The sequence below is a fragment of the Vidua macroura genome, chromosome 4, assembly GCF_024509145.1.
Source record: "Vidua macroura isolate BioBank_ID:100142 chromosome 4, ASM2450914v1, whole genome shotgun sequence".
Lineage (NCBI taxonomy): Eukaryota > Metazoa > Chordata > Aves > Passeriformes > Viduidae > Vidua > Vidua macroura.
The window spans coordinates 73,261,470-73,322,417 of NC_071574.1; the positions used below are offsets into that span (position 1 = coordinate 73,261,470).

Below are 60,948 nucleotides of genomic sequence, written 5' to 3' on the forward strand. Positions count from 1 at the left end.
CAGCTGGAATTGCTGACAACCAGCTGGAATTGCTGCCTCCATCAACAGCAGGATGGGGGGATTCTAAACCTGAGTGGCCTTGGCTTCCCCACTGCCTTTATCTCTGTGCCACACTGAGAAAAGCAACCCCAAGTGGAATTCAATGGAATTCAGTGGAATAAAATGGAATAAAATGGAATTCAATGGAACATCAGTGTTTTACACCCACTGGACCAAGCAGTGAATGACAAGGGCGGGGGAAGGAGACCTCAGGTTCCAAGGGGCAGCACAGAAATGTCATTTGGAATTACCAATTCCCTTTCCCCAGCTGCCCAGGCTCTCGGGAGGCTGGTCCCACACCCCAGCTTAGGCTTTGGCTGGCGCTGAGCTCAGCAAGGCCCAGCTCAAGGACAGGTTTGAGCAGCTCAGCCCCTCCCTGTGCTATCCCAGTCTCTCCTTCCCTGCTCCTCTCCTGCCCATTGCTGACTCACACCTGGGGAGCTGAGAGCGCCCAAATCCCGAAATCAGGGGATGGTTGGGATGGAGGGACCTCAAATCCCCCCCCAGTGCCACCCTGCCATGGCAGGGACACCTCCCACTGCCCCAGGGGGCTCCAAGCTCAGTGTCCAGCCTGGCCTGGGGCATCCCAGGGATCCAGGGCAGCCCCAGCTGCTCTGGGAATTCCTGTGCCAGGGCAGGCAGCAGTGAGGGATTTGTTTGGAGCTGCTGCTGCCTGAACTTGTCCATCCCGTGGTCAGAGAACCCCAAAACCACCAGGGAATCTGAGCAGGTTTTGTGGAACTCTGATGAGTCAGGGCCTCATTTCCCCACAGCAAGAGTCCTCTGAGAGCCAGGCTCAAACCAGGGCCAGGCTCAAACCAGAGCCAGGATCAAACCCAGGGCCAGGCTCAAACCCAGAGCCACCAGGGCTCCTTGGGCCCCACCTCACCCAGAGCTAGGCTCAGGCACAGGGCCAGGCTCAAACCAGAGCCAGGCTCAAACGCAGACCATGAGGGCTCCTCAGGCCCCACCTCACTCAAAGCCAGGCTCAACCCCAAGCCAGGCTCAACCCAGAACCACCAAGGCTCCTTGGGCCCCAGCTCACCCAGGGCCAGGCTCAAACCAGAGCCACGCTCAACCAGAACCAGGCTCAAACCAGGGCCAGGCTCAAACCAGGGCCAGGCTCAAACCCAGGGCCAGGCTCAAACCAGGGCCAGGCTCAAACCCAGGGCCAGGCTCAAACCCAGAGCCAGGCTCAAACCCAGGGCCAGGCTCAAACCCAGAGCCAGGCTCAACCAGAGCCAGGCTCAAACCAGGGCCAGGCTCAAACCAGAGCCAGGCTCAAACCCAGGGCCAGGCTCAAACCCAGGGCCAGGCTCAACCAGAGCCAGGCTCAAACCAGGGCCAGGCTCAAACCAGAGCCAGGCTCAAACCAGGGCCAGGCTCAACCCAGGGCCAGGCTCAACCCAGGGCCAGGCTCAACCCAGAGCCAGGCTCAACCCAGGGCCAGGCTCAAACCAGAGCCAGGCTCAAACCAGAGCCAGGCTCAAACCAGAGCAGCAGGGCTCCTCGGGCCCCACCTCACTCAAAGCCAGGCTCAACCCCAAGCCAGGCTCAACCCAGAACCACCAAGGCTCCTTGGGCCCCACCTCACCCAGAGCCAGGCTCAAACCCAGGGCCAGGCTCAAACCCAGGGCCAGGCTCAAACCAGAGCCAGGCTCAAACCCAGGGCCAGGTTCAAACCCAGGGCCAGGCTCAAACCAGGGCCAGGCTCAAACCCAGGGCCAGGCTCAAACCAGGGCCAGGCTCAAACCAGGGCCAGGCTCAAACCCAGGGCCAGGCTCAAACCCAGGGCCAGGCTCAAACCCAGGGCCAGGCTCAAACCCAGAGCCAGGCTCAAACCCAGAGCCAGGCTCAAACCCAGGGCCAGGCTCAAACCCAGAGCCAGGCTCAAACCCAAAGCCAGGCTCAACCCAGGGCCAGGCTCAAACCAGAGCCAGGCTCAAACCAGAGCCAGGATCAAACCAGAGCCAGGATCAAACCAGAGCCAGGATCAAACCAGAGCCAGGCTCAAACCCAAAGCCAGGCTCAAACCAGGACCAGGCTCAAACCAGGACCAGGCTCAAACCCCAAGCCAGGCTCAAACCCAGGGCCAGGCTCAAACCCAGGGCCAGGCTCAAACCCAGGGCCAGGCTCAAACCCAGGGCCAGGCTCAAACCAGGGCCAGGCTCAAACCAGGGCCAGGCTCAAACCCAGGGCCAGGCTCAAACCAGGGCCAGGCTCAAACCCAGGGCCAGGCTCAAACCAGGGCCAGGCTCAAACCAGGGCCAGGCTCAAACCCAGGGCCAGGCTCAAACCCAGGGCCAGGCTCAAACCCAGGGCCAGGCTCAACCAGAGCAGCCCCAGCTCTCCAGGCTGGTGCTGGCCCTGCCCTGCAGCGCCCTGGCCTCGGCTGCATTCCTGCACTAGAAGCATCCTTTGTGCTGCTGGCCAGCCCTGGCACTCCGTGCTGCCCTTTCAGATGATGTGGAGAGCTGCCTCAGTGCCTGGCATCCCATCATCCAGGTCATTCCCTGCTTCCCAGCTTATTCTCCTCACTGGAAGCCAAATGAAGGCTTTTCAATTCAAGGTTGGTTTTCACGGAGCTGCATATAAAACAGAAGGAAAAAAAAAAAAAAGAAAAAAAAAAGAACAAACAAAAAAACCCAATTAAAAAAAAAAAGAAAGAAAAAAAAAAAAACAACCCAGCAATTCCAATCCCCAGCCCCAGCAATTCCCCCCAAATTCAGAAATTTTGGGGAAATTCTTCCCTGGGAGGGTGGAGAGGGGCTGGGCTGGAATTCCCAGAGCAGCTGTGGCTGCCCCTGGATCCCTGGCAGTGCCCAAGGCCAGGTTGGACACTGGGGCTGGAGCAGCCTGGGACAGTGGGAGGTGTCCCCATGGCAGGGGTGGCACTGGGTGGGATTTAGGAGCCCTCCCAACCCCGGCCAGGCTGGGATTCCGTGATCCAGCAAACCAGAAGCCATCAGGAGGTGGGAATGGGATGAGAGGCCACAGTCCCCAGACACAGAATAGCTCTGTGCCCTCACTGCCAGCCCAGCCCAAACCTCCCTGAGAACTGGAGGTGGGTCCATGCCCAGGCTCCTTTCCCTGCTCTCACCCTCGTGCACAGAGCCCTGACCTCCCTCTCCCAAATATCCACCCCTGGGCTCCTGCCCCCTTTGATTCCTGGAGCAGCTGCTGGAGCAAAGCGAATATCTCCAATTTCCTGTGATTTATCGGGGCTATTTTGGGACCTCTTCTCGGCAGCCTGCGAGCTCCAGGAGGTGGTTGGGAATATTAATTCCCTTCCAGGGCACGGCAGCCCGGGAGCAGCCTGGATCCGGGCCCTGATCCCAAAAACCACAAGGAAACGGCTGCAGGGATCTGGGAGAGGCGAGGGGCCATTAGTGAGCTGTTCATCACCTCCAGGAGGAGAAGAATTCCAAGGAGCCCGTGCTGGGCAGCCCTGGGAAGAGCAGAGGCACAGGCAACTTCATCACTTTAAAGTACAGCTCGATTTTAACCAGGATCTCATTAAGCCAGAGCAAAAAGCATGCAGGCCTCGGGTGGGGTTGAGCTCAAAACCAGGCTCTTGTCAGCTGTGCATTAATTAGGAGAGATTTAAGCTAAAGAAAGCAAAATGAAGACAACTGAAGGCACTGAACAACGGGGCTGTGACAAGGCACGGCCAGGCTGGTGTCACTCGTGGGCTTGTCCAGCCCACTGCACGTTTGGGCTAAAACTGTGGAATCCCTTTGATGGCTTTAATTTGGTTTTCCTGCGTTAAGGAGCCAAGATTCCAGTGGGAGAAGCTCCTGCACCACAGGCAGGGCCAGGACAGGGCACAGGAACCTCTCAGGAGCAGGAGCTGGGGGTTAAAACCCTTAACACGGGACACAAAGCAACAAAGTCCCCTTTAAATCCAGTCCTGGGTGATGGAGATGGAAAACAGCAACAGCAGGAGGATGTGGAGCTGCTGGAATAAATCCAGAGGAGACCCCAGGGCTGGAACCAGAGCTGGGAATGCTCCTCTGGAGAAGGGAAAAATCCAGGGAATCCTCAGAGTCCCTGGAGGGACTGGGGACAAGGGACAGAGGGACAGGAGCCAGGGAATGGCTCCCAGTGGGAAAGGGGAGATTGGGCTGGGATCTTGGCAAGGAATTCCTGTCTGGGAGGGTGGGGAGGGGCTGGGCTGGAATTCCCAGAGCAGCTGGGGCTGCCCCTGGATCCCTGGCAGTGCCCAAGGCCAGGTTGGACACTGGGAATTGGATCCACCTGGGACAGGGGAAGGTGTTCCCATGGCAGGGGTGGCTCTGGGTGGGATTTAGGGTCCCTCCCAACCCCAGCCAGGCTGGGGTTGGGTGGGAAGGGACCCTAAAGCTCCTCCAGTGCCACCCCTGCCGTGGGCAGGGACAACTCCCAGTGGATTTTGCCCAGGATCAATGTCTGGGCTCCAGGCTCGGACCCGGAGCAGCCTTTGGGAGAGGGAGCGCCCAGCAAGGGCTCCTCACAGGAGAAGGAATGAAATAAGGAAATAAAGAAGAGGGGGGAAAAAAGGGAGCATTTCCAACAAATTAGCCCCACTTGTCAGAAAATGAAGTCTTTATCACACATTCTGCAGCCCAATGTCCTCATTTCTTCTTTCACCTAAAAATAGCCGCGTTCCCGGCGGGAGCCAGAGCCTTTCCGGCAGGGAGCTGGGAAAGGTGACTCGGCAGAACCGTGCTGGAGAGGAGGAGAGCAGGGAGCAGGGATTCCAGAGCTGCTCCGGCCCGGAGCTGTCCCTCCTGCTGCCCCAGATTCTGCCCGGAGCTGGGGCACAGGCCGGGAAGGGAATTCCCCAGGGAATGCTCTGCTCTGGGGCTTTTGTTCCAGCCCAGCACTGGGAATTTGTTCTCCTCGTTCCCCTGCAGGGATGGGGGTGCCCTCTGTCTGTCCCAGCCCCAGAGCTGCCATCCCACCGGGGTACGGCTGCAATTTGGGATTCCAGCTCCCTGATCCTGCCCGGAACAGCGAGGAGGCTCAGCTAAAGCTGAGATCAGCTAAAGCCGAGATCAGCTAAAGCCGAGCTCTCCGAAGCTGAACCAAACCTGGGGAGGGCAGGCAGAGGCAGGGAGGGGTGGGGAAAGCACAGAACAGCCGGCAGGGAAGGCTTGGGAATGCCCTGGGGCTCCTCCAGCACAGAGTCTGGAAGGAAACACCGAGGTCAGGATGGGGGAAATAAAGAACTGGGAGAGTTTGGGGCAGGGATGGAGGGGCTGGGCTCTCCATGGATGGTTCTGGAACAGGGATGGAGGGGCTGGGCTCTCCATGGAACACTCTGGAACAGGGATGGAGGGGCTGGGTTGTCCATGGAACACTCTGGAACAGGGATGGAGGGGCTGGGCTGTCCATGGATGGTTCTGGAACAGGGATGGAGGGGCTGGGCTCTCCATGGAACACTCTGGAACAGGGATGGAGGGGCTGGGCTCTCCATGGAACACTCTGGAACAGGGATGGAGGGGCTGGGCTCTCCATGGAACACTCTGGAACAGGGATGGAGGGGCTGGGCTCTCCCTGGCCGTGCTGGGAGCAGGAATGTGAGTGGTGCTGCATCCCAAAGAGAGCAGAGCCAAGGCAGGATCCATCGGCCCTGGAAACATTCCCAGCCCTCCTCTGTGCCCCCACAGTGCTGTTGGCTTCCAGCCTGGGCTGGAAGGGAGCAGCAGAGAGCAGGGAATGTGGGATGGAGCCCACGGGACAGCAGCACAAGCCCTCCCAGAGCTCCCTGAGCCGCACAGGACAGGGACAAAGCCCGGAGCGGCCCCTGGCACAGCATTCCCAAAGAATCCCTTCCCGAGGGCCCCCCCAGCACAGGGTGACCCCCGCTCCGGGCCCAGCAGCCAGGAGCAGCCTGCCACAGCCCCTGGAATGCTTCCTCAGGGCTGCCACGGCGCCAGCCGCTCCTTAGGGAGCAGAACACACGGGCTCCGTGCTGAGCCAAGCCTGCCTGCCGCCCTCTGTGGTGTCTGGAAGGGAGGAGGAAGCGTCTCCTCCTCCTCCTCCTCACTGAAAAGCTGCCCGGCTGGAGCGTCCCCCCCTCCCCGTGGCTCTGAGGATGTGCCCCGTGGCTTGTGGGACCCCGAAGCCCTTCCCATTCCCAAGGGCAGGGATGGCTGCGCTGTCCCAGGGCGCTCCCAGCCCCGCAGGGGGATGGGCTCCGTGGAATGGCTCCCTGGGAAAGCCACAGCCCGGCCCAAAGGGTGGCTGGGGCAAGCCAAGCACAGGTGTCGAGAGAGACTGGGGTTAAACAGGGGCTCTGGATTGCTGTGGAGAGTGGGAATGGTCCCCTCATGGGGATTGTCCCACTGGTGGGACACACTCCCACGCCCAAGGTAAGGAGCAGCTTCTCCAGGGAGTCCTGCCCAGCTCAGGAGCGACTGACGGAGGTTTTTTGGGCCTTTTTACCAGCCTAAATGGTTCCACAAGCACAAGAAGTCCTCTCTGGTCAGCCACACTGGGTGGTGTCAACAAGGAGCACCTGCCCTGCTCACCTGGGGACAGGTGTGTGACTGAGCAAGGGCTGCTCTCCCCATCCCCGGATGTCAGGCGTGGAGGACAGTCACAACCTGTTGTAGTATTCATCATCCTGGGTGGGCACAACCACCCCTGCACCCCTTGGCACCACAGCCGGGCATCGCCTGGTGGGGCTGGCAAAGCGCCCCCCTGAGCACGCCTGGCTGCTGGGAGCCGCGCTCCGTGCCAGGGCTGCTCTGGCCCTCCCAAGCACCTCGGCCAGAGCCCATTCGCTCGCAGCAGCCCCTCGGGGGGAAGGAACCGCCCGCGCCGTGCGACCCCGCGACCCTGCCCGTCCCCGCCGCGCCCGCGGGGCTCGAACCCGCGACCCTCGGGCCCCGCGCCCGCCGCGCTGCGCGCCGCGCCACAGGGGCGCGCGGGGCCGCGCCAGCGCCCGCCGCCGCGGGACCCGCCGCGGGCAGGGGGCGGCGGCTCTGACTGACAGCTCGGCCGGCCAATGGCGCGGGGGCTGCGGGCCAATCAGCGCGCGGCGCCGCGGGAGGGGCGGGGCGGAGCGGCGAGCGGGGGGCTCCGCTGGCGGGGTGGGGGGGGCGATGCCGCGCGCGGGGCGGGGGCGGCTCCCGCCGCCGCTCCCGGTGTCCCCCCCGCCGCCTCCCGCCGCCGGCCGTACCTGCTCGAAGCGGGGCTTCCCCAGCTGGAACGGGGGATAGTCCGCCGGCTCCGCCATCCCGCAAGCGCCACTTTAAACAGCCTCCCCCGCCGCCGGGCCCCGCCCCCCGGCCGGCCCCGCGCTGATTGGCTGCGCCCAACCGCAGCTGCCGCGGGGCACGCCGGGACATGCAGTCCGCCGGCCGCTGCCGGGGGCGGGGCCGCGCCGGCTCCGCCGGCCAATGGGGAGCGCGCCGGCCGCGGGGCACCATGGGAAATGTAGTCCCGGCGGGGGCGTGGGGAGCCGCGGGAGCGAGCGGGGAAAGCGGGGATCCGGAGAGGGGGGGCGGGGAGCGGGACACGGAGAGGAGAGTTTCACCTTAACTGTGCAATGGTGAAAGCCAAAAAACGTCCGCAAAACCACCCCCAGAGCTACTGAATGGCATCCACGGCAAAACGGACACGAAAGGGCTGGAGCGCGGCCAGGGCTGGGAACGGAGCTGGGAAGGGGCTGGAGAGCTCCTGAGGGAGCTGGGAAGGGGCTGGGGAGTTCCTGAGGGAGCTGGGAAGGGGCTCAGCCTGGAGCAAAGGAGGCTCAGGGGGGACCTTGTGGCTCTGCACAGCTCCTGCCAGGAGGGGACAGCCGGGGGGTCGGGCTGGGAACAGGGAACAGGGACAGGAGGAGAGGGAACGGCCTCAGGGGAGCCTCGGGGTGGGCACCAGCAGGAATTTCCTCATGGGAAGGGTGGTCTGGCCTTGGCAGTGCCCAGGGAGGGTTGGGGTGCCCATCCCTGGGGGGATTTCACACCCTGTGGCTGTGGGGACACGGTCAGTGTCCCCCGGCAGTGCTGCCGGTGGCCGGACCGGAGGCTTTTCCCATCCCCAGCAATTCCCTGAGTCTGTTTCTCGGTGGAAGTGCAGACCCTGCCCCGGTGGCGGTGACCCTTGCGGAGCCGGTGCGGAATGCGGGACGGGAGCCGCGCTATCGATCCGGGCCGATAACGCCGAGGTCGCCGTGGCCGGGGCACCGCGGGCGCACCGAGCCCTGCGCCGCATCCCCTCGCCCAGATTAGCGCCGGAGGAAGCGTGCGGACCTTCGAATGCCGGCGAAATCGTTTGGAGGATTAGGATCGATTCCGCAGGAAGAGCACGGCGACAGCAAACAGAGGGAATGTGGCTGGAGCAGGGAGGGAGGCAGGGCAGGGTTGGAATGGAAAGGCAGCGGGGGAAATCCAGGAGCAGGGTTAAAAAAATACACCTGAAACAAAAGAATCCCGTGTTTTTGCCGCCCAGGGAAAAGTGTGAATGTTCCATGCTGCTGTGCCTCGTGGCTGCAGAGCCCATCATCTCCTGCTTTCCTCTTTTCTTCCCTCCTGCAAAAGCAGTTTCTGATTTTGGGCTAGCTCAGCACTGATCCCGTTCAGCGAACCCCAAATCTGCAGCTCCGCGGGGGGGGAGGGATGGAAAAGGGGCTCTGAGGGGTGAGAAGTGGAATAGGAGAGAGCAGGGAAATGGCGTTTTATCATTTCTGTTCGCTTTCCCTTGCAGCCGTCGCTGCCGCCTCGGGGTGACAGCTCCGTGTCCCTGCCGGGCTGGGGGACAGGGACAGGGCATGAGGAGCAGGACCCTGCTCCCACCCCAGCAGGGTTTGGGGTTTGCTGCTGGAGGCTCCGAGCTGCCCCCAGGGCTCTGCAGGGACAGCCCTGGGGCTGCGGGGTCAGCCCTGACCCCAAACTCAGCCCTGACCCCAAACTCAGCCCTGGCCCCAAACTCAGCCCTGACCCCAAACTCAGTCCTCATCCCAAACTCAGCCCCCCTCAGGATCCTTCTCTTCCCCCAGCTCTGTCTCCACAGGGAAAACAAAGCCATAAACACAACCCCAGCCCTGCCAAAGGCTCGGGGGCCGCTCCGCGCTCCCCAGAGGTTCCGTGCCAGCATCTGTGCGAGGATGGAAGCTGCCCCTGACCCCGGGGGTGAGGATGGAAGCTGCCCCAGAGCCCGGGGGTGATTTTGGAAGCTGCCCCAGAGCCCGGGGGTGATTTTGGAAGCTGCCCCAGAGCCCGGGGGTGATTTTGGAAGCTGCCCCAGAGCCTGGGGGTGATTTTGGAAGCTGCCCCGGAGCCCGGGGGTGAGGATGGAAACTGCCCCGGAGCCCGAGGGTGATTTTGGAAGCTGCCCCTGACCCCGGGGGTGATTTTGGAAGCTGCCCTGGAGCCCGGGGGTGAGGATGGAAACTGCCCCAGAGCCCGGGGATGATTTTGGAAGCTGCCCCGGAGCCCGAGGGTGATTTTGGAAGCTGCCCCGGAGCCTGGGGGTGATTTTGGACGCTGCCCCAGAGCCCGGGGGTGATTTTGGAAGCTGCCCCGGAGCCCGGGGGTGAGGATGGAAACTGCCCCAGAGCCCGGGGGTGATTTTGGAAGCTGCCCCAGAGCCCGGGGGTGAGGATGGAAGCTGCCCCTGACCCCGGGGGTGATTTTGGAAGCTGCCCCGGAGCCCGGGGGTGATTTTGGAATCTGCCCCGGAGCCCGGGAACCCCTCCCTCCCTCCCTCCCTCCCTCCTGCAGCCGAGCCAGGCGCTGCTGCAGTCCCGGTGCTGACACACGAAATGTTTGGTAACAACAGAGGGGAGAGAATCTGTTTATCTCCGAGCCCATTTGGAGTGACATAAGACTATCACTTTTTTGGTGAAATACCAGAAAGAATATCAATTCTTTGGCTGATATCAGCCCCAGCAGATCCCTCCCGGCTGACAACTTGTGTTTCCCTGCTCTGGGGGAGGAGGGGGGTGCTTCCCCAGCCTAAAATCATGGCTTGTTCCAATTTTTGGTTTGGGGGGGGGGAAATAACCCCCCAGCCATGGCGTGAGCTCATCCAGAAATGGGGTTTGGGGGGGCTCCAAGGGGGGCTTCTGTGAGGAGATCCTGGAGGCTGAATCCCATGGGAAGCCCCAGAAGGAGCTGTGACCCCATAAGAAGCCCCGGAAGGAGATGTGATACCAAAGGAAGCCCCTGAAGGAGGTCTGACCCCATAAGGAGCCCCTGAAGGAGATTGAACCCCATGAGAAGCCCCTGAAGGAGCTGTGACCCCATAAGGACCCCCTGGAGGAGGTTGAACCCCATGAGAACCCCTGAGGGAACTGTGATACCAAGGGAAGCCCCTAAAGTGGGTGTGACCCCAAAAGGAGCCCCTGAAGGAGGCTGTGCCCCCGTGGGAAGCCCCTGAAGGAGCTGTGACCCCATAAAAGCCCTTGAAGGGACTGAACCTCATGAGAAGCCCTGAAGGAACTGTGATACCAAGGGAAGCCCCTGTGGGGCTGTGACCCCATGGGAAGTCTGTGAAGGAGATTGAACCCCAAGGGAAGCTCCTGAAGGAGCTGTGACCCCAAAAGGAGACCCTGAAGGAGACTGAACCCCATGAGAAGCTCCTGAAGGAGACTGACCCCATGGGAAGCCCATGCTGGAGCAGGGGCAGAGTGTGAGAAGGAGGAAGAAGAAGGAGGAGGAAGGAGGAGGAGGAGGAGGAGGAGGAGGAGGAGGAGGAGGAAGGAGGAGGAGGAAGGAGCGCAGTGACAATGTCTGAGGGACTGAGCACAGCCCCATTCCCTGTCCCCCTGCACCACTTGGAAGGAGGAGGGAGAGAAGCATGAGGGAAATTGAGCCTGGGAAGGAAGGAGGGGTGGGAGGAAAAGTGATTTAAGATTGGAGCTTATTTCTCATTGTCCTGCTCTGGTTTGATTTGCAATAAATTAAATTAATAAATTAAACTGATTTATTTCTCGTTGCCCTGCTCTGGTTAGATGTTCAATAAATTAAATTAATAAATTAAACGGATTTCCTCCATCCCCTGTGCCTGTTCCAGTCCCTGGTGGGTTCTGAGGGATCTCTCCCTGCCCTCATCCCCAGATGGGATTTTTGTTGTGTTTTCTCTCCCTGCCCAGCTGAGGAGGGGAGTGAGAGCAGCTTTAGGGGGCACCTGGTGCCCACCCAGCGTCCCCCCACCCCACGAGGGAGTTTTGGGGTCCCAGGCTCCCCCAGAGGGGACAGCTGGGTGTGGGGCCATGTAGGGATGTGCCCCCTGTTGATGGAGTAAACCAGTTACCCTTTGTCTCCTTAAAAAGGACAAAAGCCCAGAAGTTTCTCTCCTCAATTTGGTTAAAAGAGACCTCGCAGGACCTTGGGGACTTCACCCCAAACTTAAGGATCCAAACAGGATCCAAAACAGGATCCAAAAAATCCTCCATTTGGTTAAAAGACACCTCACAGGACCTTGGGGACTTTACCTCAAACTTAACGATACCTAATTAGACAGGACCCAAAAAATCCTGCCTAAGCATTCCCTAGAAAAAGAAAACAAAAAAAGTTGATTGCTTTTGTGAAGTGTTCTAGCAGGAGCAAGAACCCCTTGCCCTGGCTCGGTTTTTCTCTGTAAAGAGCTTTGTTATTTTGCCTTTTATTAAAACCTTTTTGTTTCCAACACTGTCACAGGAGCCATCCTGGTTCTTTATGCCACCTGAGGTAGCTGAGCTCTCCAGGGTGTGATGTTTGTGAGAGCCTGTAAGCCCAGGCTCGAAGAGATAAAACATTGGCGCCCGAACAGGGACAGGGCCGGGCTGGCTGCGGGACCAAGCCACAGAGCATTCCTTGTCAGCCTCCATCTCTAAAGGCAGATTTGGGGCAGACTCACTTTGGGCAGTGAACTCCAGCTTGGAACAGCAACCCAGGCACTGCTGCAGGGCTGGGAATTGTTCTGTGCTCCAGGCAGGCCATGGAGCCAAGGCTTCAGCAGGAATCAGGGCTTGAAATGCTCTGTTTGCCCCAGTTCAGAGCCCAGCTCTCCCAGGGACTGCCCCAGCTGCCTGTCCCGGGATGGATCTCCTTTCACAGGGTCCCAGCTCAGCCCACAGCCCAAACATTTCCCTGCTGAGCCCTCCAGGGTTCGTGGGATCCCCCAGACACAGCCCAGCTCCACAGGGCATCTGTCCACCCAGCTGCAGGGAAAATAAACTGGGATTAGAGCTGACACCGATGGGAATGAATCCTTCCTCTTTTCCTTTTCCTTTTCCTTTTCCTTTCCTTTCCTTTCCTCTCCTTTCCTCTCCTTCCCTCTCCTTTCCTTCCCTCTCCTTTCCTTCCCTCTCCTTTCCTTTCCTTCCCTCTCCTTCCCTCTCTTCCCTTCCTTTGCCTCCCTCCCCGCTGCCCTGGGCTCTCTGCCCTGCTCAGCTGCTGATTTTCCCCAAATCCTCAGGAATGCAGCCCCAGCTCTGACCCTCCTGCTGTGCAGGGGGAATCACGGAATTGTTCAGGTTGGAAAATCCCTCTGAGATCACAGAGTCCAACCATCTCCAGCACTGCCACCACTGCCCCTTGTCCCCAAGTGCCACATCCACAGGGCTCTGAAATCCCCCAGGGATGGGCACTCCAGCCCTGCCCTTCCCAGGAAGGAATTCCCCAATCCCACCCCGACCCCCAGCCCAGCTCCAATCCCAGCCACGCTCCGTGGCTGCTCAGGGCACGACACGAGAAACCCGAAAGAATCCCAAACCCTCACAAGCCCCACCTGAGCCAGGAGCAGGATTTGGGGTGGAACTCGAGGTTCCTGCAGCATTCCCACTGCACAGCACCCAGGGACTGGCAGGGCAGGTGGAAAAGCTGCTGGAGGAGTTGGACACCCTCCTCCTCCTCCTCCTCCTCCTCCTCCTCCTCCTCCTCCTCCTCCTGCAGCAGATAAACAGAAATGTCACTCAGTGTCCAGGCGCCGTCAGCACAGACGCTGTTGTCAATGAATCAGAAGTGTCTAGGAACAGCTTGAACAACTTTTATTTTTTTTTTAAAGTGCTTAAAACGTAAATAACAAGCTCTTTATAAACATTAGTTGCAGCTCTTAAAACATGAGACACACAGAACCCACTTCCTGCGGACGTGAAGAACAGGGAAACCAACAACTCCAAAAACCCCAACACTTCTCCCACCTGGGGACGTTTTTCCAGGTTTTTAACCCCAAACATGGCGGTTCCCTCCCAGACAAGGCTGAGTCTACGTCACACTGGAGAATCCACATCCCTCAGGTTTGTTCCAGTTTGAGGATAAACCTTGGTGGTTCTCCTGGCCCACACGTGGCCAGGAGGACCAGGCAAGGGGAAAAGAAATTAGCCGAAGTTCTTGCGAAGCAAAAAACCCAGCTGTGGGCTGGCAGCAAAGGCAGAGCACAGCACCCTGCTGCAGCCTCGTGGAAAAACAAACTCCAGGAGAAAGGCAAAAGCACAGGGATGGTTATGGCTGTTTAAAACAGAACAGGGAGAAGCTGCTGCTGGCCCAGAAAACCCTGGGGGTGTGCTGGGCTCAGCAGAGAGGGACAGAGCTCAGGGCACAGCCAGGACACGGAGCAGGAACACTGCTCCTGCCCCTGGGATCCCAAATAAATCACTTAATAGAGATTCAGTCACTGAACATGGAGATAAATCCCAGATGGGCAACTTGAGAACATTTCCCCAATTCTCTTCCTCACCCCCTCCCTCTCTGAGGAAGCATTTAGGTCCTCAGAACCATTCCCTTGGGAAGGTGGAGGTTTAACACCAACACTACAGACTCCACTCCAGTGCTGCTGTGCTGCTCTTAGGCACAGAACAAAATCTGTGTGGTGAAACCCCAAATCTTCAGCCCAGCAGGGTGGGGAAACAGAGAACAGAGACAGGAGCAACTGTCAGACGCCTTTCCCAAGCACAGGGAGGCACCTGCTGAACGCTGCAGGACAGACACGGAGCCTCCATCACTGCTCCACGCTCCTGCAGCCCCACTCGGCTCCAGCAGCAGCAAGGGACCCCTGCACACCTTGGCTCCTGGGGCTGGGAGGGACAGGGATGGCTGCAAATGGGAGATGAGGGAGCAGGCTCTGCTGGAGAGGCAGGAGAGATGGAAACACCACTGCTGCAAGGGCAGGAGAGATGGAAACACCACTGCTGCAAGGGGAGGAGATGAGGGAACAGAACAGGTATTGCTAGAAAGGCAAGAGGTGTGGAAGCACTTATTGCTGGAAAGGCAGGAGATGAGGGAACAGGAATTCCTGAAAAGGCAAGCGATGAGGGAACAGGTATGCCTGGAAAGGCTGGAGATGAGGGAACAGAACAGGTATTGCTAGAAAGGCAAGAAGTGTGGATGCACCTATTGCTGGAAAGGCAGGAGATGGGGGAACAGGCATTCCTGGAAAAGCAGGAGATGAGGGAACAGGTATGCCTGGAAAGGCTGGAGATGAGGGAACAAGCATTCCTGGAAAGGCGGGCAATGAGGGAACAGGTACTGCTGGAAAGGCAGGAGATGAGGGAACAGATATTCCTGAGAAGGCAGGATATGAGGGAACACGTATTGCTGGAAACAGGAGATGAGGGAACAGGTATTGCTGGAAAGGCAGGAGATGAGGGAACAGGTATTGCTGGAAAGGCTGGAGATGGAAAGAGCAGATATTGCTGGAAATGGGAGCTATGGAAGCACCTATTGCTGGAAAGGCAGGAGATGAAGGAATAGAACAGGAATTGCTGGAAAGGCTGGAGGTGAGGGAACACGTATTCTTGGAAAGGCAGGAGATGGGCGGAGCAAGTATTGCTGGAAAGGCAGGAGATGAGGGAACAGAACAGGTATTGCTAGAAAGGCAAGAAATGTGGAAGCACCTATTGCTGGAAAGGCAGGAAAGAAGGGAGCAGGTATTGCTGGGAACAGGAGATGTGGGAACAGAACAGGGATTGCTGGGAACAGGAGATGTGGGAACAGAACAGGGATTGCTGGGAACAGGAGATGTGGAAGCACCTATTGCTGGCAGGGCTGCACACCTGGTACAACCTGCTGAGCTCTGAGAGTAACGTTTTATATTCAAGTGCAAATCATTCAGGCTTTTGGAGCAAAACAAGGCAGAGCTGACTAAGGCAGAGGGGGCTGAGGGAGGCGGTGAGACACGACGGGAGAGGAGGGAGAGGTGGGAAGGAGGGTCCATGGGATCCATATAAACATTGGCACTTGTGTGGGGAGCACCAACAGCCGTCCCTGCAGGGGCACAGGGCCAAGAACGGGATGTTTGTGTGGGTGGGAGCCAGAGAGGGGCCCTGGCTCCCGTGGGAGATGTTGGCTCTGCACCTCCCCCGTTAATGCCCGCCTGAGGAATTCCTCTCCCTTTTCCCAGCACTCATTCCCGTGCCCCGCTGCATTCCCAGTGCCCACAGCTCCTCCCTGACTGCCTGCAGCTCACAGGGACACAGGTGGGCACCCAGGGAGGGACTCGGGCTGCCAGGCCACGGGGTCGGACCCTACAGGCACAGAGGTTCCTGGCACTTTCCGAAATGGGAGAAACACCTTCCCTTGGACACCCCCGTCCCACCCCAGAAACACAGAGGGAGGAGGAGCAGAAACACAGGAGGAGCAGCTGGAGCAGTGCAAAGCCTCGGGTATTTCCCACGAGGGGAGAGGCAGGAAGGAGTTCGAGGTTCATGGTGGCTCCTCTCCCAGGGAACAAATCCTCCTCCTCCTCGTGCAGTGGTCCAAGAGTTGGACAGGACCAGACCCAGTTCTGTCTGTCTCCAGCTGCATTTTAGCTTGGAATACTCAGCCTGCCCTCCCCTGTTGTGTCAGCTCCTGATCTCTGCCCCCACTTCTCCTGAGCTGCTGTGCAGAGCTCCTGGAAGGAGACAGAGCACCTGCAGAGGTGGTGGGGAGGCTCTGCTGTCTGTGGGTGACAATTGACTCCCTTTTCTTGGATGAGAAGGAAAAGAGAGGAGGGACCTGCCCCAGGCAGGTTGTGTGGGACTGAGAATTGGGCTGCAGAACCTTTTTGGGGCAGGAAACTGCTACTGGCCTATGGCAAAAGGCACCATTCTTCAAAGTCATGGTCTGCACTGAAGCAAGTAAAGAGAAGAGCAGGGAGGTTTTAAAAGAACCCAGGGACTTTGGGAGGTAGAGAAGAGGGAGAAGATGCCTTTCATGTTGAAATCCCACTCCAACTGCCCCTCTGCCTGCATGAGCACCTTCTCCAGCCAAAATCCTGGCAGGATGAGGGAGGGAACAACATCCTTCCTATCCCCTTCCACAGTACCTCCAGTTCAGCCAGGTAAATCAGAGCCCTTTGTGTGGAATCCTTTGAAACCTCCAGGCTTCACCCTGGAAAGACCTACCACAGTTTTCCCCCCCTAGCCTGAAAGAGAGGAATTCCTCATGGAGCCTCACAACACTGATCCTCCCAGCTTGCCTTCCCCAAATATCCCAAATTCTAGGGATTTCTGCTTTCCCTGTTTCCTCACTGGTTGTGGCACCCCTGGTGCCTGCCTCGCCTGCCCTTTGTGCTGCCCCCGAGCTCTCAGGTCAGTGCCTGCTGACCCCATATTTCGGATTATGCACACCACACGGTGTCGTCTTTTGTCCCTGGTTGTCCCTCGGCGTGCTGGAATAAACCTCACTGGAATATATCATACAAAAGGCGCTCGTTGCCTCTCTTGGCTGAGCTAACCATGGTGAGTGTGGTGTGTGGACTTGACTGCTTTGCCTGAATTTGCCCAAGCAGCTTTACACAGGACATGTGTCTTGGATTGAAAGATTTAGTTGTGTATTCTGTTTCCATCTGTCGGGGTGGAGCAGTTATCTTCTGTTAATTGGCCAGTTTTCTTTATCTCTCCCACAATCAATCCTCCCTCCAGGAGATCTCTTCTGTTAACGGGCCATTAATTATTAATTATCTTCTGTTCATGGGCCACTGAGTCACACTGATAAAACTCCACCATCCCATGGGGAGATGCTCCGCCCAGGGAAGGAGCCAAGCATTCCTACCTGGATATAATCTGGAGCCAAGCATTCCTACTTGGATACAATCCGGAGCCAAGCATTCCTAATTGGATACAATCTGACACCTGGAGCACCACAGCAGCCTTTGCCCTCTGCATTCCCAGAGGAGCAGCTTTCTGCCCCACTGCGTTCCCAGAGGAGCAGCTTTCTGCCCCACTGCATTCCCAGAGGAGCAGCTTTCTTCCCCACTGCATTCCCAGAGGTAGCCCAGGCCCATCCACACCAGCCCTGGAGCTTCAGAGGGAAACTCCAGCCTTGTCCAGGATCCCTGCTCCAGCAGAACTACAGCTGTTTACATTTTCCATTTCAGGTGAGGCTCCTGCCTTCCTTATCAGACTTTCCAAACCAAGACAAGGTGCTTCTTGGGAATTGGGTACCAGCTTCCACCTTCTAAACCCCACACTGCTACAAATTGGTGCCCAACGTGGGGTGAGCGGCGCGGGGGCAGCACCAGGGATCAGGAGAAGCCGCAGCGATGGCGGAACGGAAAGTGCTGAACAAATATTACCCCCCGGGCTTTGATCCGGCCAAGATCCCGAAGCTGAGGCTCCCGAAGGACTGGCAGTACGTGGTGAGGCTCATGGCACCCTTCAACGTGAGGTGCACGACGTGTGGGGAGTACATCTACAAGGGCAAGAAGTTCAACGCCCGCAAGGAGACGGTGCAGAGCGAGGCCTACCTGGGGCTGCCCATCTTCCGCTTCCACATCAAGTGCACGTGCTGCCTGGCTGAGATCACCTTCCAGACAGACCCCGAGAACATGGATTACGCCATGGAGCATGGCGCCACGAGGAACTTCCAGGCAGAGAAGCTCCTGGAGGAGGAGGAGAAGAGGATGCAGAAGGAGAGGGAAGAGGAGGAGCTCAACAATCCCATCAAGGTGCTGGAGAACCGAACCACGGACTCCAAGCTGGAGATGGAGGTCCTGGAGAACCTGCAGGAGCTGAAGGAGCTCAACCAGCACCAGGCCAACGTGGACTTTGAGGCCATGCTGAAGCAGTTCAAGGAGCTGGAGGAGGAGCAGAGGCGCAAGGAGCAGGCGGAGGATGAGGAGGAGATGAAGGCTATGCTGGAACAGGCCCAGAACCGCCGGCTCCTGGTGGATTCCGACTCTGACAAGGAACTAGCAAAACGCCACCTGAATCCCACAGCCCAAAGAAAACCCACGGACATCCTGCAGGAGCAGCCCCAGAGCAAGAGGCCGAGGACGGCGAGCTGGGAGCGTGGGCAAGCTCAGCACCAAGGCCCAGCTGGCCAGGCTGGTGGCCTGCAGGAAGCAGAAGCGAGATCCTGCCCTGGGTAACAGGATGGAATCCTGAGGCACCACGGCCACCACCAGCTCGTTTCCAGCAGCAGCAGCAGCCACGTCCTCACTGGGGTTGTTGGGAGCCTACTCGGACAGCGAGGACAGCGCCAGTGACTGAGGGGCCAGTAAGGCGGGGACGGAGCAGGGACGGAGCAGGGATGGGGCTGTCCCCGCTCCCTGCTGCTCCTGCAGCCCCACAGCGAGCTGGAAGCACAGCCAGGGGCCCGGGGGATCCCGGCCACCGCTGTTGTCACATCCTGCTGTGCAGCAGCAGCACGGGGAAGGTGTTTTCCCTGCAGCAGGGACCCTGGGGAAAGCCCCGGCAGTGCCTGGTGTGTCCCAGCCCTGCTTCCAGGATGTGCTGCCAAGGGCTGGACACGACTCTGGTGTGTCCATTCTGGGGGTGCCACTGCCCTCACCCCCACAGTGATCGTGCCCAGGTCGGGTTTGGGGTGCCCTGACACCCCCTCCAGCAGGAAGGGGACCTTGGAGCTGTCCTTCCCACTGGGGTGTAGGGGAGGGTGGGCGCTCAGGCCCCCTCCTTCACTTCCCCACCAGCTGGTTCTGTCCTGGGGTGTCTCAGATCCCACCTTTGCACAGACTGGGGGGGCTCCTCCAGCCCCTCACTGCAGTGACAGGGTTGTCCTGCCACCACCAGCCCCCCCAGATGTCCCCAGGAGCTCGGAGACAAACCTCTCCCTGCTGTTCTGAGCCTGCTGGGCTCCAGCAGCCACAACTCTAGAATAAATGGGATCTGGCAGAAAAAAAAAAAAAAAAAAAAACCAAACAAAAAACCCAAACAAACAAACAAACAAAAAAAACCAAACCAAAACAAAAAAAAAACCCCAATAAAAAAAACACACAAAAAAAAATTACTTGACTGCTTTGCCCGAGTTCCTACCCAAGGAGCTTTTCCACAGGAGATGCTTCTTGGGAATTAGGTAGCAGCTTCCTCCCCCTAAACCCCATGCTGCTACAAATTGGTACCCTGACCACGGGGCTTCTCATTAGCCCTTTGAAAGCGTCTCCACTGGCCAGCCACTGGACTTTAAGTCACAGTCAAGTGCTCCAGTTCCCATTGGGAAAAGACCCCAGTGTTCTGGGGAATTTCTCAGGGGCCAAGATCAAGATCTTGAGGGCTGGTCAACTCAGCGAAACTCCTGTGAGACCTTTCTTTTGAGCTGTTTTGTCCCTCTTTTCCCACAATCTCAGAGCATCGAGGCATTGAGAAATCATCTGTGGCAACGCTGACTGTGAGGAAGGGCACCGACTCTCCGAGGCTTCCAACGCCTTCAGGCAGGGACACAGAACGCTGGTGAGTGCTCTTTCTGCTGAATCTGAGAATGAAGTGATTGCCAAATTCCAGCTGGTAAACCTGGACCTCCCGATGGGCCAAGAGATGATTTAATCACAGGAGACACTGTTAATGAGTTATACGTACTTACAGAAGTCCAGACTGTGGGGCCAATGGATGAGATCACTGTGACTGGAATATGTACAGACCCACCCTGGTGTCTGACTAAGGGCACACTCATTGCCCAAGCTTTTCCTGTACCCACCCGGGCTGAAGTTTTGCCAGAAAATCCTCTGGCTTTTTGGGCAGAGATGCTAGGCCAAGACAGACCTCTTATAGAGTGTGGCTTGTCTAACAAGGGTATCAAAGTTTCTCTTCCAGGTTGTGGCTGACACCGGGTCAGATGTCACCATCATTGCTCACTCCAAGTGGCCACAAGGCTGGGAACTGGTGCCAGCCAATGGAGTCATCTCTGGGATTGGAGGAGGTGTAAAAGGTCAATCCTTATTAAAGGTCCCGAGGGTCAAATTGCCACAGCAAGACCTTTTGTGGTAAAGGCACCTGTAATTTTTTGGGGCACAGACCTATTGTCACAGTGGGGAGCCAGACTAAAAATCCCTTCACACCACTGTAGAGCCCCCCACCTCACCACTCACATGGAAATTGGATGATCCCATTTGGGTGAAACAGTGGCCCCAGGCAGAACTCAGAATGAAGGCGCTTGAATCCCTAGTGCAGGAGCAGCTGTCTAAGGGCCACACGGTACCATCCACTAGCCCTTGGAACGCCCCTGTCTTTGTCATTTGCAAACTGGGCGAAGACAAGTGGAGGCTCCTACAAGACATCAGAAAGGTCAACGAGGTCATTGAGGACATGGGCTCTTTACAGCCTGGCCTGCCCTCACCTTCAGTGCTCCTGAGAGATTGGAAATTGGCAGTCATTGATATCAGAGATTGCTTTTTTAACATCCCGCTCCATCCCAGAGATGCCCCAAGATTTGCATTTTCTGTGCCATCAATTAATAGAGAAGCCCCTTTAAGAAGGTATCAATGGCAAGTTCTTCCTCAGGGGATGAAAGACTCATGAGCCACCTGCCAAGTGTTCGTTGCCCGCGTTCTCTCACCCATTCGGGAAAAATTGCCTGATAATTTTTCAGTACGAGGACGATATTCTAATTTGCACTGAGACTGACTATTATTTGGAGACTGCCCTCAAAAAGACTGTTCAGGCCATCGAAGGAGCAGGATTTGAAATTGCTGCAGAGGAGATTCAGCACACCTGCCTGTGGGCCTACCTTGGGCTCCGAATCGGTGAGCAGACCCTCGTACCCCAGCAGCTCTCCATCAAGGACAACCCGAGGACCCTGAGACACATCCACCAGCTCTGTGCGAGCATCAGCAAGGTTCATAAATCGCTAGGGATCAGGACCGAGGACCTGTCACCGCTTTTCAACCTTCTGAGAGGCCCTGATGACCTCGACTCCCCACGAACCATCACAGCAGAAGCCCAGGTCGTGATCCAGAAGGTATCAGAAGCATTCTCCACGAGAAAAGCCCACTACATCCTACCCTGCCCTTCCAGTTTGTCATCCTGGGTAAGTCACCCAAGTTCCATGGGCTCATTTTCCAGTGGGACCCACTCTGGGAGATCAGTTCCTAATCACAGAGTGGGTGTTTCAACCACACAAACCAGATAAGACCAGCACAACACCCCAGGAGCTTATGGCCCAGCTTATCACAAAGGCCAGAGCTCGCCTCAGGACCCTAGCGGGGTGTGAATTCACATGAATGTCTTCCAGTCACATCAAACAGTCTAGAGCCTTTGCTCCAAACCAATGAACACCTCCAGTTTGCTCTTGACAGCCAGCCAGGCCAGATCTCCATCCACCTACCAAAACATAAGCTATTTAATGCTTGCTTTAATTTGGTCCCAAATTCATTAAAAAGTAAAACTCGTCTAAAGGCACTGACTGCATTTACTCATGGTTCAGGGGGATCCCACAAGTCAGTTATGACGTGGAAGAATCCTGACACTCAGGAGTGGGAGTCTGATGTTCAAATTGTTCGAGGATCCCCACAAATTGCAGAATTAGCAGCTGTTGTCAGAGCTTTTGAGAAGTTCAAACAACTCTTAAATTTAGTTACTGATTCAGCCTATGTTGCTGGGATAGCTGAAAGAGCAGAACATTCTTTGTTAAAGGAAGTGCCAAATCCAGATTTGTACAGCTTGCTTTTGAAGTTAACACACCTCCTCTCCCTCCGAGAGCAACCATGTCACATCATGCACGTGAGGTCACACACTGACCTCCCAGGACCAGTCACTGAGGGCAACCAGAGAGCAGATCTCCTAGCCATGGCAGTGCAGACCACCCTATCAGACATTTTCAATCAGGCCAAACTGAGCCATCAGTTTTTCCACCAAAATGTGCCAGCCCTTGTCCGGATGTTTAAAATCACAAGGGAACAGGCAAGAGCAATCGTGGGCTCCTGCCCCAATTGCCAGGAGTTTGCTTTGCCCTCCATGGGGGCCGGGGTTAACCCCCGAGGCCTCAAAAGTTTGCAGCTGTGGCAAACAGATGTCACACACTGTGCACCTTTTGGGAGACAAAAACACATTCATGTGTCCATAGATACGTTCTCTGGGGCTGTATTTGCGTCAGCCCACGCAGCAGAAAAGACAAAAGATGCCATCCAACATTTTCTCCTAGCGTTTTCTACCCTGGGCATTCCCCAGGGCATCAAAACAGATAATGGTCCAGCTTACACCTCCACAAATTTCAAACAGTTCCTAGATAGATCAATGGGAGGTGATATTACCACACTGGCATACCCCACTCACCAGTGGGGCAATCCATTGTAGAGAGAGCTCACTGTACACTCAAGAGAGTCTTTGACCAGCAGCGTGGGGGAGTTGAAACACTACCAAATGTAGAAAGATTATGTAAGGCTCTTTATGTCATCAACTTTCTCAATAATTCATTCACAGAGCCAAACCCTCCCATTGTCAGGCACTTCTCCAACACCAGCAGAGCTCTGCTCACTGAGAAACCCCCTGTGCTGATCAAAGACCCTGAATCCAAACAAATAATGAGCCCATTTCAGTTAGTTCCTTGGGGGAGAGGTCATGCCTGCATATCTACAGGATCTGGCCCAAGGTGGGTTCCAGGCAGGAATGTCAAGCTGTACATCGAACAGCCAAATGCAGCATCCAGAGACACTCCTCCTGGACCTCAGGGACAGCAAAGAGACCAAGCTCGGGTGGCGTGGAGGAGAAGGAAAAGGAGTGTAAACGCAGATGTTCATCACAGAAGATGATTCTGCACTGCTCCAGAAGATGATAAGACTCTCTGTTGAGTTTCATTCACTCATTGTTTCGCACTGTTACCCCTCTTTAGTTTGTTTTACTGCTGCCTCTCTTTAGTTTGTTGCACTGTTATCCCCTCTTGTTTTCCCACACCTTTTCTACTCAGTAAAAACTGAGGGCATAAGATGGGAAGATATGAGGGGCTATTAAAGTCATAGAAGTCTAAAAATCCATTTTTTCAAACTCACAGATCAACTCAACCCCAAGTATCCTGCCGTGTCTCCGGCGGCAGGGAATCCCCAACTATTGCAGATAGGATTTTGGATGCTCCTCACCTTTCCATCAGCCGGTGCACGGATTGTCCCTCAGCCCAGACAGAACATCTGGGTCACACTGGCCAAGACTTTGCAGCAAGACCATCTATGCCTGTCCATGGGCAGCATAGACAACCCTTTCCCTATGTGCCTGGTAGGGGCTCCTTTAGCAGCAAATGAATACCCATGTACAGATAAGAAACCAATCTGCCAGATGCTTGGGATGGGTGGACCAAGTCCCTGCCTCGAGCACCAGAGGAACCCCAGGAATTAGAGCTGTTGGGATCCTCCAAAGCTCATTACTGTGTCCAACTTCAATATCAACCTCCCAACCAATGCTTGACCCACCTTGAACTTGTTAGGTCTACCCATAGGGAAGATGTAACTGCATTTAACAAAAATTACACCCCTCCAAATTGGTGCAATTACACCAGTCCTACACTTTCTCCACCCTCACTCCATCCCAAAGTGCTGCCCCGGGGAGTGTTCCTTATCTGTGGAGACCCAGTATGGGCTGGGATCCCTCACACCTTCAAGGGGGTCCCTGTAGCCTTGGCCAGCTTACCACCCTCACCCCAAACATGACTCCAAAATTGGAAACAAAAAGGGAAATTGGCACGCCAAAAGAGATCATATACTGAATTTGATGAAAATTGCAATAGACAAGTTTACAACTGGAACAAAGGGAAGAGTCGCGGTCTCACGCTGCTACACTTTGGGTGGTCACTCAGGGGTCAGCAGTGGACAGAGCTGCCCCTGAGGCTGGGCACTGCCCTGGAGAGCTGATCCCAGCACATGGATGTGATCAGGGGAGCAGGCTGGGCACTGCCCTGCCGGGGAGGGTCCTGCCAGGATTCGGGAATTCTGGGCTGTGCCAGGAATGTTTTGGTGCCTGACCCCACAGGGGCCCTGCAGAGGGGTCAGACCCCCCCAGGCCTCGCTCTGGGGGCATTTTCTGGCTGTGCTGGACAGATGAGGCAGAGGCAGTGCGGGGCAGCCCGTGAGCAGGCATTCCTTGGAATACTGAGTGGAAATTCAGTGCAGATTCTGCACTCGGTCCCTCCAGGCCACAGCAGCCGCTGCTGGGTGGGGCCCGCAGAGGATCTCCTGCAGCACTCCTGGGGCACCATCCCATGTTCCCTTTGCCGTATTCCCAGTCCAGCCATGAGGGACACAGGCAGTGTCACCCTGGCACTGGTGCTGTGGCAGAGCCAGCGTGGCCCAGCCAGGCTGTGACACCAGCCCAGGCCCGGCGCTGTCCCTCTGTGGAGCATCTCCCACAGGTGTGGTGAGGGAGTGGCACTAACTGGAGTTGGCTCTTCACCCTTCACTGGGGGTAACTGAGGCACGGGGGGAAGGGGCGTCCCACAGGCTCTGGTCAGGAACGTGCTGGGGGAGCCCCACTGGGTCTCAGTGTCCCCAGTGTCACCCACCAGCCCAACACCATCCAGCAGCCAAGGGACACCACCCTCGGGGGAGAGAGGAGGAGGAGTGTGGGCAGAGGAGCAGCAGCAGGATGAAGTCAGAGGAGATGGTTTCCAGCTCTCACATGTCCAGGGGTCACTTAAAGCTCTGGCAGCAGGAGTGCCTGGGAGGTGGCACTTGGTCACAGCACGGGAACCTACGGAGGCGCCTGCCTCGTGGGGAGGGCTCTGCTCCTCCCCATAGGGTGCTGGCAGCCCACCACCCTACAGCTCCCTGGAGCCGAGCTGGGGTAAGCTTGGGCCAGGAAGGAGCAGAAAACCCTTCCTGCTAACTCTGGGAACAGAAGCCACTGGAGCCCTCTGGTGAGAGGAGGGGGTGCGGGGGTATTGGCAGCGTGGTTACTGGGGCACAGCTCTGCTGGGTGCTGCTGCCCTGGGCAGGCTCAGGGGGCCTGGCCCCCTCCCAGTGGGATCTGCAGCAGGGTGGGGGACTGCTCCATGATGCGCACCAGCAGCTGGTCAATGTAGTTCTCCAGCTCGTGGATGTGCTCCTCCTTCTTGCTCAGCTCGCCCTCCTTCTGCAGCAGCAGCTGGATCAGCTCGTCGTGGGTCAGGTGGTAATACTTGGCTGACTGGTCCGGCTGGGCAGGGTCCTGGTGGGAAGCAAGAGGGACATTCAGGGACTGGAATTAAAACCTCTGCTCCTGGTAATGCTTGCAGGATGCAGGCAGAGCACTCCTATTTCCGTGTCTGTCTTTCTAAACTGGAGAGGCAGGAGCAGCACAGGGACTCACAGAGACCCTCGTGTGCCCATAAAGGACCAGCAGAACTCCCTGCAGCACCCACAGGGCTTCTGAGACCGCAGGGTTGTGCTTGTCCTTCAATCGGGTGAACCCCAGCAGCATTTTCCATGTGACACTGGGGAGGCAAAGGGAGTGGGAGTGGACAAAGGGATGGAGGGGACACCCTCAGAACACCCTCTGTGTTCTCAAAGGTGCCACAGGTGCTTTGCTGGCCCCAACACAGCAGTGTTTGGAGTGTATCCAGGTCAGCAAAGCTCCAGGAAGCACCTTCCCCTGCCAGGATTAGGAACCCTTCAGAGCAGCTACTACACCTTCCACCTTCCATACCTTGTGGAGACCAGGTTGGAAGGGGCTGGGAGCAGCCTGGGACAGTGGGAGGTGTCCCTGCCATGGCAGGGGTGGAGCTGGATGGGATTTAAGGTCCCTTCCAACCCAAACTACTGCAGGATTCTATAAGCAGTGATTCACCCACACACTGCACAACACCACCCCCAAACCAAAGCAGGTGATGGGAGAACGACGGGGTGAGGAGGTGCAGAGCCCATGGGAGAAGGGAGGCAGAGCAGCCCAAGGCCTGGACCCTCACCCACCTGCTCTGCCTCCCCCCAGGGCAGCTCCCTGCCAGCAGCACACCTGGAGCAGGTCTGGCACAGCCTCCTACCTTTAACTTGGGCTCGGTTTTGTCCGGGTGGTTTTGCCCAGCCGGGGCCACGGGCTGGACGCTGCTCGTGGTCACTGTCTTCAGCCTCTCCAGGCCATTGCTCAGCGCCGAGCTCAGGCTGGCCCTGTTCTGCTGCTTCCTCTCGCTGGAGCCCTCCTGCACAGCACTCAGGGGCTTCACGGGGTGAGGGCTGCGGGCAACAAGGGTGGGACAATCAGCACCCCCAGCTGCTCCCTCTCCCCAGTGTTCTACAGGGATGGCACCGCCCAGGAGACTGAGGAACAGCTGAACCCCGGTGTCTGTGCCACCCAAAGCTCTGCTGCTCCAAGGAGAGCCAGCAGGGCAGGGCAGAGCCCACGGAGCTGCTCCCGCCCAGACAGGAGAAGGAGCCCCAGCAGACGTGTTTGGCTGAGATCCTGGTGCCCACACCTGCACTGCCCACCCTCACTGGGAACGCCGTGGGTCACAACTCCCAGCTGCCAGGGGTTCAAAAGCAGCTCCAGTGTGATCAGAGCCTGCTGCACCCACTGCCCAGAGCAGCTCTTTGCTGCCCAGGGACCCCCAGGTTAGTCTGGGGTCACCACTGATGCTCCAGCCCAAGAGCTGAATGTCACCTGCCTGGAAGCCACCACAGAATTTGTCCCCCTCCATGAGGCCAAAAGGAGGGTGAGGAGCCAGTTAAGGGGAAATTAGATTTTCATTTATTTTTGCCTTGCTTTTCACCCAAAAAAAGGTTCTTTCTGGGCTTGAAGAAAATCCAGTTCCTTCTCAGAGTGATGGAAAGAGAAGTGACCTGATGGTCCCTCCCTGCAAGGAGCAGGCACAGCTGTGCACCATCCTTGGGATGGAAACATCCAGATATCTGTCCACTGGGATGGAAGCATCCAAACATCCATCCATTGGGATGGAAACATCCAAACATCCATCCATTGGGATGGAAACCTCCAAATATCCATCCTTAGGATGGAAACATCCAAATATCTGTCCATTGGGATGGAAACATCCAAATTTCAATCCACTGGGATGGAAACCTCCAAATATCCATCCTTGGGATGGAAACCTCCAAATATCCATCCATTGGGATGGAAACATCCAAATAGCTGTCCATTGGGATGGAAACATCCAAACATCCATCCATTGGGATGGAAACATCCAAATATCTGTCCATTGGGATGGAAACCTCCAAACATTCATCCATTGGGATGGAAACCTCCAAACATTCATCCTTGGGATGGAAACATTCAAACCTCCATCCATTGAGATGGAAACATTCAAATATCTCTCCATTGGGATGGAAACATCCAAAGCTCCATCCATTGGGATGGAAACATCCAAAGCTCCACCTGGCAGCTTTGCAAAGCCTCTCACGGGTGACAGCCCCACCAGCTGTGTGTCCCAGCGGTGCCGTGTCCTCGTGCCTCGGCCATGGTGGTGGCATTGGGATATACGAAGGAAGTGGAAATCCTCTTCAACCACAACGATGTCTCCTGCTGTCCATGTGCTGGCAGGGGACAGCACTGGCAGCCACCAACCTGCTCCAACAAGCCAAAGGATCGGCTCCTCCCAAGGGACAGCACAGGGGCAGCTCTGATCCCTTCCCTCTGGTGACCAGGGACAGGACCAGGGAATGCTGGAGCTGTGTCAGGAGAGGTTTAGGTGGAGATCAGGAAAGGCGCTTCCCCAGAGGGTGCTGGCACTGTCCAGGCTCCCCAGGGAATGGGCACAGCCCCAAGGCTGCCAGAGCTCCAGGAGCCTTTGGACAGCGCTGCCAGGGATGGCCAGGGTGGGATTTTGGGGTGTCTGGGCAGGGCCTGGGGTTGGATGCATGACTCTGGTGGGTCTCTCCCAGCTCAGCACACTCTGTGACTCTCTGATCCCTTGGCAGAGCTGTCCAAGCACAAAGACAGAGCCCAGGATTCCTGGGCAGCTGGAAAGGATGGAGAGGGATCCCACAGCCCTAAGGGGGAGTCACGGACAGTGCCAGGGGCTGGAGGAGTTGCTGTTCTGCACATGAGGCTCCAGCACTGGGACTAAACCCTGACCAGGAGCTACAACCACTAGGACACCGCAGGACAGGGGTGAGGAGGGGCTGGGGGAGTCACCAGGGCCACTCATCACAGCCAGGCCTGAGCCCCAAATGTCACTGTCACCTTGTGCATCCCTCAGCCAGCACTGAGGCTACAACCAGAGCGTGGCTGGGAACCCCCCTGGGACCAAGCTGCCCTGGGAAGCCAGTGGGAATGCTTGGACATGTTTGGACGTGTGACCACCCAGGGGTGGTCACAGGCAGCTGCCAGCCCCATGGCAGTGAGAACAGTCCCTGCTGCAGGGCTGGAAAAGGTACTTTTGAAAAGAAATCAATATCCTACTGCTTCCCACTGAGGGTGGTGCAGGCAGGGCTCGGCTGAGCAGAGCAGGGCTCTGCCTCTTCCACTCATCTCTGGGAGGATCCAAGGGCTGGAGATGTTCCTCGAGCTGTGTTTGTCCTGGGATGGTCCTTCCAGAGGAGCAGGGGAGCTTCACACCTCACAGCCAGGTCTGAAGGTCTGGTGGACCTGCCAAGAAGCTGGACCAGTTTCCTCTCCTGGTCCATTAACATCAACTCGAGCGTGGAATCAGCTGCTCACTGGCTCCTAATCCAGAACTGCATCCCAAGTGGACCTGAGTTATGATGGAGCTTAAAGCCAAGGTGGAACATCTCAGGGTGACACTGGCCCAGCCCTGTCCCTCTCTCTGAGCCAGCCTTGCCCTGTCCCAGCTTTCACTGGTGCTCCCAAGGTCACTGCAGGGCACAGTGAAAAACCGGGAGCATTTCCCTCAGCAGCTCCCAAAGGGAGCCTTTCAATGCTCATCAAAATGCTCCTCACAGAGAAGAAATCCAAGGGAATCCCTCTCCCGTGGCCCAGCTCCTGTGCCTGGAGCACCACACAGCACCCAAGGGCCAGCTCTCCATGGAGCAAGGGTCTAGAGGAGGAAGGGGAATTGCTGGGCTCGGGATCAGATCTCCAGGTCTGGCCCTGAGTTTGGCCCTGGGCCAAGCAACGCTCCCAGTTCCAGGGGCTCCACGAGGATCACCAAGATGAGGTGACTTAACCTGACACCTCATTTTCAGAGTACAGTGATCCTCTGCACTCCTGACACGAGGGAGGCACAGCCTGTGCCACCACCTCGGTACCTGTGACATCCCCAGTCCTGTCACCTGCAAGTGCCACAAGATGCTGGGCCAGCCCCACATCTAAGGGAAGAGGAGCTGCACAGCTGCTGGCTTCAATGGAGCAGGAGCTGCACAGCTGCTGGATTCCAGTGGCGCAGGAGCTGCACAGCTGCTGGATTCAATGGAGCAGGAGCTGCACAGCTGCTGGATTCCATGCAGTGGAGGAGCAGGAGCTGCACAGCTGCTGGATTCCATGCAGTGGAGGAGCAGGAGCTATACAGCTGCTGGATTCCATGCAGTGGAGGAGCAGGAGCTGCACAGCTGCCGGGCTCCTGCAGGCAGTGCAGCTCCCAAGGCACAGTCCCAGGCTGTCCTTGGGGTCTGTCCTGTCCCAGGGATGTGACACGTCCCCAGCAGTGGAGCCACCACCCTGCCCTATCCCCAGGAGCAGCAAAGGGCCCTCCACACACCTGGGAGTTGCAGCTGATGCTCCCCTGCCCCAGCAGCCACAAGATGATCAAAGAGCCTCTGGCCACTTGGGAAGGGGCCACGGGACCCCATTCCCAGTTTCCAGCTGTCTGAACCCCTCACCCCAAACTCTCACCATCCCACACCAGGTACCCCCTCCCCTTCACCTGCAGACACTTTTGTTCCAGCCAGGACTTAATGTCCATTCCAAGTCTGAAGTATTTCCTTTTCCCTTCCACCTTTTTTCTACCACCTTTCCCTCATCTCTGTGCCTCTGGCAATTCCAACAGGAGATGATCCTGGGAAGGGCAGCATGGCCATGGGGATTGGGAAATTATCCCTTCTAGCCTTGCTCCCTCACCCTGGGACAGTTCTCACATCTCCCCAGCCCTATAAAGCAGTTCAGAGCCTCAGAGCCTTCCCCAGAGGCCTCAGGAGCTCTTCAGAGGTTCTTCAGTCACAGCAAGTTCCAAAATGTGCTGGAGGAACCCAAGCATGGAAGTTCCAGGAGCTCCTGGCCACGTGTCACTGATACCCAGGATATCCAGCTCCTGGATCCCAGCCCGTTCCATCCCAGGAGCCAGCCAGGCCTGGATGGATACACAGGCACGGCTGGGGATGACCATGAGCAGGTACTACCAACACAGAGACTCCTGTACCTCCCTCACTGCCTCAGTTATCCCTTTGGGATCGCAGGACACTTCTCTTTCCATGAAACGTATCAAAATCCATGTTTCTGTGCAGCATCCCTGCAAATTTTGAAGAAGGCTATCTGCTGGTGGATGAATAATCCAATTAAAAATGATTGGAGGGTCTGGCTTAAATAAGAAGAAAAACTATCATCTGACAGACCCAGCCAGGTGCTGTCTTTGCTCCCCTGAGATCACTTTGCACCTCATGCTCAACCCAAGAAGGGATCCCCTTGTGGAAGGACTGGAGCTCAGCGAGTTCTGCTGGCCCCATCCTCCCTCCCTTCCTCTCCCCAGGGCCACAACCAATCTTGCTCTTGGGGCAGGTGGGATTTTTACCATTTTGGTGCCCCCAGGAAGCTCCATTTGCCTCATGATCAGTGAGGCTGATCAATAAATCCCTGCTGGAGCTTGGTAAATCCCTTGGGCAGGCAGAGCCCAGGCAGACCAGGGGAAGGAGTACCAGGAAAATGAGATGAACTGAAGGACACAGAGCAAGACTCCATGCCCTGAGCTCAAATGCTCAAATGCTTCGTGGCATTTGTACAGACCCACGAGTGACCTGGGAGGAGGAACAGCCCCTTCTTTCCACCCTCCCCATTCCCAACAGCCTCAAGGCTAATCCCCACGTGCCTCATCACCACTGGGCATCTGGCAGGAGGGAGGGGAGAGGGGCATTTCGCCCTGATGAAAAAACTCTCTTTTTGGCTACGGAGAGAAGGTTTTCAGTACCCAACGGGCACTTGAGAGGAAAGCAGCCAAAGCTGGATGGATGGCAGGGGCAGCAGCTGTGCACATGCCATGAGGGAGCTCAGGAGAGCACAAACAGCCACAAGCTCTCCTGGCGGGCACGGGAAAGGCATTTCTCCTGCAAGCACGGGGGGGATGATGGAGCCAAAATCAGCACTGGGTGCAATGTGGGTGCAGCTCTGAATTTCCAGCTGGGGCAGGTCGTGGGTGCATGGAACCCTTTGCCCTGGCCCAGGGAACACACTGGACACCAGTGGCCACTCCCTCCAGCATCCCAGAGAGCCAAGCAGCTCAGGCTGGGCTCTCTGGGATTGGGGCAAGGTGAGGGAACAGGAGCTGCAGCACTGCGTGGAGCCAGCCCAGCTGCGTGCAGCCCTGCCAGGAGCAGAGAGAAGGGGCCAGGAGCAGAAGGGGCCAGGGCTCACCTCTCCCACACGCACGCCCTTCGCCTTCCCCGCAGTGCTCACCTGCTCGTCTGCTGGCCAAGGGGCTCCTCAGCCGGCCGTGTCTCCCTGGGCAGAACCAGGAGCGCTGAAGCTTGTGCGTCCCGGGGCTGCGGGCACGGGCAGGGCCGGGCGGCGGCGCGGCTGGCGGGGACCCCCGCGGGGGGCCGGGGGCGGCCACACGGCTCGGGGTTAGTGGCAGCCACGAGGAAAGGGGTGGAGAAGGCCAGGGGCTGGCTGGCATGCAGGGGGGTAGCGTTAGTGGGCTGCAAGCCGTGCCCGGGGGCTTCCTCCTGCAGGCTGAGGAAGCTGAAGTCGCCCTGCTCAAGCTTTTCGGGCAGCACGGCTTGGACAGGGAGAGGGGCTGGGGGCTTCTCCACAAAGGGATTGCTCGGGGATTTCGGGCTCAGCGCCAGGGTAAAGGGATTTCTCAGGGCTGGAGCTCCCTGCGTGTGCCTCTCCACTGCCCTATCTGGCTTCCAGAAATCAGCTTTCTTGAAGTCTATCCTGCTCTCTGCCCAGTGCCCCCCGGGCTCCTTGCTGGTGGGGGTCCTGCCCTGCTCTGCCTCCTGGGGAGGGGCACGGGGCTCAGGCTGCTCTCCTGCTCGCCCCTCACCATCCTGGCATGCCAGCTCCGGCTGGGATGGACTCTGCCCGTGTTCTGACCTTTGGGGCTGCGGGTGTGGACGCCCAGCTGCCTCCTGCTCTTCCAGAGCTGTCCAGCTGGTCAGCTGGCCCAGGTCTAGCTTGGAAGGTGGGTTTAGTCCTGAAATACTGAGCTCCTCAGGGAACAGCTCCCGTTTGGAGGCCGTTTCCCACTTGGCACCGTCTGTGGCCCCCTGAGGGGATAAACGGGGCTGGCTCCAGCTCTCCTCAGCACCAGACTGGTCCAGTCCATCCAGGGAGAACTTGGATGTGCAAGTCTCAAACTGCTCGGCCACATCTGTCTCGTTCATCTCTGACGGGTGCTCCCCCACAGAGGCGTCCCCTGTCCCCAGCTGGCTGGCTCCTGTCTCCAAGCCAGCCGCTGAGTCCACAGCGGCAGCTCTGGCACCCTCAGATGCCGGGAACTCGCTCCCGGCTTCAGCGGCGTCCGCTCCCGGTGCGGGCAGGCCGGGAGGCGCCGGCACGGCGCTGCTCCCACGGCTCCTTGGCAATTCCATCTCTGCTCTTGGGCCCTCTGGCTCTTCCCGTGGCTCCTGTTTGCCTTGCTGGGCGCCAGCAGCCTCCTCCTCCTCGCCGTCCCCCACAGCGCCCGCGGCTGCGAAGCGCCTGGGGGGTTTGGGGGGCGGCACGGCCAGGCCGGGCACCGGCTCCTCGCGGCCCTGGGGCCCTGCCCACGGGGACAGCACCACGCGCCTCTCGCGGATGTCGGAGCTGAACTTCAGGAGGCCGTCGCTGGCCTCCAGCCGCATGCTGGCCTGCAGCCGGAACACCGAGCTGCGGATGTCGAAGGCGCCCTCCTGGCCTCCCCCGGGCTCCGCGCCCGGCTCGGGGAACCTTCGCCCCGCCGCGTCCCCGAGCACCCGCGGGGGCACGGCCACCACGGTGCCGCCGGGCAGGGCCTCGGGGGCCAGCTCGGGGGGGAAGGAGCTCCTGGCTAACACGCAGGCGGCGGCACGGGACGAGCTCTGGCCTTCAAAGGTGCCCTCGCGCAGGAAGGGCGGGCGCGGGCCGAAGGGGCCCGTGGGAGCCGTGCGCTCCTCGGCCGCGCTCGGGGCGCTCTCCGAGGGGTCAGCGGCGGTTTCCGTGGCTATGGTCATCCAGCCGTTCGTCCCTGCGCTGCAGGACTCCTCCTCACCGCTGTCCCCCTCCTCCCTAGCGCTATTTTCAGTGCTCGGTGCTGTTGATGCCTCTTTGTCCCCGGGCTTGCCCGAGGCAAACGCGGCTGTCCAGACCATGGGCGTGCTGCTTTTCCTCCTCCTGGCCACGGACCCCGCGGACACGGGGCTCAGCACGTCCTCGATCACCGTGGCCTCCTGGGTGGTGCTCACCAGGTTGGCCCCCACGTCTAAACTGGAGAAATTTGTCCAAGAGCGGAGAGCTGCAGGGATCTCAGGGCCGATGGGCGACTCGGCCTTTTCGAACACTTTGGAGCCCTTTTGGCAGGGGGGCTCTGCTGAGCTCTCTGTCGGGCTGGCTCTGTTGGGGTCGTCGATGAAAGCCATGCCCTCTGCTGCCACCGAGGCAAAGAAGTTCTCCTTCTTCCGCTCTGGTTTGAGCCTGCTGGTGGCAAAGGCATCGAAGGTATCGTCCCACTCCGAGGGCAGCGGGGGGACGGCGGGGTCGCTGTCGGCAGGAGGGAGCTCTCCCGGTGCTGGGGGAGTGGTTTCTGGCACGGGGACACCAACACTTTGGGCTGGAGACTCCCTCTCGGGGTCTGTCTGCCTTGGGGAGGCAGAGGGACTGCAATCCTCAGAGGAATAAAAGCTCCCAGCGACCTCTGGTGCAGCACGCGGCCCAGGCGGGAAACTAGAGAGAAAGTGAGTAGGTGAAGGAGAATTTAGTACCTGGTCAGCGAGGAGCTCCTCAAAGAAGGGATTGCTCTGCAGGGAGTTGAGGAATGGGTTGGTGGGGGCCAAGCATCCGGCCTGCCTGTCTCCAGGAGCGGGAGGGAGGTTAGAGCTCGGCATGCTAGCGGGAAGGGCAGCAGGGCACGGGGCAGGGGAGCAGGGAGCAGAATGAGAAGGAGCATCTGAGCTGGTTTCTACCTGAGGAGACACTTCCAGGCTGTGGAGGGAAGACAGAACAGTCCTCCTGGTTAATGCCGTGACAGGGCTGGAAGCACACACCACACACACCACAGACGCTCCGCTCCAAGCAGCGCAGTGACCAAATCCATGCCTGGCTCTTGTTAGGCAGAGCAATGATTATGGAGTCACGGCGTGGAAAGGGCATGCACGACACCCAGGAAGGGGCAGCCCTACTCCCAGGACACTCCTCCACATTCCCCTCTCTGCCTCGGCACGCCCAGAGGCCAGAGAGGTTTCCCCACCTCCTGCAGCCCCAGGACTCGCCCGGAGAGTTTGTCCCGGTGCTGGTGGCACCCAGGGCAGCTGGAGCACGAGGAGCAGCCCTTGGATCAGGGTTACTTGAACCAGTGCAGGCACACAGAGGAGTTTTTCCCAGTTCACCCCAGTGCCTCCTCACGGGTTTGCCAGCGTGACCAGGACGGGAGCACACACGGAGCTCACGCTTGCTCAGGAGGGAGGGACAGGGCTGAGGGAGGCCCAGGAACAAGAGCCCAGCAGGAAGGAGCACGTGGCCAGGACAGGGCCCTGTCCCCACTCTGGACTCTGCCCTGCCTCCCACGTGCCCCTTGTCACATCACTTCTGCCCCAGATCCCGAGATGCCTGAAAGCCCACGGGGGATCCCAAGGTGGAAGGGATTCAGCACACCTGGAATTCAGAATCTCACCCCAAGGGAAGCTGACAGCACCCTGCTGCCTGTTCAAGCAGGACTGAGGGGCCTTTCTTTGGGATTTCATTGATCTTCCTTGCAGTGTGGAGTCACCGCCCCGAGGAGGCTCACCAGGCTCAGAGGTTTTCACATCACAAAGGGGGGGTGTGCCGTGGACACCCCACATCCATCTGGTGCTCTGACTGCCACTCCCTCCTCCTGGGCCCATCCCCTTGCCTCACCCTTGGGAGGAGCAATCCCATCCCCAGGACAGGGGCACCTGGCCCTGCCCCATAACAGATCCCATGGGATTGATGCCTCCTGCACCAGAGAGCTCCAGAGAGTTCCTGTCTTGGCTGGGGAGAAATATGGGCATGGATCAGCCAGCTCTGGGCACAGCAAGGTCTAAGAGGAAGGAATAAGTGAATTGCTTTGCCAAGGTGCCCAGGGTATGTCCAGCCCTGGGGCTACACCCTGGCATTTCCCTGCCCAGCTGCTGGGAGGGATTGCAGGCGGCACTGCAAGATCACAGAGTTGCTTGGACAACCATTTCCATGTTATTGTGCATCCACCAAACGCCTCAGACACATCTTAAAGCACAAAATGCCATCTTGAGGCAAAAACTGACACTGGTGATGGTGCAGCTGGTCGGTCCCAAAGCAGGGAGGGCGTTGGGCTGGCAGCACCTTGGCCCAGGAGTGATGCCCCCACCAAGGGCACCCCCTGCTCCCACTCCTGGCAGCTCCACAGCCCCTTCCCGCATCCTCCTCTGAGCAGCTCCTTGGAAAGGTGCCCATTGAAGCCATCCATGCCACCAAAGTCCCCCATGCCAGTCTGGGGACAGGGAACGCTCCCGGCTCTGCTCCAGCACCCGTGGGACACCACTGAAGAGACCTGGCAACCCAGGGACAAAGAAAAGCCTCGACCCCTTCATCCTGGCTCCAAGCTGCAGCTGCCTTTGGGGCACAGACAGCTCGTGGGTGCCCTCTCCTGCTGTCACAAGCAGCGGTGGTGGCCGTGCCCAGCCTGGTCCCCACGCAGCCCCGCCCTGCTCCGTGTCCTCTTCTGCTTGGCCCGGGGAGGAAGAGCCAGGAACTGCCAGGAGCAGCCAGCAGCTGCAGCCCAGCTCCTCCCGGGGGTTTTGAGCTCTGCTGAGCACTCAAAGTCTCCAGAAGTTCTGGGAGAAGCTGATGGACCCTGAGGCACAAACCACTCCAGCCTGGCAGCCACTCTCTGAGTGGAGAGAAACCTCTCCACATTCCCAGCCCGGAGATCAGCAGAGGGTTGGACCTTTTTCCCTAATCGCCCTCGAATTTAAGCTCCCCAGAAGAGGAGAGCACTGCTCAGTACCTGACCCCTCAGCTGGATGAGTTCCCAACGTCCACAAATAGATTTAAACAGGGCACACCATGGCAAATTTTCCTTCCCAGCTGGAGAGGGAAGGTGACAAGGGAAGGTGACAAGGGAAGGTGACAAGGTCCGACCACCACGATCCCAGGGTGGCTGCAAGGGGCACACGGCCCTGCCCCACCTCTGCTTGTCCTGCTGGCACTGCTTCCATGTTTGCTCCAGACTGAGATCCATCCTTTGTGCTGAGTAAGAGCAGCCAGGGCCTGATCCAGCTCTGCTGGGCTCCAGCTCCAAAAGGCTGCAGAGCATTAATCAGCTGCACTGATTAACGAGCACTGGCTGCTAACGACCTTGCCAGCTGCCAGAAGCTGAGTGGGTGAAGTTCCCTCCTCAGGTGTGGCTGATACCAGAGCAGCCCCTTGCCCAGGCACCTGGAATTGCACCAATCCCCACCTGCACAGGTGCAGGAACAGCTTCAAGGCCTCTTCAAACCCCCGAGATGATCCTGTCTTCATTCCCCAGGTCATCATGGAATGGTTTGCATTGGAAGGGACCTTAAATCCCCCCCAGTGCCACCCCTGCCATGGCAGGGACACCTCCCACTGTCCCAGGCTGCTCCAGCCCCAGTGTCCCACCTGGCCTTGGGCACTGCCAGGGATCCAGGGGCAGCCACAGCAAATCTGGGAATTCCAGCCCAGCCCCTCCCCACCCTCCCAGCCAGCAATTCCTTCAAAAGATCCCAGCCCAATCTCCCCTTTCCCAGTGGGAGCCATTCCCCAGGTCCTGTCCCTGCAGGCCTTGTAGAGTCCTGGTGGGGCTCATGAGGTGCTGGACCTGCTGATATTGGCTAAATAGATAAAGACAGAACTTGAATCCATCTTTGCTGGATTCTCATTTTCCTCCTTCAGCTCCACTGTGGAAATTTCCTTTCTGCTTCTCAACCCCATTCCTGCTGGGACCCACTGGGGTTTGCTCAGGGGCTCTTGGCTGCAAATTCCAGGCAGAAGCACCATGGAATGTTTAGGTTGGAAAAGCCCTCTAAAACCATCGACCCCAACCACCCCCAGCAGTGCCCAGGCCACCACTGACCCAGGTCCCCAAGTGCCACATCCACAGGGCTTTTAAAGCCCTCCAGGGATGGGAACTCTCCCCCTGCCCTGGGCAGCCGTGCCAGGGCTGGACAAACCTTTACAGGAAGAGATTTTCCCACTATCCGACCTGACCTTCCCCTGGCACAGCCTGAGGCCGTTGGAGAATCTGTGACTTTCCACGGGGATTTCAAAGTGCAGCGGCACCGTTCAAGCCCGTTCCTTGGGAGGAACATCCCTGCTTTGGCCACCAGCCCGGCGCTGGCAGGAGCCCTGCTCTGCCCCAAAGGCCCTTCCCCACCCTCCCTGAGGGAGGAGGCTCTCCCTGAGCGAGGAGGATGCTGCAAGTGCTGGGTGACAGCACGAGTGGAGCACGGCAGGTTCCTCTAGAGGGAAACCTACACTTGCCTGATGGAAGCAGCTCCGTGCAGCACTGAAACGCTGACTCACCCTCCTCCTCCTCCTCCTCCTCCTCCTCCTCCCCTCCCATTCCCAGCACACAGCTCCGCCAGCCAAAATAAATCTCGGGTACCTCCCTGCCCTCATTTATTTGTTTGGCAGCACTTCACAGACGCCTTTGAGCCTCGCAGCAATAAAAAAAAAAAAAGGAAATAAAATATTGCTGAGCAACCCCCTGATGGAAAAAGTCTATTGGAAACAGCTTGTTCAGCGCAGGGAGATTTCTCCCTGCGGATCCCAGGCTGGAGCTCGGGCTGAGGACAGGGCTCTGCAGTGCCCAGCCTGGCTGCAGGAGCGTGGGGGGCTCTGCAGCACCAGGAGAGAACAGCACATGCGCTGCAGAAGCAGCACTTTGGGAAGGGCAGGGATGGACCCAGCCCTGATGTGCTGCAGCTCAAGGGGAAATCCCTCCTGGGAGGGCTGGATCCGGGGATGTGCCGTGTGTGCCACTCCCCAGCTGCTCTTGGCCCCATTCTCCCACTGACAGGGCTCCCTTGGGTGCAAAAGCACAGGGTCGAGGTGCTGGAGCACCCTGCAGCAGCTTCAGAGCTGGCAGGGGTCAGGAATCTCCTCCCACCGACCTGAGCAGGGCTGGCACGGCAGGAATTGTGCAGGAAGGGGCTGGGCAGAGATGGGAACAGCAGCCCAGGACATTTTTGTACAGGGTGGGAGCACCAGAGGGAAGGAGTCAGGGAATGAGTTTTAAATAGGAATTCCAGAGGTGGAAGGACTGGATTTCTCTCTAATAAATCACCTGTAACAATTCATAAATTATCTATAATAGTTATCTGTGCAATAACCACTTTGCTCTTCCCTTGGGCCTCACCTGTCCATCATCCCTATTCAAATGGATGGGGATTTCATCCATTTGGTGTTTCAAATTTCAAAAAACAGGAGAGAATTTCAAAAAATAGGAGAGATATGGGCAGCAAGGAACCCAGGAAGATGCAAACTTCAAGCCCCAATTCCCACTTTTAGGAGTGGGAGTGGGGCTGTGCTTTTCCTGGACGGTTCCAGAGCACATCAGGGCTGAGCTGGTGCCAGCTCTGGATCCAGCTCCCCATCCTGCCTCGTGCCCACCCCTGGGAAAGGCAGGCTCAGCAGCACAAAGAGCCATTTTCCAGCCTTGCAGGCTCCTCTCACTGATCCCACTCCATCCCTGGGGCTGCTCCAAGGCAGGGGCAGAGCTGCACTCTCCTGGCTACAATCCCTGTGCCAGAGCTGGGACCCTGAGGGCTCCTGTGGATTCATCCCTGTTAGCCACAACGCTCTGCTCTCACACCATGGCCTTCATCTCCCTCTTCCTCAGTCTCTGCCGCTTGCCAGGCTCTGCTCTCGGAGTCCTGCTGCCTTTGGAGGGGCTGCCACAGCCTCCATGCTCCATCCCAGCCCTGCCAGCCTGGCCAAGGACTCTGCTCCACCCATTCCCAGCCCTGCTCCCATTCCCAGCCCTTAGCAAAGGCACTTTTTAGGAGCACACGAGGAACAGGGAGGAACTGAGTCATCAGTATTTGGCCTCACTGCTGGATCCAAGGGTAAGGACTCTGGGAAGGGGCTTGAACCTGAAAATGGAACTGATGCCCCTGTTTTTATAGGACAGAGCAGAATTTCCTCTTTCTCCTGTTGCCAGGCCTAAGATGCAGTCCCATTTTATCATCAGGATTCTCCACAGGAAGCAGGAGCTGCAGAGCTCTGATAACATTGGAGGAAACCCTGGAAACATGTAAAGGATTGTTTCAGCCCCAGGCTTTGCCTCAAATAAACCTGCTGAGCTTCTTCCTTACCACAACCCTTAACCACTGACATTCAAAACAACAACCCCCAACCAGGCTTTTATGCAGCCTCCAAAGAGCAAACACCATCTTCCTACTGCTCCCATCCCCTCCAGAATCAAAGCCTGGAGCTCCCAGGGATTAGCAAAGCCAGGGATGATGATCAGAGCCTTTGGGACCTGCTTCCCTGAGAAGAATCAGGGAAAACAGGGTGTAAATAAGAAATGCCCAGTTCTGTCCCCAGTGAGAGCAGAGACAGGCTTGCAGAGCCAGCTCCCACACTGAGGGCTCAGCAAAACCCACCCAGCACACAACAAAACCCTCTTTGTAAAGCTTTATCAAGCTAAACCCAGCCCAAAGCAGCAGCTCCTTATTTTGGGAAGGGTGTGTTTGGCAGAGCAAGTGGGTAAAGATGAGCTGTGCCAGGCTGGGCTTTGCTGCAGGCAAACTCAAACCATCCTTCTAATTACAGACCTTTTAACTAATTACAGGCTGAGGCTTCTGGGCTGGCAAAGTGACTGATTTTGATGCTTTCTCACCACGTTCAGCTCTGGGTTAAACTTGGCCTATGCAAGGTGGCCAAACAGCTGAGAAGGTGCTGCTGGCAGAAGCCACAAAGCTGAAATATCCAGAGTCAGGAGAGCAGGAGGGAAAAAGCCCTTTCTGCAAGTAAGCCAAGACTTAAAACTGCTCAGTTCAGAGGCTGCTTCTCTCCAGAGCAAGGGTTAATTCAGCTCTAGGAGTGACACTGCTCCTGAACAGCCACAAATGGACATCAGAGAACCCCCAGAGACCAGAGAACCTGGAATGGTTTGGGCTGGAAGGGACCTTAAATCCCACCCAGTGCCACCCCTGCCATGGCAGGGACACCTCCCACTGCCCCAGGCTGCTCCAAGCCCCAGCCTGGCCTTGGGCACTGCCAGGGATCCAGGGGCAGCCACAGCTGCTCTGGGCACCTGTGCCAGCTCCTCCCCACCCTCCCAGCCAGGAATGCCTTCCCAAGATCCCATCTGACCCTGCCCTCTGGCACTTTGAAGCCACCAAGACCTAAAAGCTCTTCCACAGCTTTGACCTGAATCGCCAGCTTGGTCCAGGAGGTCGTTCAGTGTAAATAAAAGCAGAGAAGTCAGTTCTGTATAATTAAAATGGGTAATGATGTCCTAATGAATGGCCAGGAAAACTGAAGCACTGGGAAAAGCAGGGCAGAGACAAACCCTGGCCCTGTGAGGGCCTTTCTGCAGCAAATCAGCCTTGGTCACCAAATGATTCCTGTAATGCTCCCCAAAGGTTCTCAGCTATCCCAGTGCCAAATCCCTGGACACTGGGAGGGAGAAATCCCTTCCCAGCCAGGCAGCTCCAGCATCTCCCCATCCTCCAGGAGCCACTTCTCCCAGCTCCTCCTCTCAAGCCCCCCTGCTCCAGTTGAAGCTCATTATTTCCCATTCTCAATTGCAAACTGCACTTAAAGCCCACTCAGATGTTCCCAACCAGCCCAAAGGGGCTCTGTGAATTCCTTCCCTGCAGCTCGTGCTGCTTGGAATCCATTCCTGGTTTTGGGAGAGAAAACCCCAGCCAGAGGAGCTGCTGCCACACAGCTCATCCAAGTCTCTCCTCACAAGACAAAGTCCTTGTGAAGGGAGCTCTGAGCAAAGCTCAGCTCTGGCTGAGCTTGAGATTAAACTGCGAGCACTGAAGGGGATTTAAACAAACCCATGGAGTGGAACCCTCTGGGAAAGGAGCAACGCTGGGAATGAGTCCAGGGAGGCAGGGAGCTGTCAGAAAGCAGCAGTTATGGGGCACTCCTGGTGATTATTCCCTGGGTTGGATGGACAAGGAGCTGAATTCCAGCTGGATCTGACATCCCTGCCTGCCTCCTTCCCAGGACTGCCAACAGGGGAAAAACTGCTGGCTTCTCACCATTTCCCAAGGAAAAGGCCCCAGAGAGAGATGCCGAGGGCAGCTCCATCCCATCCCATCCCATCCCATCCCATCCCATCCCATCCCATCCCATCCCATCCCATCCCATCCCATCCCATCCCATCCCTGCTTCCCTGGCTGCCTTGTGGAGTCACTGCCTGGATCCAGCAGGATTTTTAAGCCTTGATTTTTTTTTTATTCTAGGCCTTAACCAGCAGGTTTCTTATCCCAAAATTAGAAAGAAAAATTCAAAGAAATATCTTGAGTGGGAATACTCTGTCCTTCCTCAAGGACAGGGTGCAGAGACCGGAGTCCTTCAGGCTCATGCACAAATCCTGCCCTGGGATGTGACACCAAACCACTGCCAGGGCTTTGAGTCTCCTGGGAATCACAGAATCCCAGCATGGTGAGGGCTGGAAGGGACCTTAAAGCCCATCCCATTCCACCCCTGCCATGGACAGGGACCTTCCACCATCCCCAGGTGCTCCAAGCCCCATCCAACCTGGCCTTGGACACTTCCAGGGATAGGGAATGCCAGGGATGCAGCACAGCAGCCCCCAGACCTCACACTTGTCTCTCCTGCTGCTGGAATAGGGCAGAGCTCCCACATCCTGCCTGCTCCTTGCCAGTGATGGACCTTGTGGGACTGAGCTCCAGCCTTGTGGGATGGGATATTCCTGATGCTCCTGACCCAGAGGAGCAGCTCCTGCCTGTCCCAGTGTCCCCAGCTCTGCCCCAAGGCCACCAAGGGCATGACACCTTCCTGTGGAAAGCAGCAATTCTGGGGCTGGTGCTGAGGGATGTGCTCATCCCTTCCCAAGTTTGACCCATGTGGGAGCCAGGCTATGTGGAATAAACCAGGAGTGCCCTCTTCAATAAAGGAGGCTCAGACTGAACTCAAATCCTTCTGCTTAATAAATTAGGTTAAAGTCAGCCCAGATTAGGAAATCCCTCTAATAAACCAAGGCTGCAGACTGGCCCAGCTCTGAGTGCTGGATGTTTTCTCTGGCTGATTTTAACCCCACTTCCTGCCTCTCACTGACACCACCCTCGACCTCTGGACTGCCAGCTCAGCTCCAGGGGCTGAGCGGGGGACACGGGTGATAAATTCCTCACAGGAACAGCACAAACACCACAAACCCCGAGGACTTGGAGGGATGAATCACCACACAAAGAAAGAACAGTTAGAGATTGGTAACTGGGAGAAGGGAAGGCTGGGTGGGATGGGAAGAGGAAAGAGCAGGGTTGGGATTAGTTACTTTGGGAATATTCATGATATCTCATGTAACCAAAGTGCTGCACCCTGACCAGATCCTGTAGGGGGGTGTGGGGCTCAAAACAAGAATGTGATTACAAATCCCAGTATCCCACATCCCAGCCTGACTGCCAGGGAAGCTTTTTTAGCTCATTAAAGGATAATGAATCTGTATTTTGAAGCCACAGAGCCACTTGGTGTGACCACACTGAACCTCACCTCTGCAGAGGGAAACCTCTCCATGGAGGGGATCCCTCCCTTCCCTGAGAGGAAAACACATCCCACATCCAGCAGAGGTGGTTTCTGGCAGAAGCCAGGAGAGGATCCAGGAAAATCCCCTTCCCTTGGAGACATTTAAGAGCAAGGAAGCATTTCCCTGCTCTGCCCTTGCCTGGGCACTCCCAGGAGCACCCAGGAGCCGCTGGAGACGGGAATTTGGGGCAGGAACCACCAGCCTGGACCTCCACACCCCCTTCCACTGACCTGGGTTTCTGAGGGGACTCTTTGGGCTCCTTGGACCCAAACCAGCCGCTGCTCTTACTCCTCTCGTCCCCCGCGGCCGAGGCGTGGACGGGGGTCCCTCTGTCCCCCTGGCCTTTGCCCGCCGCGTCGCTCCGGGTGCCCCCGTGGTGGAAGAAGCCTCCCTTGGCTCTCTTGTCCTCCTTCCTGGCGTCCTCGGGCGCCCTGTCCTTGGCTGGCTCCGCGGAGGAGCCCGTGGCAGCCGCGGCCTGCGTGGGTTTGCCCTCCAGGCGATGGCTCTCCTCCATCCTGGCCCTGCCCAGGTGGTTGCTGAGGGTCACAGCCTTGGTGGACACCTTGAGCTCTTCCTGCAGGGCCAGGCTGGGAGGGGAAGGGATGAACCTGGGCTCGTCCCTCTGCTGGGCCCTCTCCAGGCTGCCCAGCCCCCAGGGCGCCTGGTGGGGGTCGGGGTGCAGGGGGGTGAAGCCGAAAGCCTCGTCCTGCCTGCGGGGCACGGGCAGGGGGGCAGAGGCGGGCGGGTTCCTGGGGGCTGCCTCCTCCCCGTACACGTGGCTGCCGTTGATGCACAGGGACGAGCGGGACACGGGGTCCTTCTTTGGCCCGGGGCTCTGCGGGGCTTTGGGCTCCAGCACGGGGCTGACCTGGGACACGTCGTCGCTGAACGCTCGCTTGTGGGTCAGCTTCGGTGAGGCCAGCAGCTCCTTCACTGCGGGGACAAAACACACAACAGGTGAGGCCACGCTTATCTTCCACCCGCAAGCACCAAAGAGAGCTGGGAAATCATCCCTGCCGCGGGATTTTCATTAAATTCTTGGAAATGCAAAGCACAGCTCACCGGTGCGCGGCCACACAGGGGACACAAAACTGTCCCCCAGCACAGCAGGGGAGCACCCCGAGAGGAGGCTCTGTAAGATGACAAACCCATTGTCTGAGAGGATCTGAGCCTGATAATAAATGCAAGGAACTCCTCAGAAGCTCCCTAAAGGGTTTTAAAGCTTCCATGTGATTTACGAGTTTGCACTGAACAAGAGGTGATGGGGTCACGGTGTGTGACAAGCCAGGAGGGTCCAGTGCCTGCACCTCCCTCCCACTGCCTTCAGGGTTGGATTTGATCATCTGAAAAATCTTCTCCAACCTTAACAATTCTGTGATTCTATGACCTCGTGGCTACTGCCAATTTTTGGGGGTAAAAGTCATGGAGGACCGACAGCTGCTCGCCCCTCCCAGCTGGAGATGCTGCTTCCTTCACAGAATCGTGGAATGGTTTGGGCTGGAAGTGACCTTAAAGGTCACCCAGTTCCAACCCCCTGCCATGGGAAGCTCCCAGTAGTTGGAAGGTTCATCCCAAGGACGATGGAACGTCACCAGCAGAAGCCACACGGCCTCCCCGGGGACTCCCACCCAACCTGGCAATGTGCTGTCTCAGCCAACTGAACCATTTAATGATGAATTTGTTTCCAAGGGAGAATTAATTCCCTACAAGGGCCCTTTTTTGTTTGTAAATGACTGCCCTGGGAGTGCCAAGAGCTCAGATTGTTTTAATCACCGGAGCCGGCCCCATTTGAGCCGGAGGCAGCTCATTAGAGACAGCAGTGACCCAGGGCAGGGCCAGCAGCCCAGCCCAGCCCAGCCCAGCCCAGCCCAGCCCAGGCAGGGCCCTCCTGGCAGGGACTGCTCCGAGGGGCTGAAAGGAACAGCCCTCAAGAACCCTCAGATCCTGGGAGCTCGTGGTGCAGGCATGGAAAGGCAAAATCTGGGATGTTCCTCCCGCTCTGGCAAACACCCCAGTGCCAGCACACAGGTGGTCTCCGGGGGACTGTGCAGGATGTCACCTCTTAGTGAGCAAAGGAGGCTCAGGGGGGACCTTGTGGCTCTGCACAGCTCCTGCCAGGAGGGGACAGCCGGGGGGTCGGGCTGGGAACAGGGAACAGGGACAGGAGGAGAGGGAACGGCCTCAGGGGAGCCTCGGGGTGGGCACTGGGGAAATTCCTCATGGGAATATGTAGGAATATGAGTGGGGTGCCCATCCCCAGAGGGATTTCAAAGCCCTGTGGCTGTGGCACCTGGGACACAGTGGCCTGGTGGCCCTGGCAGTGCTGAGGGAACAGCTGGACTCCACGATCCTGGAGGGCTTTTCCAACCGAACCAATCCCACATTCCACATTCCCGGAACTGGAATAACCACTTCCACAATTCCCTGACTGTGTGCTGGGTAAGCAGTCAGTTAAGAGAGCTGCGAGGAGGACTCAGCAGTCCCTTGCAAAGAAAGGAAGGGGAGCACTGGGGGGATTATCCCTGATCCTCTTACCAGGGCGCTCTGTGGACAGACTGCCGTGTCTGCTCGGGGATTTGGCCGCCTCGGGGACGTTGGCTGCCAGGCTCAGGCTGGCAGAGGAGATGGTGCTGTCGGAGCCCAGGGAAGTGCTGGACTGCGTCAGGGACGACTTGCGCAGTTTGTTCTTCAGGAAGAAGCCCTTGATTTTGGACTTCTTGCCCCCGAGCTCGAAGTCGTCCTCCATGTCCAGGGCTCCCATGCTGCTGGGGATGATGGCAGAGGCCGACTCCAGCTCGTACTTCTTCTTGCCCGTCACCTTGTCCTTCAGCTTCCCGAAGGGCGAGCGCGGCTTGTCCTTCACGGACAGGTCGAACATGCTGGCCGTGAGGTTGTTCCGGGTGAACTGGATGCTCACCAGGATCTCACCACGCTCCTTCTCCTTCTTCCCAGCCTTGGAGTGCAGCTTGTGCCACCTGCAGCCAGAGGGGGGACAAAAGCAAAGGGCCCTCTGTCATCTCCCAGAGGCGCAAGCCAGGAGAACTTGGAGGAGATGCTGCTGGCTGGCAGAAAGCACCAGGGCTCTCCAGCACGAGTTTCTCCAGGGAAAGGGGTTGGGAAATGTTGGAACTACCCAGGGAAGTTTGGAGTCCCCATCCCTGGAGGTGTCCAAGGAATGAGTGGATGTGGCACTCAGGGCTTTGGGCATTGGGCACAGCTTGGACTGGATGATCCAGGGGGGCTTTTCCAACCTCAGTGATGCTGGGATTCTAAGCCAAGTGTCCCAGCTATCACCTAAACCCCAGGTCAGAGACACAAACAGCCCCCACGGAGGTGACACAGGACCTGACCCCTCCCTGGTGCACCTGCAGCTCCATGTCCATCCCTGTCCTCACCCCAGACACTGAATAACCTGGAAAACACCACCTCACTGACCCCTGCCAGACACCACTGTGATTCTCCAGGCAGAGCTGGGAGCGCTGTTTGGAAGGAGACAAAGCCACCGGCGTTTTGTGCTCGTGATTTGAATGTCCCAGAGCCGGTGACTCAGGGATCCTCTCAGCAGAGACTGACCCAGAATGGCAAAGGAACTCAACAACATCCATTAAATCAACTTGCTGCCAGACCTGCTGTGTCTCACTCCAACAAAGACGCTCAGGGTGGCCTGGAAGCGTCCTTGGATCAAGTATTTTAAAGGGTGATGCATCCCAGGAGCTCTCTGGGGGCAGCAGCAGCTGCTGAGCACTTCCAACCCCACCCAACACAAGCCCACCCTTCCCAGGTTGCTGATCTGGGGGCAATTCCCACATTCCCACAGCAGGTTCATGGTGGCAGCTCCAGAAGGAGCTATTGGCCATGTCCAGCACAAAGCCCCACTGATTCCAGAGGGTTCCTGGGAATGCTTCCCACTGTCCCACCCCACACAGGACCCGGAACACAGACTTTGCTCCAAAGCTGCCCCTGGAAATGGGGGGGACACTGGAAAAGCCTCCAAACCGTTCACTGCACAAGGCAAAACCACCCTTTAGGTGCTGATGCTCCCTCAGGGAATGGCCTGGCAGCTGGCAGGGCATGGAGCAGCCTCTGGAAGGGGATGGGAGAGGGGTCTGGACTCCTGCCAGTGGGGATTGGGATTGGGGACACCAGAGCAAAGACACGCCCAGAGCCACCCCCTGGTTCTCCATTCCCACACGCCAACGGGGCAGCACCAAACACAGGGAACCCTTCCTTCCCAAAAATCACTTCACCCCCTCTCCCCAGGGGATGCCCCATCTCTGCCAGCCCAGGCACCACTTCCCAGGGCAGCTGCAGCAGGATGAGCACGAGCCCAGCACAGCCACGGCCCTGATCCTGCCCAGATCCAAGTATTAAATGAATTTCTGATTAAAATTCCCCTTAACGAGGCCCAAGGAAAGCTGCAGGCTCAGGACAGACCCTGTTTCTCCACGTTGTGCTTCCTGGGAGCAATGGGAGGTGAAGACACTTCTGACATGCATTAACAATCTCCCAGAAAATAAAAATCCCAGTGGTGTCTTACATCCACCTGGAGAGTGAAGTCACTGAGAAGAAAACAACTAGGGAAGGAAAATGATGGGATGGGATGGGATGGGATGGGATGGGATGGGATGGGATGGGATGGGATGGGATGGGATGGGATGGAGGCAGGAGTGACCATGCTGGAATCACCAGTGTGAGGAAAAAACTAGAATTGTGTCCTCCAGGAGCTCCTGAATTTCTGCCAGGGAAGTTATCACAGCCTGGATGAAGGGAGGAGCTGGGAAGGCTGGGAATGCTGCACCACACCCTGGGAGTGTCCCAGGCCAGGCTGGACAGGCCTTGGAGGAGCTGGGACAGTGAGAGGCATCCCTGCCCGTGGGACCAGATGCCTTTTAAGGTCCCTTCCAACCCAAACCAGTTTGGGATCCCACAAAGGGGGCACAAAATGCCCTCATTCCCTGATAAACATCCCAGGAGCACAGCTGGCAGCACCCAGGTCCTTCACCACACAAAGGCAGGCGGGACAGTGCCTGGGACTGGCTGAATGAAATCCCAGTGAATCCACTCCTATTCCCACCACTCACTTGTCCCGCCCCATCCAACGCCCACTGCAAAACGTTCAGTGCTCAGGTTGCCAGCTTGAAAATATCCAGGCAGGAAAAAAAAACCAAAAAATCCATGGAAAAAGGAGCTGAGCCCCTGCCAGGGAGCAGCAGCAGGTGCAGCAGGAGAACACTTCCCAAAGGATTGGAGGGGAAAAGGCTGCCTGGAACATCCCCCAGTGCATTCTTCACTGGAATGCAGGAGCTGGAAGCAGCTCACCAGGGAAGGGCAGCTGGGGAAGGAGAGCCTGGGGCTGAATCACTGCACAGGAAAAAGAAAGAACTCCTGAAAGGAGCTTGTGTACCTGACATCATCCCATGGAAAAAACCAGCGAGAAGCTGGGTGGATCCACACAGGGAAAGGCAGGAGGAGCTCCCCAGGAGGAGCTGGAACAGCCTGGATGTGCCCCCAGCACCTCCCAATCCTGGGAGCATCCAAGGGATTTGGGTGCTGAACCTGAGCTGCTCCAAAAAGCAGCTGTTCAAGGCAAAACCTCTGCTGGTGCTGGGGCTCAGGAGCTAGTTTTGGTTCCCAAGACCTCATCAACAGTCGGGGCTACACCTCCAACAGGCAACGGGGCTATTTTTAGGCTGAGCTCTCGGTTTATGGCACAGGACGAGGGCACAGGAGGATTCAGCTGCTCCATCTCGTGTGCTTGGGTTTTTTATGAATCAGCCCCAGTGGAAACAGGAGGTGCAAACTCCTGGGATGCAGCAGGACAGCAGGATCAGGGAGGGAGCAAGTCCCAGACAGCAACACACAAACTCCCACAGCAGCTTTTCACCAGGAACCCCATCCCACAGCCCTCGGTTTCCCAAATTCCTTCCAGGAGCTGCCCTGGGGGAATCCTGGGATGGGGTTTCTGGACTGGGGCCACCCAAGGCCACATCTTGGAGAGGGACACAACGTTTTTTTGGGAATACACAACACACCTGGAAAACAAACATTAAATGCCTTTTCCAGGTCTGAAGGAGCAGAACTGGGTTACATCAGTCAGCTCTGGAGCAGGGAATGGAGGGAGCTGTGCCAAGCACATCCAGCCCCAGGATCCACAAGGATCTGCTTCCTGGGGGGGTTTGGGAGGCCTGGGATCCAGCCCCTCACTGCACAGGACACCCAGGACAAGCCACTCACCTCCAGCCACCCGCTCTGAGGGACCCTCCCAAGGTCTGGGGGGTCCCAGCCCCACAGAGCCTTTGCTGGGGAGCAGGAGCAGGACTGCTCCCAGCTGAGGAGATGTGTCTGTGCTCCTTCCCCTGCTCCCCACAGCTGCAATGTGCTTCCCAGAGCATGGAACCTCCTGGATCAGCACCCTCTGCTCCTTAGCTGGAGCAGGAGCTGCTCCTTTCCCCCAGCTCCTGCCCCCTGCCCTGCCAGCTGATGTCCTTGCTGACACACGGACACCTCCAGGTGACACATCCATGGGACACCTCTGGGGTGACACATCCATGGGACACCTCCAGAGTGACACCTCCATGGGACACCTCCAGGGAATGGAGAGCCCAGAGACACCTCCAGGGTGACACTTCCAGGGAATGGAGAGCACAGGGACATCTCCAGGTGACACATCCATGGGACACATCCATGGGACACATCCATGGGACACATCCATGGGACACCTCCAGGGTGACACACCCAGGGAATGGAGAGCCCAGGGACATCTCCAGGTGACACATCCAGGGTGGCACACCCAGGGAATGGAGAGCCCAGGGACACCTCCAGGGTGACACCTCCAGGGAGAGCAGCCCCAGCCAGATGGAAGGCACAAGCCACAGGCTGGGGACATTCTCTTTTGCTAACCAATGTCTATTGTTCCCTGTGGCACTGCACAAAGGCAGCACTGCTGGGGGTGCATCCCCAGAGGGAGGGACCCCAGCATCTGTTATCCATGCAGGGAAGGGGCTGGGGAGCAGCCTGGCAAGGCTGGGGGGGAAGGAAGCAGCGACTCACCCCGGCTGGGCAGAGAGGAAACTTCCACCAGAAGTGCCTGGCAAGGGGAGCTGCTGCAGCCCCCGGGGCTCGGGGCAGAGAGGAAACCTCCCAGAAGTGCCTGGCAAGGGGAGCTGCTGCAGCCCCCGGGAAGCAGCCGAGCCACGGGGCTCTGCAGCTCCCGTTCCTGGGCTGTCCCAGTGTGGCAGAGCCCCCAGCCCCACCGTGGGGCTGTGCACACTCCTGAGGGTCACCGTGGTTCCCGAGCAGAGCCCAGCTCTCGCAGGCACCCCGTGAATGCCTCTGCTCCCCCCACCAAGGGAGCAGTGCTGGGGCAGCCTGGGGCAGCAGCCGGGCTCTGTTTCGCTTTTGCTGCTGCCAGGATCAGGCCCGGGGAGCAGACACGGAGCTGCTGCAGCTCCAGGCTCCCAAACCACCACTGTCCTCGCCCTGCAGCATCCCGGGCTGAGCCGAGGGGAAGCAGGAGCACAGCAATGGGGCTGAGGAGGGAGAGCGACCACGCAGAGGATGAGGATGGGATGGATTTGCTCAGGGCAGGCTCCTTCCCTTCCCCTCTGTGCTTTGTCCCGGCCAGGGGGGCACGGGGACACCCCCGGCCCATGAAACATTCCCGTGGTCTGGGAGCTGCAGGGGGAACGCCTGGGCACTGCTCACTGCCCATCAGTGAGCTCCTCCCGGGCTTTGGGAGCCGGGGATGGCACGGGCAGGACACAGCCAGCCCCCACAGGAGCAGGAAGGTGACACCAGCCCTGAGTGAGGTTCCCCAGCACCTCGGCCCTTGCACGTCCCCTCCGGAGCAAGCAGCTCCTGCAGCCACAGCCCCACCCCAGCAGCAGCTCCCCGAAGGCCTGGGGACATCCCAGCTCAGCCCACTGGGTCGGGATTGCCACGGGACACTGGGATGAGACCAGGAGAGCAAGGCAGCACGAGGCAGAGCGGCCAGGGCACCACCCTGCTCCACTTCCAGCAGGACTGGGCTCATTCCAGCAGGACTGGGCTCTTTCCAGGAGGATATGGGTTATTCCAGCAAATATGGGTTATTCCAGGAGGACAGGGGTCATTCCAGAAGGATATGGGTTATTCCAGCAGGATATGGGTTATTCCAGCAGGACAGGGGTCATTCCAGCAGGACAGGGGTCATTCCCAAGGAGGACAGGGGTTAATTCCAGGAAGGATCTCCTTTGCCCTCTGATGGCTCTGGTTGAGGTCCCCAGGATTCCCCTCCAAGGTCCAGCTCAGCTGGACCTCCTGTGCCCCACCAGCCCTGCTCAGCACACCCTGGGCACCAGGACCTCCAGTCTCCCTCTCAGACTGGTCCCAGTGCTTTGCCAGCAGGGAGTTTCCTGGGGGAGTGAAGTTCCTTGGTGACCCCTGGGGTTCAGGGATGCACCAGGGAAGGAGGCACAGCTGGAGCATTTCTGGAGCACTTCCACTTCAGCTGCTCCCCCAAAGCCTCCCAAAAGCACTGAGCACTGTCAGGTTCACCTTAAAGCAGCAGCAATCCTCCTGCCCTGCACAGCTGGGAGCTGCAGTGGGACACAGACACATCCCAGCCCAGAGGCTCTTCCCAGCCTGCTCCAGGCTGGCATTTCCTGCTGATTCATCCCTGCAGCAAGGTCGGCCTGGCTGGCCAGAAGAGCCCCAAGTCTTCAATCAAGGATCCCTTGTGCTGCTACAGGGACAGAGCAGGGCAGGGCAGGGAGATCCAATCCAGGGAAAACACAGAGGCCAGCTCCTCTGGGCACAGGGACATTTCCCTGAGCCTGCAGCTGAGGCAGCTGCGCCAGGAGGAAGCTCACCTAGCCGGGAGGGGAAGCACAGGGTGGAAAACAACCCAGCCCTGGGGAATTTTGTGCTTTTTTGTCTGGCTCCGTGTTCCCGCCCCAGCTTCCCCCGCCCGTGCTGGGAAGCTTTTCTGCAGGGCTGGTTCCCGTGTTGGTTTTGGATGGCTGATCCTGCCAGGTGATCCCTGCGAGCTGCTAAAAGCACAGATGGAAAATAAACACAGGCTGATTCCCCTGCGGATGGAGCAGCTGAGGTGGGAAGTTCATCTCTCCAAATGCTCTTCCCAGAAGTGCTCACAAACAAAGCTGGAAGGAACCAACCCCAGCTCCTCACACAACCCAACAGCCCAGCCCTGCTCCTGCCTGGAAGGGCAGGAAGCCCTGGGCATGGTGCTGGTGCCCCACTGGGACAACGAGGAGCCCAACTGAGAAAATCCCAGCTCGGGCTGGCACTTGGGCTCGTGCCAGCACTCGCAGGCCAGGAACAGAGATGTTGTCACTCCAGTGGCACTCGATGGCAGGAGCAGCCTGAAAAGCAGGGAAGAGCCAGCCCTGCTGGTGTCCCAGCTGGGGGCTGTGCCCAGGGATGGGACAGGGCACACCCTGGCACGGTCAGAGGCAAGCAGGGGGATGGCATGGAGGGGACAGCTTTTGGACCAGGACAGACACCAGGGATGGAAAAGAGCTCTGAGTCACCAGGATGGTGCTGGCATGGGAGCACAGGCACTTGCTTCATCCCAAACCACTTTGTTTTGGGATCTGAGGCTTTTCTCTAGCACAGGATGGACAGGTGGGAAGGGGGAAGGAGGGAAGATTTAAGGATCTGTAAAACAGTGTGGAACATTTATGAGTGGGGACAGCGAGAGCAGGAGTCAGGACGTGATCACCTCAGCTGGATTTGCCTGCTCACACTCCACAGCACCCAGGCTTTGTGTCCTCCCAGCTGCCTCCCAGCAAACCACCCTCGTGGGCACCCAGTGGCCTGAGCTGCCCGGACACCACAAGGCAGGGGACAAGGTGGCACTGGCAGTGCTGCTGATCCCCTGCCCTGGGCACAAGAGCTCAAAGTTAAAGCAGCACGAGCCCTGAGCTGACTCTGCAAGACTGCAGAGCACCAGGAGCTGCTGCACAGGCTCCATGGGAGCAGCTGCTCCTGGCAGCCCCTCCAGGGCACAGGGAGCTCAGGAGAAACACCCTTTGCTGTGGATCCTTCCCACTTCCAGCTGGGAGAGGCACCATGGCAGGTGAACACACAGAACCAGCACCCAGAGGCTGGGGAATGCCTGTTCTCCAAAGGGACACCAGCCCCAGGGCAGGGACACCAGTGCCAGGAGAGGGACACCAACCCCAGGAGAGGGACACCAGTGCCAGGGCAGGGACACCAGTGCCAGGGCAGGGACACCAACCCCAGGAGAGGGACACCAGTGCCAGGGCAGGGACACCAACCCCAGGAGAGGGACACCAGTGCCAGGGAAGGGACACCAACCCCAGGGAAGGGACACCAGTGCCAGGGCAGGGACACCAACCCCAGGGCAGGGACACCAGTGCCAGGAGAGGGACACCAGTGCCAGGGCAGGGACACCAGTGCCAGGGCTCCACACAGCCTAAAGCAGCAGCTACACCCACTCTGGGAACGGGTCACACACAGATTGCTCATCCATCACATCAACCCCTGCTAAGGAGTGAGTCAAACATGAAAAGGGGGAAAGGGAATGACTCCTGAGCCCAGCAGCAGGCTCCTCTGCTTTATCCTCGGTGGATTGGTCAGGGAAGAGACCCCCTGGAAATGCAGAGCTGGGGAGGAGCCCCTGGGATGCTGCTCCAGGGATGGAGTTCCCAAACCCCAGGCTGGGCTGGGAAGCCAAACCCACATCCCAGGCAGGCTTCTGATGGAGCAGGAGAATTCCAGGGCAGGTCTGAGCACAGCTCAGCCAGGCACAGGCTCTGACAGGCCCCAGACAGAGAGAGGGGCTCAGCAGTGGCTCGAAGGCCATTTCCACCTGGCACTGGAGAGGATGCCAGCTTTTCCCTGGACTCCTCCACCATCGAGCAGATTCCTCCAGGAACCAGGAGGAGCATCCCCCAAAAGGAGGGGAGCAGAGCCCACCCTCCTCCTGCTCAGCAGGCAGCCAGGAAGGGCTGAGCCAGGCTCTGGAGGGACAGGAGGGAGGGAGGGAGTCACCCAGGAGGCTCCTGAGCACAGGCACAGCACCAGCTGCCCCTGCAGCTCTGCACCAGCAGGACTCAGGGCTTTGCCCAGCTGCTGCAGGCTTCCTGCAGCTGGAGGCACTCAGGGCCCTGGATAATCCAAGTGAAACAGCGAGAAACCTGCAGCTTTGTGGGGTGTAAGACGGTGGAGGGTGATGGGGCAGCGCTCTCAGCCACTGACACACCAGACCCAACGTGCCAGATTAGCCAAGCTGGGAGCAGACTGCTCAAATATCTCAAAAACCAAGAAAAGCAGAGTTTTCCTGCAGGAGAGCAGAGCAAGGGCCTTAAATTCCTTAAACCAGCAATGGCAGCTGGGTGAAAATGGGGTTAGCTGGGCAGGTAGGAGCAAAATTACACCCTGTGGAGCACCTGGGCTCCCAGCTCGGGGCAAACGCTTGCCTGGGGTCAGCTGGTCACCAAGGGTGCTGTCCCATCCTGGTCACCAAGGGTGCCATCCCATCCTGGCCACCACAAATGCCACCCCAGCCCTGGCTGTGCCCCGTACCCCCACAGCAGAGCATCCTGACCCAGTTTTTGGCAGCACCAGCCCCTCCTCCCCTGCAGCATTTCGATGCGCCAGGGCGTTTCCTGCCTCAGAGCTGCGTTTTCAGCCCCAGCCATGCCAGCTCAGGGCACCCCAGGAGCTCCCTGGTGCTCCTGGCCACCTCGCAGACCCTCACCAGCCTTGCTGGGCACTCTGCCCACAGGGAAAAGGGCTCTTTGCCCTTGGATGCAGACCTCCCATCCCAAATCCAGCCCAGAGCAGCAGTTTCCTCCCCGCCCCAGTTCTGCTCGGCCTAAGCACAGCCGTGCAAGGACAGAGCTGCAGGGGTTTGGCCTGGGCTCAGCTCCCCAGGGAGCACAGTGGGCTCCAGCCTGGGTGTGACAATCTCCCCTGGCACAAGGAGCCAAGGCCAGGCTGGGAATGAAAAGGAGCTCCAGGTCACAGGGAGATGGCACAGCCCCGAGCCTGCAGGCTTGCCACAGCCCCACTGCACTGCTAATGATGTCCTGATCTTTGTTAAATGAGGCAGGGACACAGCACAGGCACAGCCTGGGCTGACAGAGGTCCAGAGGGGCTGGAGGAGGAGATGAGAGTGGGTCCATGCCAGGGGGAACACGAGGACAGTGCCAGGGAAGCGTTTGCCACAGCAAGGAGGGGACGGGATGGGTCCCACCAGTCCAGCAAGGGACAAGTGCCTGGTGTGGGGCTCAGTGAGGGAGCCCTGGCAGGGATTTGGGAGCATCCTCGGCTCTGAGGGAGCTTCCCACCCCTGCAAGGTCCCACACACTGAGCAGATGGGCAGCACCCATCCCTGGGCAGGATGGGCCCCTTTGGAGAGCCTCTGGGCCAGCCCTCTCCTCCTCCCAGCCCATGTGTGTTGGGGCTCCTTCTCTGTTCTCCTCTTCCCAAACCCAAGGAATTCCCTGTCCCTTTCCCCCGAGGAGCTCCTCCGTCACCACACGGAGCAGAGGAGCCCTGGTGGCCTCAGGGACTTTGGCTGGCAAAGTTTGGCAGCCCAAGGCAAGGTCCTTTGCTGGTGGAGAGGGAGGAGAGCCCCAGCCCCTGGCAGCCCCCCCGAGCCCTCCCAGCAGCAGGTGCCCCACAGCTGGGCAGGAAGGGGAACCAGAAGAGGGAAGTGCAGCACGGAAGGGCTTTGGGGAAGTCCGAGCTGAGCTAATTCTGCAGAAGGAACAACTCCCCCAGCCGAGTTCCCTGTTGGGAGCAAGTGCAAAGTCACTGCAGGAAAAGCAGAGCCAGCAATGCTGACTCCTGCTGCACCCACTGGCCCTCACACCCAGAGCCCAGCGCTGCAAACCCTGGGCTTTGAGCCCTGGCAGCTCCCTGCTTCACCTCCAACCCTTCCCCTGTCCATGGGAGATCTTTGGGACAGAAGGCAAATGGAAATGGTTCCTCGATGGAAGGGCAGCTAAGGGCTAGCCTTAGCCAGCCCAGGAAATCTTGAACCTCTGCCATCAGCCCCACCCTCACACTGCACATCAAGGGTGTGTGGGGTTCCCAGGCAGGGAGACCCAAGGTCCAGCCCCACAGGTGTCCCCAGGCACCTCCTGTCCCCCCTCAGTGTCCCCTGCCATGCTGCTCACCCAGGGGGTGCCACACCTGGGCCAAGGGCAAGGTCTCCAAGTCCACTGGAGAGGAATGGGGACAAGGGCTGCAGGGACAGGGACAGGACACAGGGAATGGATCCCACCTGCAGAGGGCAGGGACAGGTGGGATATTGGGAATTGTTCCCTGGGAGGGTGGGGAGGGGCTGGGCTAGAATTCCCAGAGCATTCCCAGCTGTGGCTGCCCCTGGATCCCTGGCAGGGTCCCAGGCCAGGCTGGAGCAGCCTGGGACAGTGGGAGGTGTCCCTGCCATGGCACGGGTGGCACTGGGGGACTTTTACAGTCCTTCCAACCCAAAGCACTCTGGGATTCTCTGACTCCATGCAAACCCAGCCAGTCTTGGAGGGAGCCCTGTTTCTCTGGATGCCCTCCCAGCTTGCCCAGGTGCCAGCTGATGGGACAGTCCCTGGCTCGCTGCCACCCCACAGGATGAGCCCCACGGGGGACTCCAAGGGCATTTCCTGGATGTTGAGAAGCAGAAGCAACAGCTGCCTCGTGAGTTCCCAAAAATCCCTCATTTCCTGGGCTGGATCAGGTCAGGGGAGGGAGGTGAGGACCAGGAGGTCCTGCCCAGGGCTCTCTGCATGCACAGAGGCTCGATGCAAACAGGGAAATGATGCTCGGAGCTTGCTTTGCCTGCCAAGCCCGATCCCCGCAGCTGCCTGAGCGTGGGACAAACCCTGGGATGCCCAAAAAGGCCATGAGAGCTCCCAGGCTGCTCTTGTGCAACTCCAGGAGTTGATTTTCCCCTGGCAAAGCACTGAAACGACCCAGGCTGAGCAGCACGAGGCAGCTCGGAAACACCCCCGGCCTCCCCTTCCCGGGGAAGAGTCCAAGTTTGACGGAACATTTTCCACCCAGCCCAAAACAAGGATAACAATTATCACTGCTGAAGTTTCTGTGCAATAAAAACCTGCAGGGAAATGAGAGCAAGGTCAGCACACTGACAAGGGACCCTCTGCTGGAGCAGGCTCCCACTCCAGCTGGCAGCAGGGCGAGGATGGGATCCCAAAGCAGGCGAGGGGCAGAGGCTCAGCCCCACAGCCCCCTTATCTCCCCCTCAGCCCCCTTATCTCCCCAGCACAGGCCTGGCTGGGCTCAGCAGGGCCAGCCCCGTGGGTGGGAGCCTCTGCTTGTTTTGCTCTTTCTAATCTGGGACTCAAAGTTTCCTCCTGACCAAAGTTGTCTCCAGACTTTGGAGCCGGCTCCAAAGCTCCCAAAGAGCCAGAACCCCCCTGAGCTCCCCCTGATCCTTCTCCCACCTGGCTGGACCAGCTCCAGCCCCTGGGATTCTCCTCCAAAAACCAGTGTGGCCCCTCCAGGCTGCAGAGGTGCCACCCACCCTCGGGGCACAGGGTGAGAGCTTCCCTCGTGTTTTCCGTGCTCATTTCCATCCTCGGGGCCACGGGTGAAAATCCAGTTTTAAAAGCTCCTGTGATCCTGACTGCCACGAGGGGAAGTGAATTTTCCTTATGCAAGCAAAGCTGCAGGAAGGGAGGGAGACAGACAGCAAATGAGAGAATCACAGAATGGGGTTGGGCTGGAAGGGACCGAAAGGATCATCCCATTCCATCCCTTTCCCTGTCCCAGGCTGCTCCAGCCCCAGTGTCCAGCCTGGCCTTGGGCACTGCCAGGGATCCAGGGGCAGCCACAGCAAATCTGGGAATTCCAGCCCAGCCCCTGCCCACCCTCCCAGCCAGCAATTCCTTCAAAAGATCCCAGCCCAATCTCCCCTTTCCCAGTGGGAGCCATTCCCTGCCTCCTGTCCCTCTGTCCCTTGTCCCCAGTCCCTCTCCAGCTCTCCTGGAGCCCCTCCAGGCCCTGGAAGGTGCTGGAAGGTCTCCCCGAAGCCTCCTGCAAGGCCCTGGGGATGTCCAGGCTGGCAGCCCGGATCCCCCCGGCTGCAGGAGCGGTGTCCCGGGGTGACACAGGCTGGACGTTGCTCCCGTGGGATTAGCGGCCCCTGATGAGACCTCTGAGACGCCAAGAGCAAGGAGCAGGCCTTGCCGGGGCTCCTGCTCTGCACGGCTCCACAAAAACCTCTCTCTCCCGAGGGCAGGGCTCTCCCCAAACCGTGGGGCTGTTCCACACCGCCGTGTCCCTCCCGAGGCCCCGCAGTGGAGCTGTTCCCATCCGGCCCCAAGGATCCCGGCCCAGCTGGGCCTGGCGGCGTTTTCCATGGGAAAGCGGGACAAACGCCGGGGCAGCTGCCGGCCCGCGTCCCCGGGGCTCCTCATCCCTGCTCCCGGCCCTCCTGGGGCAGCCGGGAGCCTCCACAGGGGCTGTGGAGCCGCGCTTCTCCTCGGGAAAAGTTTTCCCAAGCCCTCCTGCCGCTAATCCCTGCGCCGGCCCGGGTGGGAGGCGAGGCGGGCGCCTCTCCAAGCCCGCAGCTTCGGGCAGCAAGCCAGCACAAGTCCCGGGATTCGGGGGGCCAGGGAGCAGGGGGGACGCTCCCGGAGGCACTGCCGGGTCTGCGTGCAACAAAGCCCCCGAAACTGCTTCCCTAAAGGAATTTTCGGGCACATTCCTGCACTTCTGCGCTTGGCAAAGGCTCGGAAGCGTTCGGATTGTGGTGAACCCTTCTGGGGAAGGAGGAGGGCCAGCAATTCCCTGGCGCACAGGGGTCTGGAGCCCCAGACTGGGGACCCTCCGTCACAAACCAGGTGACAACGGGGCGGCCGCAAAGGCAGCGCAGCCCTCAGGGGACAAACCACGAGGCGCAGCTGTGGCTTCCCAGGAGAGACAGAGCCCTGCCGGGATGCAGAGGGACCTCGGGCCGTGCCGTGCCCTGCCCGGGGGGACGGACGGACGGACGGACGGACGGATGGATGCTCCGGTGCCTTGTGCAGCACCATCCCCTTCCAGGGGGATGCAGGGCCCCCCGCTCCACAGCCCCTTCCTGGCGCGGCTGGGATGTCCCACCCCTCCGGGCATGTCCTTCCCGGAGCGTCCCCAGGCCCTGCACGCCCCGAGTCCCGCAGCGTCCTCCCGGGCTCACACGGCCAGCCCAGCCTCGGGACCCCTCCCCAGCCCAGCCTCGGGACCCCTCCCCAGGGCACCCGTCCTGCGGCAGGCACGGCCCGCGGACGGTGCGGGAGCCCCCAGAAGGGGACGCCCGGACCCGCCACACCCCAATCCCCGTGGCACGTCCCCAGGGTGGCCATGGTGATGCCCTTCGTCCTCCAGCAGCCGGCCTGGGCACACGGGGACCCCGCGGTGCCCACCCTGGGGCACACAGCGACCCAGTGACAGCCACGCCAGGGCACTGGGGGGGTTCATGTGCCCACCCTGGGGCACACAGGGACCCCGCTCCGGGTACCCCAGGAGAACCCGGGGATGCCGTGACCACCGTGGGACACGCGAGGACGCCAGGACACCAATCCCCGGGCACACGGGGGGTGGGTCCATGTGCCCACCCTGGGACCCCGCGCTGCCCATCCAGGGCCGCCCGGTGCAGCCCCAGCCCCGGCCGGGCCGCTCCCGCGCCCGCTCCCGTGCCCCGCACTCACCGCTCGTCGGGCTCGCGGCCGCGCTGCCGGGCGGGCTCCAGGGGCACCAGGGCCTGGCCCAGGAACCGGTCCATGCCCACGAGCGCCCGGTGCATCACGGTGAGCACCAGCCCCGGGCAGGCCCCGGGCTCGGGGGGCAGCTCGAAGGCACATTCCTCCCTCCACTCGGGGCTGCCGCCGCTCTTCTCGGCCACCGAGGTGCTGTACTTCTCGCGGCCCAGCTGGATCACGGTGTACGCGTCGCTGCCGCCCGCTTTGCCTTTGCCGCCGCCGCCGCCCTTGCAGCGCAGCCCGCGGGCCCGCACCACCGTCACCTGGACGTGCGTGGGCAGCCAGGCCGGGCAGCCCTCGGCGGGCAGCGCGGCCGCCCGCAGCAGCGCCATGGCCGGGCCGGGAGGAGCGGCCGGGCCGGGCCGGGCCCCGCTCCGGAGCCGCGGCTGCCGCAGAGCGAGCGACACCGGCCGGGCCGGCCCCGCCCACAACGGCGCCGGCCACGCCCGCAACGGCGCCGGCCACGCCCCTGTGCCGCTCTAACCACGCCCACGACGCGCTCTGCCACCGCCCCGCTCGGATGTAGCCCCGCCCCAACCGGCCGCGCCGCGCGCCGGCCCCGCCCCCGAGACTTAGCCACGCCCCCCGCGAGCGGACCGAGCCTCGCCCCACCCGCCTTGACTCCGCCCCCCCGCCGCGCTCCGGCCCCGCCCCCTGCCCCGCCCCGTCTGGCGGTGGGAGGGGCGGGGCTCGGTGCGAACAGGGGGCGGGGCCGGGGGCGGGGCCGAGGTGACGCCGAGCCCGCGGTGGTCACACCCCTGAGGTCACACCCGGGACACACCCGGGACACACCCGGGACACACCCGGGACACACCTGGGACACCCCCGGGACACCCCCGGGACACACCCGGGACACCCCCGGGACACACCTGGGACACAGCCGGGACACCCCCGGCACCGCATCCCCGCCGTGTCTGCCTGTGTGTCCCCCAGAGCCACGTGAGTGCGGGCACAGCGGTGTCCCTGCCCAGGTGTGTCCCTGCCAGGAGTGTCCCTGCACAGGAGTGTCCCTGCACAGGAGTGTCCCTGCACAGGTGTGTCCCTGCCAGGAGTGTCCCTGCACAGGAGTGTCCCTGCACAGGAGTGTCCCTGCACAGGTGTGTCCCTGCCAG

General features: G+C 58.9%; 2 protein-coding genes and 1 pseudogene across 2 annotated transcripts in view; 1 reads left to right on the forward strand and 2 right to left on the reverse strand.

The window, feature by feature from the left end:
• Positions 1–7,376, reverse strand: part of SFXN5 (sideroflexin 5) — a 107,143-nt gene extending 99,767 nt beyond the window's left edge. The window contains 2 exon segments of the mRNA XM_053976636.1: positions 7,208–7,271; positions 7,273–7,376. Coding sequence (XP_053832611.1) covers positions 7,208–7,271; positions 7,273–7,376 — 168 coding nt within the window.
• Positions 7,377–17,475: 10,099 nt separating this feature from the next.
• Positions 17,476–18,424, forward strand: LOC128806511 (splicing factor YJU2-like; annotated as a pseudogene).
• Positions 18,425–23,841: 5,417 nt separating this feature from the next.
• RAB11FIP5 (RAB11 family interacting protein 5) lies at positions 23,842–60,195 on the reverse strand. The gene is made up of 6 exons (XM_053975289.1): positions 59,786–60,195; positions 45,639–46,078; positions 43,334–44,036; positions 31,634–34,081; positions 26,106–26,295; positions 23,842–25,294 (listed from the first exon to the last, which is right to left on the reverse strand). Exons 1-6 carry the CDS (start codon positions 60,166–60,168, stop codon positions 25,085–25,087), a joined length of 4,374 nt encoding a protein of 1,457 aa, XP_053831264.1. The 5' UTR covers positions 60,169–60,195; the 3' UTR covers positions 23,842–25,084.
• Between the last annotated feature and the right edge of the window lie 753 nt (positions 60,196–60,948).

Bases quoted from the DNA above. Each gene is read 5' to 3' on its own strand.
- RAB11FIP5 (XM_053975289.1), bottom strand. From the start codon at position 60,168: ATGGCGCTGCTGCGGGCGGCCGCGCTGCCCGCCGAGGGCTGCCCGGCC. The intron at 46,079-59,785 runs GTGAGTGCGGGG...CTCTGGCTGCAG, and splicing joins GGCCGCGAGCCCGACGAGCG to GTGGCACAAGCTGCACTCCA. The intron at 26,296-31,633 runs GTGAGCACTGCG...TGTTGCCCGCAG, and splicing joins CTTGGCCAGCAGACGAGCAG to CCCTCACCCCGTGAAGCCCC.